This window comes from Macaca mulatta, chromosome 11 (assembly GCF_049350105.2).
Source record: "Macaca mulatta isolate MMU2019108-1 chromosome 11, T2T-MMU8v2.0, whole genome shotgun sequence".
NCBI lineage: Eukaryota > Metazoa > Chordata > Mammalia > Primates > Cercopithecidae > Macaca > Macaca mulatta.
The window spans coordinates 84,840,380-84,912,468 of record NC_133416.1 but is presented as its reverse complement, the minus strand read 5'-3'; positions in this window follow the sequence as shown (position 1 = coordinate 84,912,468).

Here is a 72,089-nt window from a genome sequence, read left to right as displayed (position 1 = left end):
GATCACTTGGACACAGGAAGGGGAACATCACACACTGGGGCCTATTATGGGGAGGGGGGAGGGGGGAGGGATGGCATTGGGAGTTATACCTGATGTAAATGACGAGTTGATGGGTGCTGACGAGTTGATGGGTGCAGCACACCAACATGGCACAAGTATACATATGTAACAAACCTGCACGTTGTACACATGTACCCTAGAACTTAAAGTATAATAATAAAAAAAAAAAAACTGCCATTCTGTTAGTTCCTAAAAACTTTGAAAATTGATTATGGCTTCTTGTGAGTGCTATGTTCTGCCTTTCTTAAATTTTTTTTTTGTGCCAGATTTGGAATAAAATCAATACGAAAGTATTTATCTTTTTAATGATAACAGCATGCCTTGCCATATGCTATTGTACCACTTGTCACTGTATGTCACAATTATTAAAATCCACTTCAGACTTTAAATGGAGCCCCGAGATCCACCCAATTTGCTTTACAAGACCCAGAAAGCCAAACAAGACAGTCATGTCCTATATCCCTCCCACCTCTGTACTTACCCAAGGTTATCTTTCATATTTCTTTCTTTTTACCTTTTTTTTTTATAGACAGGGTCTCACTGTATTGCCCAGGTTGGAGCGCAATGGCTATTCGCAGGTGTGATCAGAGCGTACTGCAGACTCAAACTCCTGATCTCAAACAATCCTCCTACCTCAGCCTTCCAAGCAGCTGGGACTACAGGTGCAAGCCAACAGAGGTTATCTTTTTTTTTTTTTCTTTGAGATGGAGTCTTGCTTTGTCATCCAGGCTGGAGTGCAGTGGCATGATCTCAGCTCACTGAAACCTCTGCTTCCCGGGTTCAAAGTATTCTCCTGCATCAGCCTCCTGAGTAGCTGGGACTACAGGCATGTGCTACTATGCCTGGCTAATTTTTTGTACTTTTAGTAGAGATAGGGTTTCACCGTGTTAGCCAGGATGGTCTTGATCTCCTGACCTCATGATCCGCCTGCCTTGGCCTCCCAAAGTGCTGGGATTACAGGTGTGAGCCACCGCGAGTGGCCAACAGAGGTTATCTTTATGCCTTCCCATAATTTTCATTTATACTGTATTAAAATAAATTGGCATCTTTGACTTTATTGAACTGAAGAATCACCTGAAATATATCTCTCTAGCAGCAGCTGCCCATGACTTCCCAGGGGACTCAAGTCTACTTCCAAAGCTGTAACTTGAAAGAAAAGACCTCTAGCATTCTGTTCCATTGGTAATTCAAATATTTGAAAAAACACCTGGTCAGTCTCTTTTGGACCCACTCTGATATGTAGAGAGAGCACTCTCTTAAAATATGGCCCAAAGACAGCAGCACAACCTGCTGGATGTGGTCTAAATATCACAGAATGCAAAAAGTGCATGACTTCTTTTGGTCTTTACTATATTGTTATTATGCCTAAGGTTTTTATTTTTATTTTTAGCAGGCACTTCATATTTCTGGCTCATATTAAACTTATAGACTTAAAAAAAAAAAGCCCAGCTGAACCTTTTCAAAAAATATTTGTTATCAAGCTATGTCTTCACTATCTTAAATTGTGTAAATAGATTTTTAAAAATATTTACATTTAAATTCAGTCCCGTAATTTTGATGCAACCCATCAACTCAGCAGATTAACTTTGTGTACGGCCTTTCCCATCCATCATACGAATACTCACTCTCATCTTTTTCTCACCTGTAACATCTTTTATAACTTCATCTAAGTTTTAATATTTTTAAATTGTTCTAAATGTTAAGCCCCATTACAGGGCTGGACCCTTCTAGGTTTGATCCCTGAATGTCTCTCACCATAATAGAATTGTTAGAAATGTGACATTGCCCTTCCATATATAATGATATTTCTGTTTCTGTTCATTGGACTCTGTTCTCCTTAGAAATGTAGTTCATATGAAGTAGTCCTTTATCATGTCTGTCATTGTTGAACAATAACACATCTTTCCAGTAGTTCTGGGTAAAACTAAGTTGGGAGAATCTTTCTTACTTCACTTGGAGGCATGAATAGCTCATTTCCAACAACGTGGATGGTTTCTAGTATGAGTTTGTACATCACACTTACCATTCTTCCTCCCGCTTTACTGAGGTATAATTGACAAATAAAATTGTATACATTTAACATGTATAATGTAAGGATTTAATTCACATATATAGTGAAATGATTATACAGTTAGATAAGACATCACCTCATCTAATTATCAATTTTATTTTTATTTTGTGGTGAGAACATTTAAGCTCTAGTCTCTCAGCTAGTTTCAAACACACAATACAATATCATTGACAAGAGTCACCATGCTGTACAGTAGATCTCTAGAACTTATTTATAACTGAAAGTGTGTACCCTTTGACCAACATCTCCCAATCACTCCCAAGTCCTAGGCCCTGGCAACCACCATCCTACTCTTTAAGTTGGACTCTTGTAGACTCCACATTTAAGTGAGATTATTCAGTGTTTGTCTTTTTCTACCTGATTTATTTCACTTAGCATCATGCCCTCAGTTTCATTTATGCTGTCACAAATGTCAGGATTTTCTGCTTCATGGCTGATAATATTCCACTGTATATATGTCCACCACATTTTCTTTATTCATTCATCCATCAACAGACACTGAGGGTGTTTTCACGTATTGCCAACATTTATTTTAATTTAAAAGGGCAATTTAAATCTTATCCACAATCTTGAAAGCTTGATGTATACATTTATTTTTGTCATGTAAAGTAATATAAATCTTGGATTTGACAGCAAGTAAATCAAACCACAAATGGAACATGCATAATGAATGTGGCAACCAATTTGCTCAAGCAGCTTTATAGAGGAACCGCCATGACACTGAATGACTGATACAATTTTCCATCTCAAATCACAGACTGTATTTTATTATAAAATTGCCAGTAGCAGGAGATCAGCACTGGACCCTTCCAGAATACTTTTCTATGATATCAAAATGAAGCATATTTATACCACTGTTATATTCACATGCTACTTTCTGATTACTTTTGAAATACAATTTTTAAAACTTAAAATCAATGTTTTAATATGGAAAACAGTAAAATTTATCTACTACACTATTTTTTAGATAAATTTCACAAAACATAAACAACAGACCCAAGAATCTACTGTCATGTAAATGTATGTTATAATTCAATAAAATGTTTACTTAAAATTAAGAAAAAGAGTCCATATCAAATGCAGCAAGATACTATTTTCAAAGCCTCAAACATTTTAGGAGACCAAAATCATACCTGTCCAAGTGCAATTGAATTTGACAAGTATCCCTCTAATTTTTCATTTTTTTCCACTTTAATAACTATTCAGACTATATGACATTCAGCAGAACTAAGAAGTAGAAATAGTAATACAGGAAAAATAAGTCATTGTTTCATCTCTCCAAAGAAAGAGAGTAGCTGAAATGATGTATGTAAGAAAAGAGTTCCCAGTTGGCTACTTCCTTGAATCACCTCAACTTCAAAGGCAGAGAAATATTCCTTCCTAATGTACTACCCTTCTATATTCAAAGTCATTGTGTCACTTTTTATCAGTAAATCCACTGTTCAAATATATAGAATTTTATAATTACTTCCATTCTCTCAATCCTCCTTTCTCCATCTCTTCCTCCAAATAGAATGACATTTCTCAGAAGACAGAGATTATTTAATTTCTACATAATTCTCATAGGGCTCAACACAGTGTTGGTGACATAATATATATACACATACATATATACACACATATAGATGTACTTGTAGATAGATTGAAAACAGTTCCTTAACATCCCCGTAGGCCAGGAAACCCATTTTTACAATGCCCTCATCACTGCTTATACCAAACAGGTGCAGCTTGTCTGTGTTGACTTCTGATGGGGATTTCCCACTAGTGTTTCTAGGAAACCACCTGTGGTTTTCATGTTAATACATTTGTGTATTGTCTAAGGCTGTTTTCACAGAGTACAGTTGAATAATTGTGACAGAGAACATATGGTTTGCTAAGCCAAACATATTTACTATCTATCCCTGTGAGAAAATGTTTGCCAACTCCTGATGTAGGTAAAGTACACAGCTCAGAGTAGCCAACAGCCAATGGTAGAAACCATTAGAGACTAGAGACTTTTTTTTTTCTTTTGACTGGTCTTTTAATACAGTTATTATTATCAGCTTGCTGACTGCGCATCAGGTTACCATCATTTACTACTGGATTATAGGATAGACATGTTCCTATTTTTTTACCTTAAGTCTTTAACCAATTTTGTGGGTCTGCCTGGATTTCTAGTCTAAGTTTTTATAGCTGAGCCTTCTTGACCCCTGTGCCATTTACCCAGAGAAATCCCTGGTCTCCTATGCACTTGAGAGTTCACTGTTATTCCATTTATTTTGGAAGTGTATTGTTCTTTGTCCTTCTCTGTCAAGGATTACCAGAAGGGTTACAAAGTCATGCTGATTGATTCACAATACACATGTAACCTCACTGAGACCTCACCATTGCTCACAAGCCTTTGATTCAGCCCTAATTGACTCCTTATGGCATTCTTCACCACAATTGACCGCAAGCTCTCTTACTGTCATAAACTGTCCTCAGTTTTCCTTCCCTCCCAAGATGACTTCAACTCATCAAGAAGTATTTATGAAGCAGATGGTCCTGCTTCTTAATTTCCAGAGATTATCGTCCCAGGCATGACATCTTACCATCTCCTTTCTCTCCACCTGAATATCTGGTTATCTTCATATCCATGCATCCTTACAAGCAACCACATTTTCTAAGGCAATATGTTTTATCTGTGTTCATGGGCTTACCCCCAGTCTTCCCCTAGGCAATCTGTCCTATCAATTGGTCTTTGCTCCTTCATCATTGTCTCTTTCAGTCACCAAACTGACTCAAATATTCCCAGTTTTTACAAGAACCAATGAATGCCACCTGGCTAAGTGGTCCAAACTGCTATGTATAAGATGACAAGAGAAAACCTCAGTTGCATGCAGAATGAATGATACAATACTTACCATTAACAAAGTATTGGTTTTAATGACTAATTTGATACTCAGCTATTAAACCCAGCAAAAATTACTGCAACCCTTAGGTTTAAACCAAAAGACAACTCTTACATTCTAGATTGTTAATTTTTAAGATAACATGAGGCAACATTAGTGTTCCTAATTCACTAATGACTAATTTGATACTCAGATATTAAAACCAGCAAAAAGTACTGCAACCCTTAGGTTTAAACCAAAAGACAACACTTACATTCTAGATTGTTAATTTTTAAGATAACATGAGGCTACATTAGTGTTCCTTATCACACTATGTAGCAGCACCTCACTGTCCAAAATGAGACACACAGATAAGGTGATGGCTTACCCTTTGAAATGCAAATATTACATAGAAAGGTAGAGTTATCTAGTATCAAATGACATTGTTATGATGTATTTTAGGACCACTGTACTCTTTTTAAAAAGCTCATCGTCAAAAAAAGTTCACTACGACTTCTGATTTTAAAATAAAACACATACATACACTTAACATTATTGTTATTAGTTTTCTGACACATCTTACCACAGCTTTTTATTAACATATCATTTAAATCAATGAAAATTTAAAAACTCAAACCACAATAAAAACTATGGCAAAGACCCTATCTAAAACATTATAGGAGGTTTGATACTCTATAAGCTCCTTAAAATTTGGTTGCAAAATCATTCAGTGTTCTATATATGCATCCACTGATTAAACGGAAGTCATTTCCTTGAAAGAAGTTTGTAAAATGTGAATTTTCTAGTTTACCCCTCTACTTCCTGTTCAGAAAATCAAAGCCTTGAAAAACTAGAACTAGACAACTGTTTTCCATCATGTAGATACCTGTAATGTCTTATTAATAAGCTTATGTTATTAATAAGCATATGTTATTAATAAGCTTCTTATTAAATTTTCATATCTTATAAATAAGAAATTAATAAGCTTATTAATAAGCTTTCATATCATAAATACGGAATCATATAGATGTGTTCTTTGGTGTCTTGTTTCTTTCATTCAGTATATTTCTCAGATCTATTTTGCTATGGATATCAGCAGTTTTTTCCTTTTTATTTATGAATAGTATTTCATTTTATGACTACATCACAAATTGTTCATCCACTCACTTATGAATGAACATTCATTTATGCTCTTTCTAGTTTCTGAAGATTCTGAATGATGTATCTATGAATATTTGAGTACAACTCTTTGTGTGGACATATGGTTTTATATCTCCTTGGGTGAATACCAAGGAGTAAATTGCTGTGTCATATGTAGGTATATGTTTAACTTATGCAGTTGACTCTTGAACAACATGGAGTTTAGGGATACCAACCCCCGGTCGAAAATCCTCATGTAACTGTTGACTTCTCAAAAAATTAACTAAGAATAGCCTACTGTTGACTAGAAACTTACCAATGATATAAACTGTCATTTAACACATATTTCATATGTTATATGCATTACATATGACTACAGAAAAGAAAATATTATAAATCACAAGGAAGGGAAAAGACATTTACAGTACTATACTTACTGATACTGTAAGTTTATATCATCTGTTTACAAGATGAATCATCCATCTGAAATGGCAAGCCACCCGAACTGCAAAAATCTCAATCTATGGTAAGTAGTAAGTAATTCAACTTTTTCTTGTATAACTTTTCTCTGCTTCTTGGGAGCATTCCAACATCACTAGTGGCACTTTGGGTCCCATGGTATTATTCAGGTTTACAGTATTGCACTAAACATGATGATAAATACATGAGAACCATGAGAGATCACTTTTTACCTTTTTTTATTTGTAATTTACTGGAGAGATGAATGACTCAGGGTCACATGATGTTTTAAGCAAATATTTGTAACATTTGAGCTAATCCCAATAGCAACAGCAGGTAACTATAAAATTATTACAGAAGTACAGTATGTACTACAGTTAATTTTATGCAGCTTTAATTTAATACTCCTTTATACTTGTTTATTTTTCTCTGGATTCCTAATAGTGCCACGTACAATTTGTGTTTGTATGTACAAGTTTTGATACATTTTAACTGTTTATAATAGATTTGTTTGTATTTTATGGTAGTAAATGATAAAATAGACTAGTATCTACATATATTTTATATATTTAAGACATCCCTAACTCTTTCTTTATTTTTTGATATTTCTAATCTATGTGGTTCATCTGCAATTTTTTCAAATTGTCACAAATCTCCAAAAAATTTCCAATGTATTTATCAAAACAATCTGTGTATAAGTGGACCTGCACAGTTCAAAGCTGTGTTGTTCAAGGATCAACTCTAAAGATGTTGCACCATTTTACATTGCCACCAGCAAAGACAATATGCTGAGATAAATTCAGTGAGGAAGGATTGCAATGAAACTGAAATTGTACCAGATGAAAAAGGAGCATAACTTATCCTGTGGATAAAACCCTAACATATACATCAAACTTGAAAAACTCTCCCAAAGTCAACAGAAAAAAATGCAAAGACCTAAGAATTATGCAATAAGACAACTCATACAGAGGATGAAGAATGGATCACTAATCAAATATTTTTTGGTATACTAGTGAAGAAACCATAAAAATAAGCAATATGATATTATGAATATTAATTGAGTAAATAGTAATAATTAAAGAAAATGCTAATAATCAAAGAAAACTTCGTGAAGCTGTATATGAAGGTCAAAAGAGATTGTGGTCATGTTAAAGGAATATAAATTAAATAAATACAATTCTAATTAAATAAGATTCTCATTAAATGAGATGATATACCCATAGACATCTTAGATTTTCTTTTGTATAAGCATCAATTAATGTCAAAAAACATTAAGACAGGAAAAGGAATTAGTGATCAGTGATAAAACAACATGAATTTGTCACCACACTCATTTGTAAAACTACATTCCTAAGAAAATATTGAGCAGTGTCTACAATTTTAAGGGAAAAATAATTGGACAAACAATAATTGTTTATATTGTGCCACATTTTTATTCAAATATGAAGGCAAGGAAAAGACATCTTCAATAACGCAAATTTTCTATTTATCAAACAAACTATTGGAAAACACACTCCATGTGGTTGAGTAATGAATCCTGGCAGTGAGACTAAAAACTAGTTAAATGAACTGGTTTAACTGTTGTCAATATAGTCAAATACAAAAACAGAACACTGAAAACAACACACACACAAAAAAAATGAATGTATGTGTGACCAGGATATGTGTGTGTGTTTATGTAAAATGTATGTAAAATTAATAACTTAGTAACAATCTAACTACCAATCCTCAGACTATCATATTTATAATAATAAAATGTAGTGGATAAACTGATGGGAATAAGTTTTTTTAAAAATGTGTGAGGGGATTAACACTTTATAAGGATTCTCTTTTTTCTCTGTTTATCCTTCTGCCCACTTCCTCCTCTATCTTTGCGAATTGGATTTTCTTTGTTTTTTTTTTTCTGTTCTTTTTTTTTTTTTGGTATTTCTAAAATCAACAAATAGTGGCTCCAATTCTTTATACCTAGTTAGAAAGAATATATCAAGGAATACTTTCCCCACAAACTATCCATCAGAGAGTTGCTCAAGAGTCTTCTACTCTTTTCTCCCAAGCAGGAATCCTTAGTCCCTGGTGTGGAGCCACCCAACCTCTGATAAAGTACTCACAGCGTTTGGGAACTCACATCTTTGCGGGCAACTTACACCATACTCGGTGTAAGAGGTTTCACTTCTAGGAGCTGTCTTTGCCTCTCATTTTTTTCTACTTCTAATTCATCACTCAGGTAGAACCAATGTTCAACTTCTGCCTTCTCATAGCCACCTGGTAAGCCTCCTGTTTTCTAAGGTAATTACAGCAGCCTATCCTCAATAGAAATGGTTAAAGACTTCTTATCCTCCCATTTATCCTCTTAGAAAGTGGCTCCAAGTTTCAACACTCCAGATGTAGTCTTAACCTGAAAATGGGATTTATCATTACACTACCATGGGTGAAATACATCCTTTACTAGGAAACATACCTTTATTAGTGTTTGATGAGCCCTAATTCCATTGTTATTCTTTTTGTGACCAATAATGTTTACAATACTATCTCAAAAATAACTTGTACTGGAGTAACTGGCTCACCACCACCACACAAACATCACACATTTTTTCCTATGGATATTTTTTTTTTTTCAAAATCAGGTTTCCTTCAATCAATAGCCAAGGAAAAGCTTTTTGATGTCTAAAATTGCCCTTATCTCTGTTGCATATCATCTTATCACTTTCTAGATGGCTGTTTCTATAGTATTTTAATACTCCACACCAGTTTACCCCACAATAGAAATGTCAAATTAAAGAAGAAAATTTCCACACATTCCATGTATAGGAACTGAAAAGTAGTTGGTATGCATAAGAAATAGTAATGGCATATAATAAATGGTAAGGGTATAATGGTCATGTTCAGTTCTCAGTTCCAAAACCGGAAGTAAAGTGGCATTCTTTTACCCTTTATTTTACAGCTAATATTAAAAAGGAAAGAATTGCCAACATTGTTATTTGATAACTTAATTGAAGAATATCAAAGCTTGTACATTTTCTTTTAAAGCACTGAAGAAATTATTCTAATTCACATAAATAACTGTTAAATCATATTTCGTACTTTGTATTAAAATTCAATTTAAATAATGTAAATTTATAGTGAAAAAGTTACTGCGTGAGTCATTATAAAACCCTGGGACATTTGTCTTTTAGATTTGAATGTTTAAAGCTCCAGAATCATAGCCACTCTCTACTTATGAGACAATTATCCATGTGGATCTGAATTTTCCATCATCTGACATTATTCCAATTTAGTATTACTATAATTTTCTGGGATCTGAAGAGTTGAGTAGAATAGTTGAGGTTACAATAAAATCTGTTTACTTCTCACAAACTTATTTTCATAAAATTTTAAAATTTGCTGCTAAAGGAATCATTATGCTTTGGGTCAATGTGATTTAAATCAGTAACACACAATTTTCACTAGTAGTTGTGAATATTCAATTTAATTAGTTTTTCTAATAAAAAGTGTTTTCTTGTTATCTGATATGACCTTAATGTTCAGTCAGAGTCAATGAATGCTAACTTTGCTCTTATTAAAAGTGGCATCAGATTAAATGCTAGAGATACACAGAAGTAACAAAAAGCTATAAATCTTATTCTGTTCATGAAGAAACATACTAACTAAGTATAGATATGGGATATACACAGAAAAGGATACATCGCCTAGAAATGTATAATGTCTTTATTTTAAGAAAATATATACTATCTTTTTTAAAGCATTGATACATTCGTCAAACTAATATTGCAGTTTATCAGGATACAGAATGATAAAACAATAGCTGACATTTATATACTATATAAGATGTAGTAGGCAGTATTTTAAATTATATCTTTTAATCCTCACAACAACTCTTTGAGATACATACTTTTATCCAGGTTTAACTACTGTGGAAATTGGGATAACGAAGGCTAATTCCTGCCTCAAATCACACAACTAGTTAGTGCCAGAGCCAGTATTGAACAGAAGTCTAGTTCCAGAACCTGTAGTCTTAACGACTCTCTTATTCTGCCTCTAATTACATTTTTTCCCAAGTAATTTATTGAAGTATTATTTCCATATAGAAAATACATAAATTGTGAGTATACAAAATGTATATGCCTGTGTAATCATCACTCAAATCAACGTGTGTGTGTGTGTGTGTGTGTGTGTGTATGAGTGTATGGGCTTGCATACTTCCTTCTGTTAATTATACACTGGTCAATTTATTTAGAAAAGTGATTAGAAGAAGGTGAGTTATAATTAAGAAGTCATGATAATAACTAATATTTATTGAACACTCACTAACTGGCTGCTATTGTTGTATGAGCTTTACATCTAGTGTCTCCTATAACCCTATGAAGAAGATGCTGAAATTGTCTCCATTTTACAGATGAAGAACTGAAGCACAGAGAGGTTGAGGAGAAATCCATAGGATTCGGCGTTTTCACTCCACTAACTGATTGATTAAATCTGTGAAGTAAAAAGAGATGACTAGATGGATGGATATTAGGAGCAATCTTAAAAACCCAATAAAGAATTCTGCCATTATCCTTTTAAATTTAACTTGCCATACAGAATCCAGTTAGACCTGAATTGGATGTATATGGTAAGTGATTCGCTATTAAACAAACAGAAAGAAGCTAAAGTTAAAGTAGACATCTAGAAACCTGAGGAGGAAAATGACTTGAAGACAGGAAATATTCTTGAAGGATGCACAAATTCAGAAGGATGGGGTAGGATGTCAAGGGAGGAAAAGAGAAAAGAGCAAGCACAGGAAATGCTGCATGATTGAAAAATGGTAAAATTGTCACCAAAAAGGAAACTAGAGAAGCACAAAAAAGTATATTTGAACCACTCCAGGATATGATCATATTCCATCACTAGACCAATGTGAAAAACTGAAAACACACGTCTCTAGAAAAACAGTGGCTGTTGAATTCTTACATGGTGGAAGGTAGACCAATTGTTGAAAAACCCAATGAATGGCTATGGGACCTTAACAGAAATTATATATACAAAATTTGTCCTTTAATCTGTGACAGATTTTTTTTTTAAATAGTTGTAGTTGCCATCTAAATATTACAATATCGGGTTTGGCCTTGCTCTTTTGACTTTTGTTGCTCTGGATGAAATGTTCACCCTTACGCCCTCCTCACTTTCCTTTAGTGATTCTTAATCCTCGATGTACAGCAGAATCTCCTGGGGAGCTTTTAAAATTGTGTCAATACCTATATCCCCTGGAAGAAAAAGGTAAAGCAGCACCTAGGAGCCTGTTCCTAGTATACTTGCCTCCTACCCTACCCTTGCAACGCTGGGGCCTGGAAGAGTATTAGAACATAGAGTTGGCAATTTTCCCTACTGGACCCTGATACATGCCACCTTCCTTTTTAAGAAACACTGTTCTATGCATTTTTTTTGGTGAGTACAGCATTTCCAAAAGCCTGAAAGACTAATGACCCTTCAGTCTTCATCTGTGTCCTAGATCCTTCTCTTGATCCAAATCCACACAACCATATGACTCCTACATAGTTATACCTGAACACCAATAGAAACATCAACTTTAATAGATATTTTTTAAAAAGTGTTTCCTCTGCCTCCCTCATCTGAGTGAATAGTGTTACTAGCCACAGAATTATGCAAAATTTTTCTTTTCCCCTATATACTTATTTCTTTACCCTCTTCAAGTTAGGAGGCCAAAGGAAAGTTTATGGGGAAAATAGTAACCTAGATGTAGGCTCAAATCATTTCTCATCTCAATTATGGCACTACTGTTGAATTGGTCTCATTGACTCTAGTCTTGTTCTGAAATCCATTCTCCAAGTGCTACCCAAGAGACCTACCTGACCATTTCACTCACTTATCTAAATTAATGCAATGGGTTCATCCACCTTGTTGGGCATAACCAACATTCCTGTGGTGACATGTAGTGCCCCATAAGGGCAGTGAGAATACACAGTCTATCTTGAACTTAGTGTCACTGGAGGCATCCTCCAGTGAACCACAGCTTCCAGTATTCATGGCCTTGTGTAGTTCTTTCCCCATGAATCTGCACTTCACTTTAACCATAACCAGTTCCAAGTCTAAATTTTTACATTCCCGTGAGCCCTAAATTACCATGTAAGAAATATATCTATCCCGCTTTGGAGTGGCCACATGGAAAGAAGTGGCTTTGGAATTACATGGCAGGGCAAAAAGAGAAGCCCTGTTGTCTCAAGGGCCAGTTGATCCCAGATCCCTAGTTAATCTTTCAACTGGTACAATCACATAAGTTACCACCAGCAAGACCGACATAAGAACCATTCAGTTGAGCCCAGCCAAAGTTGCAGAATCATGAGCAAATAAAACGATTGTGTTTTGAAAATGCTGTATTGAGGTATTTGTTAAGAAATAATAGAAAACTGAAACAGTTTGCTTCTAGCTCTGGAAGGGTTTTTGTGTCTATTCCCCATATAGGTGTGTGTATACACTGACCTTCACTAGAATAAAATTGGTTTAATAGAACTTGACTGAGTATTTGATAAGACAGAACAAATAAGGTTGTTTTTAAAGAAATAACTTCTCATGCATATAGCCTAAAATATGTTTACTTGGCTATATCTCACAAAGTGTGTAATGGTGGTCAACAATTACAGATATTTTTACAAGTTTTTACAAAGTGTAGTAAAGATACACTGAAAGACAATATAAGTTAGCTGAAGTGTGAATGAGTTTGGTAAATGCCATTTAAAATCTGTTTTCAGATAGCAGAGGGGAAATGCAGACATCAGAAAGATGCAGGTAGACTAAGCCCATGAATGGTAGCATTAAAAATATTATATTGTAATTTTAGTAGTTCTTTCTAAATATGTTTTATTTTTAAGCTCATGGTATGTTGTGCATTTATGTATTGTATATGGCATTCCATTCATTCTATCAAGGGAAGTGTTTGGAGATATAACAGTAGATAGATTCACGCAATGGGTATTTCTATGCTCCATGAAAAATCCAATTTTAAAGTAAAATCCCATGTAAGGAAGTGAAATTTTACAATATGTCTTTCCAAAATCATTTTTTCTGATCATAGTGATAAAATAACATCTAATAATGGAGAAAACTGAAGGAATACTGACAAATTTAAAGGAGGAAAAACAACTACCCCAAAGCCTAGGAAGATCTTTTAATCAAACTAAAAAAGAATGGGCTCCTGTCAGGGAGTATCTTTTGTTTATAGGAGGGCTTAAAACTTTTTTCTTCTTATTTTTAAGTTGTTCAAATCCAGCTAACAATTTCTGAGCTCCTACTGTGAGCAGTGACCTACACTTCTCTTTATGTTAACTAATTCATTAATGATATTCTTTACACATAGTCATTTGTATTGCAGTTCAAATTATAATTAAGAATCATTAAACCAAATGTTTATGCTCAGAGGCAAATATTTTCTAGTACTCTCATTACTAAAATGACATATAAATAAATGATCAGTGCACTCATTTTCAACATGTATCTTAGAAGACTTTAAAATATCATGTCAAAATTTTCATACTTTCCTATATTTTTAAATATCCTTTTCATTCTACTGTACATAAATATTTGCAATTATGTGAACAATATCATGTCCTTGATATCTGTACAAACATAATACCTTGTAGGTGCCTATCCACAGTATATTCACTGACATTTATATATCAATTTGCATATTATTAGGTTTTTTAGAGAGAAAATTGATTCAACTTCATCTTGTCCTTGGTAAAATGAATTATATCTGACTCTTCTTGTAAAACATCAAGGCTATTAAAACAAACAGATTTTCAAAACCAAATGAAGGAAATAACCTTGCTCCTGCCCTTCAGTAGTAATTCTGTTGTTTTTGCTTTCTAATATTTACTTTCACTTAAAAGAAACTGGTCAAGGTTCACACATTAGGCAGTCCTGCCTAGCAGAAAATATTTTTAATAGTAATTTGCTGGAAGCAATGGCTTGGAGTTGTGCAGTGTCCCTGGAACTGGCAGTTTAAAATCTCAGATAGGCTGACTCATCCCTTCCACATTTGGAAGTTTAAAAAAATAAATAAATAAATAAGGTCCATCTTGCAATTTATTGCATGCAGATCTTTGAGGCCAGGTTGTAGATCATCTGCTCAGGCTGTAAAATTACAACACAATACGCACATTTAAAACCTTAAACTCAGTTGTTTTGATTTGTCTGACTTCTATAAGGGTCATCAGCCAATGCTTCAAAATTTAGTTTCATTCTAGACCAGGTATTAATGATGCATAGTTTGAGCTATCTGCAGAATTTTCTTCAAAGATTTTCATGTGGCTGACATACACACAGAAACTGGAAATTAGAAAGACAAACAGGCAAGGCCTGTGATTTCAACTTCACAGTTGTCATAAAGATTTAAAAGTGTGCACATGAAAAAGACCATGAATAAAACAAGAATTGAGAGAAAAAAAAGAAATGACTGGTTCATCGAAAATAGAATATAACAGAAGTAGAGTTCATAAAGTTGATGGATTGCTGGATTTTTGGCACCAACCTGTACTTTTATCCTCATAGCATAAGTGAACAATGATATTCTCACTTCAAATGGCTCAGTCTGTACTCTAGATGCTATCCTACTGAAATGTTCCTCCCCTATTTCTTTTTTATTCAGGGTCTTCTCTTTTTGTCTCTCTTTTCTAATTATTTCCCTTAAGTCTCTCTGATCCTGAAACAAACAAACAAAAATCTTGACTTACCTTTCCTGATTTTGTCTCCTAACATCTTAAATATCTAGTTTCTCCACAAATTGAGTTTACTCCCTTACCTCTCATTTATTTAGAAAACTGAAAACAAGCTTTTAAATCAACCTCTTCAAAAAAAAAAAAAAATCTAAACCAAGTCAATTAGGGCTTGCTAATTATCAAACAGTTGAGTGGTCTATTAGTGAAATTTGATCACTTTCTCCTTGAAACTACTCACAGTATCCTTTGCTTTCATGAAGCCATGCTTTGTTGGTTTCCCTCAGAAATCTGGCCCCTCTTCAATCTTCTCTGTGGTCTTTGTTTCTAGCCACCATTTAAGTGTAACTTTTTCCCTGAAATCATAACCACATTCTGCTTCAACATTTAGCTTACATTTGTCAAGTGATCACAGACGATGTTCTGGAACATTGCTTTATCTCTCTGAGATGGTTGCAACCATGTCCAATTTATACAGGTGATTTATATGGTGAAACCCAAAGCCAGATCAATAAAGGTCATACACATTCTCTCTCTCTCTTTCTCTGACTTTAAACCAAGTACCTAGTGAATATTTTTATTTCTCCAGATCACACAAATAAAATCTACCTCAAAGTATATTCGTATTTTTCTTATCTCCCAAATGCTCTTCTTCCTGTTTTTCTCATATTGATAAATGGTTTTTCATCTAATTACCCAAGCCACAAATACTCTTCATGCCCTATTCCAATCTTTCACTAAATCTTATTAAATGTACCTCCTTATTGCCTCTCAGATTTGTTCCCTCCTCTCTGTGCCCACTGGCACACTTTGCCTCAACCAATGCCAGTCTCATAAATGTTCTCATTGCTATATCCCCTCCTCTGATATTTCCAATTAATTTTCTATAATATTGCAAGAAGGTGCTTTCTGAAAAAAAATCAATCATATTATTTTCCAAGTTAAAATCCTTCAATGGCTTCTTTTAGCTATCAGGCTAAAACCCAGAGGTCTTCACTATGACAAGGCTTTTCATGAACCAGTTTCTCTTGTCTTCACACTCTTCCTCCACCAGTTCCCCACATGTACTCTTTAAATGTGCATCATACATCTATGCTCCAGCCCTACTTAGCTACTCTCAATTCCTCTGGTTTTTCAACAAATGCCATGTGCATTAGCTATTCCTTCATCTACAGTGCAGTTACTGCAGACATAGGATAATGAATAATCTACACAGGCTTAGTAGTCAGGCTACTTAGGTGCAAATATCAGCTTCACTGCTCACTTGCTCAGTGACCTTTGCCAACTAAACTATATGTGCCTCATTTTTATCATTTGCAAAATGGGAATGAAAACAATTTGTGCCCCACAGGGTTGTAGTGAGGCTCAGATGAGATAATCCATATTTAGCAATTAAATTAGGGTCAGCAACAACCTCTCAGTAAATGTTAGCAATGATTACCAAACCTACATGTAATAAATGTATACAGGAAGTATTTAATTTTATCTGTTTTGGGGAGTGTTTCACAAAAAAATTAAGCAGTTCATATGCACTGCTGAGGTCCTGTAGCTTGAATCACCCACCCACGGAAGCACTTTATAAAGCAGTGAGAAGAGCCTCTCTTCAAATCTCCCTCTCTATAGGAATTTTCCCTGTGTGTATCAAATTCTTCTAAGTTCAGTAATGTCTACTGCCCTTCTTAAGTCCCTCCTCGTCTGTTCTTATTCATCACAAGTCAGCAACCCAACACCATGATCTTTCTCTGAAAACTCTCACCAACAGATAAACAGCCCCACTTCATAACTTCTGCACATGGGCTACTGAGGAGGCCATTAAATTTGAGGAGGAAAAGGCACTAGGAATCCTTTATGAAGAAAAAGAACATAAATTAGGAGCAACCTCAGCCTTTTCCAGTGATTCCAATCAATCCATGCTTTATCTTGTAAGGTGTTTTTTTTCCTTGTTTTCAAACTGTTCCTTTCTACTGACTCGTTCTCTGTAGCCTATAAACCTATTCAAGCTCCAAGCTCCTCCTATACAAAAACTGTCCTTCCCCTCAATGCTAAATGTAGTAACAGTTCCTCAATTCTCTTTCCTCTGCCCCTGGTAACTCAAGTCTTGCTGCAATTGTACTACATTTGCAATCTCCATTTCTTTAGCACCTACCCACTATTTTTTAATTAAAATATAATTTTATATTGAAAATTTTACACATAAACATTTTAAAGGTTGAATAATTTTGTAAAGATTTTTAATAAGAACTGCACTACTCCGTGTCACCAGCAGGTTTCATTCCTGAAAGGCAACCATTTTAACTCTTTAATCTGTGTCTTCTTGAATTTTTCTCAAGTTGATAAATGATATCCATGCTGTTTCCCATTAAAAGTTCAACAATCTCTTGAATTCCTACATGGAAGATGAAGATTCCCCTCTCTCTCTCTTAGTCTTAGTTTTACACCCTGGCTAGAATTTGCCAATCACAATTTTGGTAGTAATTAACATTCAGTGTTTATGTTATACTAACTAGGTAAATATGTTTCCTGCTGGGTTACATATTGTATCATAAAATCATTTACTTTCTTGTGCAACTTTTTTTTTGTATAACTGAGTACCTCTTCAAGAAAACTGTACAATTTTCTATGTTCTTGTCATTAATTCTTCTATAACTCTCTACAATAGAACATATAGGATAATCCATTATTGTAACTTTTTTCTCTGAAAGACCTTCCCCTGGAACCCTCCCTCCTCCTCCAAAACTTAGGACTGGCTGCTGTGTGGGACTGGTATTCAGGTGTTATCCTTTTCTTCAACTTCATTGTTCTGGGATTACCTTTGTTTCCTTTCTGCATTGAATCCTCCAATTTCTGAATCTCATGCTATCTTCATTCTTGATTTATTCTTAGTTTGATGAACCACAAATGATATGAGTGGAAGAATTTTGAGGCCGTGTGTTTTCTGAAATACTTTTATTTTTCTTTGTTTTGTAATCCTTATGTCATTCAGAAATTAGCTGAATACAAATTCTAGGTTGGCAATCATTTTCCTTTTGAGTATTTGAGTCATTGTTATGTTTTTATTCTAGTTTCTGGTACTTCTATTAAGAATATTCACCTTCAAATGTGCCCTTTACTTGTGAGCTATTAAGATTTTCTCTTTATCCCAAGTATTTTAAAATGTCATGATTTTGTGCCTTTTTGTCTTCTTTTTTCTGGGTGGGTGGGGGGGAAGCACTATACCATCCCATTCAATGGGCACTTTTCATCTGGAAACAGTAATTCAGAGAGGCTTGTTTTATCTTTTGGCATTATTTCACTCCTCATTATTTCACTTACATTTTCTCAATTCTGTCTCATCGGAACTCCTGAGCATAGGATTTTATTTTATTCTGCTGTGATATCCTTAGTACCTAGAACAATGCAAGACACATAACAATGCTCAATAAACATTTATTGTATAAATTAGAATTCTAGACTACTTGGTTTACTTTTCTCAATTTTCTTGCCTATTATGATTCTCCTTTGTTTTCTTATTAGCTGTTTCTATGTTTTTCTCACTTTTAATTTCTAATCCTTACATTTTTTTTAAATTTCCAGAATCACGTGTTTTCATATCTAAAAATCTTTTTGTTCACTAAATGTTCTTTCTAAATTTCATCCTATTCATCTTTCCTGTGTCTTTTATTTTTCCTCTGAGCATATCAGTTATTGCTTTTTAAAGTTTTTCTTTTGCTAACTGTATTGTGAATGTTTCAGTTTTTCTGAGTGATTATTCCTGATTTTCCCATTTTCCTCTGTCTTGCATTAAAGGAATTTCTCAAATTCCCTGGAATACTTAGCAATTTGTATGTTAAAGTGAGGCTTAAAGAGTAGAGAGTGAGGTTTGTGTGACTAGGTAGAGTTTACTTGATCACAGGTCTTAGAATAATTGGGTAGGACCTGAATGTTTTCAACAAGCTTCAAATGTCACTATTTAGAAATTAATTCTATACCCCTCATTCCCATATACACATGTCTTCCTTTAAATAGGAATCTATTATGCTCCTGTCTGGAGAACTAAAAGCTTGGATATAGCATCCTGGGTAAAGAAGGAGTTGATGGCTTTTCTATTTGGTACCTAGATTTTCCATCAATTACCTTGTTTTCAGGCCCTCTACTGTGTCTGATATCCTGAAGTCTAGAATATTTCTGATTTAATTTTACCAGTAGGTAAGCCTCCTGCTTTATATTAGGATTTAGGAGGAGTTGTCACTTGGCTGTGGAGGAAATCTGAAAGACGAATTGCTGCTGCAGATTTTCAACCTTCTTTCCTCTTCCTTGTTTCAGTGATTCTTGTTGCCTCCAATTCCAGGGCCCAGAGGTAAAACGTTTATTTCTTGCAGGACCTTCCTTCTTCAGTTAGTTACAAGCTTCCTATGCTCTGATCACCATGTTTCTCTTACATTTCACTTCCCAAATGTCATAGACCTTACTTTTCCCCTCCTTTCCCCATCACTTTTTCTTGTAGGTTTTAATTCTTTGCTAATAGTTTAGAAGGGTTTGAGAGGAAGTAAACACACATATATGAACTCAGTCTTCTATGTCTAAGTAGAAGATTTCCCTTCACTCTTCAAGTACGAAATCAGGCTTCTGTGCCTTCCTTGCCATTAAAACTACTTTAGGAAGGATCAATAATGGCGTTCCACATTCTAAGACCAACACACTGATGATTGCCAAACCAATATATACCAAGCATACGTCTCTCTTCACATCGATATACACTTGATCCTTGAACAACACAAGGACTGGGGTGCCGATCCCCTACACAGTCAAAAATCCACATATAAGTTTTGACTCCCCCAAGAACTTATCAACTAATAACTGAGCATTGACTGGAAGCCTTACTGATAACATAGCCAATTAACATATATTCTGCATGTTAGATGTATTATAAACTGTATTCTTACAACAAAAATAAAATGTCAAGAAAGTCACAAGAAATAGAAAAATATATTTACTATTGATTAAGTGGAAGCAGATTATCATAAAGGTCTTCATCCCCATTGCCTTCACGCTGAGTAGGCTGAGGAGGAGGATGAGTAGGGGTTGGTCTTGGGGTCTCAGGGGTAGCAGAGGCAGAAGTGAAGCCGGTAGAAGGGGAGGCAGGAGAAGAGGCAGGTATACTTGGTATAACTTTTGTTGAAAAAAGATCCATATATAAGTGGACCTGTGTAGTTCAAACCCATGCTATTCCAGGGTCAACTGTATATAAGTGTGTTCTGGACATCACTTATATGTAAAATTGGATGATATCTACCATTGGATAAGTAAAATTGGATTCATCATTTCCTCTACCACCTTCAAACTATTACTGCCTAAATGATACTCTATCTACCATACTTCTCCAGCTGTAAACCTGTGCATTTCCTCCCTCACTCTGACCCTTTCCATCCAGTAACAAAATTCAATCAGTATTACCATACTGACGTGTTTTATATCATTTTCTTCACTTCCTCAGTGGAGAACATGAAGAAGTGGACTAAATATTGAAGAAGTAAACTAAAGCATCCTCAGTGCTGATGCTTTAGCCCACTTCTTCACTATTCACTGGAGTTATAGAAATAGTCCAATTATTCTTTCTGTCTCCAGTCTTGCACTTTTCACACTCTTGCAAGTGTTACCTTTCTTAAACACAAGTCTACCCATGCCAATTGCTGTTTTAACTGCAATAAATCAGCCATATATTAGTCAAAACACTTTTGACCACAAATCATCGTAACCAACTCAGACAGGCTTAGGCATTTTGTGATTCACATGACCAAACTGCTGAAAAGGAAGTCTTGCCCCAACAGGACTGGAGTGAGTTGGGGATTTAAGTACCACCAGGAGGCTCACTGGATCTCATCTCTGCTTCTCTCAGTAGGTTAGGTTTACAAATTCACCATGGCTATGTCTACTAGGTTGGAACCATAGCCATTTGCACATTTCACTAGCTTTGCTATCAGAGGAGCAGAAATATTTTGTTCTTTTTTTCCAACTTTAAAACCTCTAAAAAAAATACTGATAAGGCCAGCTTGGGTGTTTTGCCCACTCCTATAGCAGTGGGGATGGATAATATTGGCAGACTTCATTAGGATGAAAAGGGAAACAGTCACCACTAAATGAGAGTAATTAGAAGAGTACTTGGCAATAGCAGTTGTCCATTATGTAATACAGCCTGCCTGGGCTTGAATTCTAGCACAATTTCCTAACAATATAACTGGCAAAAGCTACTTATCTTCTTAGTGCCTCAGTTGTCTCATCTATAAAATGAGGTAATTATAGTAATTACCTCACAGACTCATTGATTTAATAAGTGTAAAATTTTTAGAACAGAATTTTTAGAACCTGGGCCTTGTCATATCACACTTCTAAACTCTGCTGAACAATGTGCGTCTCCATGTTTCTTGGCCATTGCCCATGTTATTCTGTCTCCCTGGAATATCCTTCCTTAAATCTGTCTGCCTGTTTGTCATTTAAGCTTCATTTCAACATTAAAATATTTATACCCTCGACTTGGTAATGTTCTAAATGATACAAAAAGGGGTCAATGATTCATGCAATTTTAAAAAATTGTTCCTCTTAAGAGCTGAAATAAGAAGCAACCTTTTCCCTTTTTCCTTTTTAGTTTTCTCCATGCCTATGGTTGCTGTCTACAAAGCTTCCACAGATAAAGCTCCAGTCCACAGGAAACATCAGGCCTTGACTATACTAATAAACTTCTCATTGGAACCTCCATGTTTATGACCCAGAAACCTCTGAAATATAATGCGTCCAAAATTGTACTCAGTCCTCCTACTATAACAGCTTTCTTTCAGTCTATACTAGTCCTAGTAAATGGAATCATGGCATCACCAACCTTTCAGTGGCTCCCACCATCCTGACCATCTCCTCTATCTACAAATCTGTGAATATTTCTCAATATGGTCCCCACCTCCTCATCTCTCCTTCTGCTGTATATATTTTAGAAGGGTTTGAGAGGAAGTGCTATAGCCAGAGGGATCATTTTGAATACAATCATATTGTGTTTCTCCTTTGATTAAAATTCTTCTATAGCTTTCCTTGTTTCTAACATGAAATCCACTATTATTACCTTGGCATACGAAGTCTTATATGAGATGGCTTTTTCTCACCTCTCTGTCTTCATCCTGAGCCATTTTTCTTACCAAACACCTGCCAGTTTGTCTCACTTCATACTCATCCACTGAGCCAAGCAGCTTCCTGACGTTGGGTCTTTACTCGTGTTCTGCTTGTTGTTATTGTTGTTTTACTCTTGTTCTTTTTGTTGTTATTGTTGCTTTTTGTTGTTTTGCCTCAAACACTCTTTCCCTGGCTTCTAAAGTGGATAAATCTCTTCACCCTCTAGCCCCAGCAAACATGTCACTTTATTAGGGAAACCATGCCTGACTCTCCATTTAAGAAATCTTCTTTCCATTTTTATGGTAACCTGTTCTCCACTGTCATGCCCACATCAGAATTTTAATAAATTTATACTCTGACTAATCCCTTACTTTCTTTCTTCCTCTCTTTCCCATTAGTTCCCCCAAAGGCAGAGACTTTGTCTTATCAATGACTAAAATTCCATTTATTTGCAGGGCACCTGTCACACAACTCATATACAATACATATTTTTAAATAAGTTAAGTGGCCAATGTTAGGTGAATGGGTAGGAAAACGATGGTAAATTCTTTCCATATAGTGTTCTGTGACTGTGAAAAAATATTCACTGAAAAGCACTAACATGAGAAAATTCAAACCACAAGTGTAGGTGGACAATGCTAAACAAATTACATACATAGTATTTCAACTCTGGAAAAACGCATAGAAGGTAGATGTGGAAGGGAGAAGAATGATCCTCTCTCCAAAGATGTCCACATTCTAATCCTTCAAACCTGTGAATATATTAGATGGAAAGGGAAAATTAAGATTGCTAATCAGTTGACCTCAAAGTAAGCAGTCTGTCTTGGAGTATCTGGTTAGGCCGTATGTAATTAAAAGTGTTCTTTCGGTGTGGAGGATGAGCCGCAAGGGTCAGATTCAGAGTGATGCAGCATGAAAAAGATTCAGTCAGCCATTGGAGGCTTTGAAGATGGAAGGGAAACACAGCCAAGAGACAGGACAGCCTTTAGGGCTAGAAACAGCAATGAAATGGATTCTCCCACAGATCTTCCAGAAGGAATGCAGCCCTGTAGACACCTAAATTTAACCCAGTGAGGCCCATTTTGGACTTCTGAATTCCAGAACAGTAAGATAAATATTTTTGTGGTCTTAAGCCATCAAGTTTGTGGTATTTTGTTACAGCAACAACAGGAAACTAATACAATAGTTTACATGAGCATAGATGAGTTCACTTACTTTTTCTTTCCAAATTTTGCATGGTTTTGAGAGGTGACAACACGCTAGCAGCCCTCGCTCTTGAGGCCTCCGCGGCCTCGTGTGTCCACTCTGGCGGTCCTTTAGGAGCCCTTCAGCCCACCATGGCACTGTGGGAGCCCCTTTCTGGGCAGTCTGAGGCTGAGGCTGAGGCCGAAGCCGGTCCCTCTGCTTGAGGGGAGGTGTGGAGGGACAGGCGCGGGCGGGAACCAGGCTGCACACAGCGCTGGTGGGCCAGCGCAAGTTCAGGGTGGGTGTGGGCTGGGCTGGGCTGGCCCTGCACTGGAGCAGCGGGCCAGCCAGCACCACAGGCCCCAAGCAGTGAGGGGCTTAGCACCCGGGCCAGCAGGTGCAGAGGGTGCGCCAGGTTCCCTAGCAGTGACGGCCCACCGGCGCTGTGGTCGAATTCTCGCTGGGCCTTAGCTCCCTCCCCATGAGGCTTTGTTCTTTCCCTCTTTGCAATAAATCTTGCTGCTGCTCACTCTTTGGGTCCACGCTGCCTTTATGAGCTGTAACACTCACCGCGAAGGTCTGCAGCTTCACTCTTGAAGTCAGCCAGACCAGGAACCCACCAGAAAGAATAAACTGCGGATACACCATCTTTAAGAACTGTAACACTCACCGCCAGGGTCCCCGGCTTCATTCTTGAAGTCAGCAAGACCAAGAACCCACCAATTCCGGACACAGTTTTGCAGGCAAGCTCTCTACAACTACCACTTTCTCTGACTTCCACCCTACTTTACCAGTATAGTTTGCAGCATTGGGCGTAAGACTGCCACGTTTTTACTGAACACATGAAATTAAAAGAAAAAAAAAATGGGGAAACCATCTAACTTGCAAAGGCATGTTAAAGGAAAATGTAGATGGCAAATGTCCAGAAAAATATCCAGAGAAATTTTATACTTTTTCCTGCTGAAATGATAAATGAACACATTTTCGTCAGTTATATTAATATTACAAAAGAACCTTTAAAAATGTCTATAGAGTTTGATGGCTTTTAGCACGGAGATACAGAAATAGCTCCCAGGATAATATTATTACCCTTTTACTATTTTATTCTCTTCTTATCCTTTTATAGTAGTCATAAAATTAAGCAGTGAAATTTGGAATCTGGGAAGCATGTTGTATTTCCCAAATGGAAAAGAAAAGGGAATTCCTTGATGGAAAAAAAACGTTTAATACCAGTATCTCCTAGATGCTTAAACTATCTTGAAATAAACTGTGTGAAGAAAATACACACAGACACCTGGTAATATTTTATACTTAGGAAAGCTTAACGACAATAAACCTTTTAAGGTTAGTGAATTTACTGACATTATAAAATGTACTCGCTCTAGAATTATGCATTCCACAACATTCTCAGTTCTACCATATTTTAAAGGGAGTGTAAATTCACTTTTGAAAGATTTGACATCTGAATTAGCATAGAACATAAACTTTCTTTATCAAGTTGACTTTAAGGGAAATTGTAAAACTTAAAATTTATACAGTATCTTCAATTACATGAATATTATGTTCTCAAATATTTCATATAATGTTATTTCTAAAGACTTCTATATTTCCTGCTTTTTTTCCCCATGGTCAGCTCCTTACACTTTCATAGATAGGATATCGATACCATATGAAAATCAATCACTGAATGGAGGAAATTATCTAGAGAGGACATCACCAAGAGCAAATGGTAAAATACTAGTACAAAGCATTCAAACAGGCTGGTTTTATTTCCCTTTAGCACCTTCTGGTGGCAAACACAGTGTATTGCTGAATCCTCTAGCACTGAAAAGAAGGATATAGCAAATATTATTTAGCACTTGAGATATTATTTAATAAACTGATTACCACCAAAGTGGCCTAAATACATTTTTAAATTTTTTTTGTTCCTACAGTTATATATTCATAATATGAGCATATCAGGCAAGATAATTTGTAAGTTTCCTTCTAGAATTGAACCCCTTTGAGTTAATTTATTTGCAGCTACTGAATGAAAGTTTTTTTAAAATTTCTATTCTCAGAAAAAAAATACAGGAAAACTAGAATCAACTGAGAGATCTGTAAATACATAAGTGCCCATATATGTGGTCACAGCCAAAATTTTATGTGAAAAAAGCAATTTTAAGAGAAATTTGTAATATTTTCCCTAATTAGATAGAGAATGTGGTATTATTTAGTATTGGTAATATGTAACATGTCTTGAGACTTTACATGTGTATCTAGAATAATGTTAAAATGTGTTATATACTTTATCCCAGTTAGTTACACAATAAAGTATTGAGATAAGGGTTATTATCACCATTTAATGGATGTAGAAAAGTAATAATTTATTTGGCATTTAAAATTAATGAACAGAAATATACAAAAACTCAAATGTACTTCCATATTTTCAAGAATAAATGAATGAACATGCGTATTCATCACTTTAAATCTCATATATATGAAGCAATTCAACATGAAAAAGGCTTTTCATTATACTGCAAGGACTTACTGTTTAAGTTGCAGAAGATTGAAATAGAAAAATTCTAACTCATGGGACCTATTATAATAGAGATATATGTAAAAAATGTCAAGATTGCTAAGATGATACGCCTCTAAATCTGTGTGGAGACTCAGAAAGGGCATCAACTGACTATGGATCAGGGTCTTCCAATTGATCCTCCTTTATTTTCATGACCAGTAAGCAAACAAGGTTGCCTCTGCACCCGGATTTCTGGCAGGGAGAAGGTGTGTGAACCAGAAGATTCAAGCCCTTCACAGCATCCATCATAAGTTGAAATTTATTTGTATAACTGGGCAGAGATCATGTCTATTTTGTTTATCATTGGCTTCTTAATAGCCAGCAGAGTGCTGGGCACATAGCATGACTAAGTATCTGCTCAGTGACTCCGTGCAGTCTAAGTAGCATGCCAGCCTCTTTAAGGAGGCTCATCATAATCCCTCCATAAATCAATTAAAAAAAAAAAAACAACTTTTCAATAATGTTTAGTGTAAGAATTAATTATTATGGTTTTGCAAAACTGAAATGTTGTTAAGGCATATAGAGATCTACTCCTTGGTTTACTTTATTGACAGTCACTTCTGTAAAATGTAGGGCTTAGTAAAGGAAAGAGGACTGAGAGGAAATGTTTGGTATATCACACCATCCCAGTACCACTGTCACTTCTACATGGGGAGAGCACGTGCTTTCTCTCTCTCTCTCTCTGGCTCTGTCTTTCTGAATAGAGACACTATAAATATATTTTACAGAAAATTAATAACATAGTAGAAAAACATTTAGTAAAAACCCAAAAGGCAAAAAAAAAAAAAAAAATCTTGTAAAAATTACTGTAGCTGATCACACAAAAGCTACAATCATGCCCCTCAAAAAATCATATTCAGAATGATAATCTGTATACATTTACCTGAGCCTAACTTTACTGAGGTTTGTGCCAAGTATGTATGCATGAAGAAAAAGAACAATCATTTCTAAAGTTGGAGAGCTGAACTTCATGAGTGAGATTTTGGCTAGAAAATTTCTATCCTCATAAACACTGCATGATATCCAAGTAACAAGACAAAATTTCTATCAATGCCATAATATAAACATTTGGATTAATTCAAGAATAGTTCAGTTCATGCTTTTATTCCAATCATTTCCCTATATAAACAAAGCATGGAAACAGCCTGGACACTCTTCAAAAGACTCCAAAGAACTTAACAACGCATATAATAACATGATTTAACAAAATTTCTCCCAGACTATAGCAGAATATTTTTTATTTTTTTCTATGACTGCAATTCATATGCAATCTGAATACTGCCCATTTTTAAAAATTACCACAACTAGGCCCATAATAACCAAAATTTATTGCTAAACAGCTAGACCAGCATAATGCTTTGTAGAAGCAAAGGCTGAAGTATCAAAAAGCTGAGAACTACTACCACACACAATATCAACAAAATTTTATAGTACCTGTTGCTTTAACGTATAAATACACGGCATGTAGTTTTCCTGAAAGAGTACAAGTAGACCAATTATAGAAAGTCCTGAATTAGTCTTTTCCTGAACAAAGGATGATTATAATTCCTATCAAATAAAGTATATTAGACACAGCCCACTACACAGTGTAGAAAATACTACCAAACACGATTGAACTCATTTTTATATCTTTCCTTCTATATAGAATTCCCATTCTTACAACCCAACAAGAGGATAAACAAAAATGTACATCATGTAAAAGGGTTGTTTGTGCGCTTCGTTACTTTTTTCAGTTTAAACATTTGTGCAGCAGAAAATTGAGCTGGGGTTTTCAGTTCCGTTGAAACCCACGGAGCACACAGTTTATGACAATTGGCTCACTGTGAAATGACAATTCTTCTAGGTGTGCTGTCTTTGAATTTCCTGCTGACAAAAACCATTAGTAGTATTGTGCGTTCCAGATCTGGTTAGGGTTGGCTGTCCTGAATCAGAAAAGTCTATAAAGAGACTTCGTGATTCAATTCATAGACTTTGGGATTTCAAATAATGACAAATGTATATTACCCCCCACAAATTACATAAGGGTCATGAACTGCTCTGAATTCCTTGGGAAAATGTGCCATGTAAATTGCTACATTCCCATAGAGCACTTTCCAAAAATGGCTGGTTAGCTTATATGACTCTCAGCATTATGGACCTTGAATTACTGGCTTAGTTATCTCAACATAAAAGATAAATTATGAAAATCACTAGTTTATAAGATAAATAACTAAGGCTATTCTGTTCACCTTTGATTATATTTCATGTTTTTATACCCATGTTCCTTCCAAATATCTAGAATTAATTTAAGTGTAAAACATTTATATAAGTAATTGAATTTTCAGGTTCTTAGCATATCTTAAATGGCTATAAATACATTCAGATATATAAGGGAATTGAGAATTAATTTAAGTGTAAAACATTTATATAAGTAATTGAATTTTCAGGTTCTTAGCATATCTTAAATGGCTATAAATACATTCAGATATATAAGGGAATTAAGCAAAATACAAAGAAGAGATAAAACAAAAAGGTTAATTACCCAGATTTTTCAATACACTTTTTTTTGTTGTTTTTTTGTTTTGCTGTGCTCGTTATACTTAGGAAAAAGTAGCAACCAGTCAAAATGAACCAGCTGTATGAATTAGGTTGGTAAAAAACAACATACACATCTTTTGGATCTATCCTGTAGTTATTATATATAATAAATAAATATTATATATATTAATTTGTTGTTTTACAAATTTACAAAGGTCCTAATGAGTATTTGACAATATTCACACTTTCTAAATGAAAGAATAGAGTTTCAGAGCTATTAAATGAATAGTCCTAGCTTCACAGCTTACAGTGGGACCACTGGGTCCAGATGTGGACTATAGTCCTCTCACAATAGCACATGCTCCTCCCATTACCAGAAACAAAAATATAAGCAAACAAATCAAAAACACAAACCATTCTAGAGCAGACTCAGACCACACTTGCTGAGCTTATATCTATGGCCCTGAAGAATTAAAACTGATGTGCAAAATATCTCTGTTAATTAACATTTTAAGAAATCATAGACAGATGTGATGTTAGCAAGATGATAAAAGAGAAAGTCCCAGACCCTCCTTCCCTCCATGGAGACAATGACTGCACAATAGTACATGGACAAACTCCCTTTGCGAGAAATCTAGAAACCAGTTAAGAGGCTCCTACACCTCAGTGAGCATGAAACCACGGCATTGAAAATGGCAGAAAAATGTGTTGCAATCCCTGGCCGTAGCTGCTTACTGGCTCCACATGGAACAAGTGGGGAAAACTCTCAGCTTCTTCCTAGAGAGGGAAAGAATTACAGCTTGCAGCTAACATTCTGGTGTTTGAGGATGCTGCCCAAGATTCTAGTTATTCTATTTTGGAGTGCTGATGGGACTGGCATACTCTAGAAGCCAGGGAACTGCTGAAAAGAATGGAGAGCTGAGCAGCATATGGCAGCTGCAGAGAACCTGTAGTACTTCAAACAGACACAAGAGGAAGAAACAGAGTACAGTTTCCTGCAAAAAGAAGTCAGTAAATCCTTCTAATTGGAAATTTATGTGCACATTTCCTGAGAAGACACCTACAGAAAAGGCTTGAGTGGCCCCCAGAATCTCTAGCCAGCTGATTGGTAAAGGCCTTCCTCTGTGAAGAGCCTGGGAAAAGTGACAGTTTTTTCAAATGTGTAGATCGTAATAGAAAGTTACAAGGCTCATTTAAAAAACAGGAAAACATAACTCAACCAAAGAAAAAAATTATAAACCATTAGCCATGTTAAAGAGAGAGAAAGAGAGAGAGAGAGAGAAACTCAAGTAAAATAAGAAACTGATGCCAGAAATACAAAAGATAACAAGAGGCTCCCATGAAAAATTATGTGCCAATAAGTTGGATAACGTAGGAGAAATGGATGAACTCATAGAAACACACAACCTATGAATACTGAACCAGAAAGAAATAGAAAATCCGAACATCTGTAACTAGTTAAGACATTGAATCAGTAATAAAAATAATAATAATTTTAAAATCTCAGCAAAGAAAAGCCAAGAAAAAGATGGCTTCACTGAAGAATTCTACCAAACATTAAAAAAAAAAAAAATGCAAATTCTTCCCAAATTCTTTCAAAAACTTTAAAAGGAGGAAATACTTCCAGACTCATTTTAGGAAGCTAGTATTACCCTGATACCAAGACTAGACAAAGACATTACAAGACAAGAATACTACAGGTCATTATCACTGAATAGTATCAATCCCAAAATCCTCAACAAAATGCTAGCAAACTGAATTTAACAACATATTAAAAGGATCATACACCATGGCCAAGGGAAATTTACCTCCGGGATACAAGGGGGGTTCAACATATGCAACTCAGTCAATGTTATTTAACAGAACAAAAAATAAAAGTCACATGATTATGTCAACAGGGGCAGAAAAATCATCTGACAAAATTCAACACCCTTTCATAAAAACACTCAGTGTACTAGGTGTATAAGATAATTACCTCAAAATAATAAAGAGCGCATATAAAAACCCATGGCTAAAATCATACTCAACCGTTTTAAAAAACTCTGAAAGATTTGCCTTAGAAAAGGGGCAAAGATTCCCACTCTCACAATTTCTATTCAACATAGTACAGGAAGTTTTCACAAAGGCAATTAGGCAAGAAGGAGAGAAAAGGCATCCAAGTCATAAAGGAAAAGTAAAACTATCTGTTTTTGCAGATGATATAATCATAAATGTAGAAAACCCTAAAGATTTCAAAAAAGTTAGAAAAAAACAAATTTAGTAAAGTTGCAAACTACAAAGTCAGCATGCAAAAATTAGTTGCATTTCCATACACTAACAATGAACAATCCAAAATGGAAAATAAGAAAGCAACACCATTTACAATAGTACCAAAAAGAATAAAATACTTAGGAATAAACTTAACTAAGGAGGCAAAGACTTGTACATGAAAAGTACAAAAGATTGCTGAAAGAAATCAGTGAAGGAATAAATAAGTGGAAAGATATCCTGACCAGGTGCAGTGGCTAATGCTTGTAATCCCAGTACTCTGGGAGGCTGAGGTGGGCAGATCACCTGAGGTTGGGAGTTTGAGACCACCTGACCAACACGGAGAAATCCTGTCTCTACAAAAAATACAAAATGTTCAGGCATAGTGGTGCATGCCTGTAATCCCAGCTACTTGGGAAGCTGAGGCAGGAGAATCGCTTGAACCTGGGAGGCAGATGTTGTGGTGAGCCGAGATGGTGCCATTGCACTTCAGCCTGGGCAACAAAGGCAAAACTCTGTCTCAAAAAAAAAAAAAGAAAGAAAAAAAAAAAAAAGACATCCTATATACATGAATTGGATATTCAAATAAATCTCTATCAAAATCCAAATGGCATTTTTGTAGAGATAGAAATAATCTTTATGGAACATAAAGGACCCCAAATAGCCAAAACAATATAGAGCAATAAGAACAAAGCTAAAGGCCTCACACTGCCTAACCTCCAAACATATTACAAAGTTACAGTAATCAAAATGATGTGGCACTGGCATAAGGAAAGGCATATAAACCAATGGAGTAGAATAGAGAAGCCAGAAATAAATCCATGAATAAATTGGTCAAATGATGTTTGACAAGGGTGTCAAGGCTACATAATGGTGAAACAACAGTCTCTTAAACAAATGGTGATGGGAAAAGTGGAAAATCCACATGCAAAAAAAATAAAATTTGAGGCTTATTGTACACCATACAAAAAATTAACTCAAAATGGATTAAAGACATGAACATAGAACTGAAACTATAAAATCTCTAGAAGAAAATGGAGGAAATCTTCCTAAATTTGGTCTTCGTAGTGATTTCATGGATTATGACACAAAAAGCACAAGATACAAAAGCAAAAGAAACAACTATCATGATATCAAATCAATAAGCTTTTGTATAGCAAAGAAAACAATCAAGAGAATAAAAAGGCAAACTATGGAATGGGAGGGAATGTTTGCAATTCACATATCTGATACAGGGTTAATATCCAACATATATAAGGAACTCCTACAACTCAGTGACAAAATACCTGTTAATTCAATTTAAAAATGGGCAAAAGGTTTCAATAGACAAAAGGGTCAACAGGTATATAAAAGTTATTCAACATCACTAGTAATCAAGGACATGCAAATCAAAACCAACTGAGACACTGCCTCATACTCGTTTGGGTAGGTGTTATTGAAAAGTTAAAAGATAACACGTGTTGGTAAGGATGTAGAAAATTGAGATTCTTGTGTGCTCTTGGTGGGAATGTAAAATAATGCAGCCAATATGGAAAACAGTATGAACAGCGTGAACCCGAAAGGCGGAGCTTGCAGTGAGCTGAGATTGCGCCACTGCACTCTAGCCTGGGCAACAGAGCGAAACTCTGTCTAAAAAAAAAAAAAAAGAAAGAAAGAAAGAAAGCTCCTTTAAAAATAAAAATAAAACTACCATATGATCCAGCAATCCCACTGCTGGATATTTATTCAAAATAATTACGAATATTTTGCAGCATTGCAACATTAGTCATACTAGCTAAGATATGTAAACAACATAAATGTCCATTGATAAATGAGTAAAGAAAATGTAGTACATGCACACAATGGAATATTATCGAACTTTAATAAAGAAGGAAATCCTATAATACACTACAACATGAATGAAACTTGAGGACATCATGCTAAGTGAAATAAGCCAGATGCTGAAGGACAAATACTGCATGATTCCACTTATATAAGGTATTTAAAGTAGTCAAACTCATAGAAGGAGAAAGTAGCATACAGATTTCTAGCAGCTGAGGAGAGGGGAAAATGGGGAGTTGCTGTTCAATGGGTATATAGTGTCATTTTCAATGTTACACTAAAGATTGGGTCCATTTTATTCAAATTTCATTGTTAAATCATGCTTTCTATTAAATATTTCTTCTTAGCTCTATGGATTTAATATCACAATTTCAGTATTACCAAGACAAATATATGGACACAAAGTATTATAACTAATGTTTTTATAGTTCTTGCTTTTACAACTTCAATGGGAGAACCAAATCAATACCAAATGTAACCTACCATTTATCTACACTTACAGGGTACCTAATACCCTAACTTTACACTAAATTAAATATTTGTCAGTTAAATAAATCAGGAAAAGTAAATACCATATTTTTAAGTAAAGGTACTTTGTGAATCTAAAAATTATGTTATGTATTTTTAAATGTTTAACTCTTTATGCCAAGTGCGACTTTTAATAATACTTATGTGCTTTTTTCTATAATCTATTTGAAATGGCAAAGATTTCCAAATTGTTAGAGATACTACGTAAAAGGAATAGATTAAATGTCTTTGAAAGACGTAAGATTAGAAACAAAACCTTTTAATCCCAAAATTAAAAATGAATTTCATAGATGTTTAGTAGACATTTAATTATAAGCAAAACTGTAGGTAAATCATATGAAGTCTAATACATTTTAACAATTTTTCAATATTTAATGGGCACATGCCTTTTATAAGAGGTCCTATTACAGAAATCTCTAAAGGAATTAATTACTAGCGGAGTAAGACAAGAATGAAACCAAACCTCAAGCAAGGCTGTACCTTCAATTCTAAAAAGATTTGATGGGCTGTAGGACACAAAGTTGGATAAAGTCAGATCAGGAACCAGATCTATTAATCTATGATTCTGTACAGGACTCAGCAGAGTTCTGCACATAATTAGCAAGTTAGCAACAACAACAACAAAATAGCCTGAACTGAGGAATTTTGTAGGGTTAATTTTAGTATAGGATAGAGTTGCTTTGAACTCTCTTCCTTAACCATTCATGAAATATTTTGGATATTTCTTCACAGTTTCACTTCCCAAATTTCTAAGTTACTGAGATCTGACATCTCTGTGCCTTATATCCCCAACCTCTCAGGAAGATTTTGAGAAACAGAGCCTATAACATTAATTTATTTACAATTTCTCCAAAATGCCAGTCACAAGTCATGCCCTCTAGATGTAATATTCTTCTATATTCCCAGAAGCAGCTAAGAAAATATATAGACTTCAAAAAAAAGTATATTTTCTACCATGCAGAAAATGTATCTTCAATGTAATATTATACAAAGTAATGATGACAATAATATTAGCAACTGATGTTTATTGGGCACATAATTTTGCTAGGAAATACTATCTTCCTAATTTTAGAAATGAGAAAAATTATTCTAAATGATTAATTACCTAGTCCACAATAACCAAGAAACTGGTAAGTATAGAGGTAGGATTCAGATCCACAGTATCTATGATCTTAGTTACTACAAGATATTATACACGATTGTTTTGTTTTCAGTTCTTGCTGGTACATTTTTATAACTGATCTTAGACTGGAGACAGATAAAATGCAAGAGTGCAACAGGGGAAATAAAGACATCAAAGGTCATACAGAAAAGGTTTAAGGAAGATCGTAAAAGGAAGCTTGAAAACATAAACAGAATAAGCAGTAGTACTTCTGCTCAACATTTAACAAGCTTCATATATTCTACAGATTTCACTAAACACCATTTCTACTTCTGAATTCATTCACTTTCACTTAAATGTATAATTAATAATGGATACATTATCAAAATCATTTCATTATAAGAAAAGTATTCACTATGTAAGTCACAAACAGTATGTAAAACTGAATATACAGTATAAAACCAAATCTGAAAACTCTATTAATAAGGCAATATGTAGGTACAGTTGTATAGCATAGTCAGATAATTTCTGCTTACACCATACTTTAGCCACTGAAGAAAATGGTATTTTATAAATGGAGAGAAACACAAATACTTAAAAAATCAGAAGCCAGTACACATACACATCAACCTCTGTCTATAATAAGATAAATTACTTGTTGATATTTTTCACACCTAAATAAATGTGCAAACGCACAGACCAGGCATGCATAGGTGTGACCATTAAGTGAAGTGTGATCAATTGAAAAAGCCATTTCTTGGGCCTGGCAATTTCTCAGTTGGTAGACATTGAGTTATGCTAGCTGCAGAGGTCTGGGCCTCAGCTGGCTTTTGTGGTGACCCTAGTATCAGAGGGGGTCAACATCAGACAGTGACTGTGAGTGCTGCAGCCATCACATACACCCACAAAAACTGAGTCACTTGCTCACCTTGCTGAGAAAACCAGCTATTAGCCTTGGAGTATGATCTGTAAAACGTAAGCATATGTAATCTTAAGTGATTTCCACTAACTTGCTTGCCTGTATGTCAATATGAGTCATTTGTTTGTATGAATTTCTTTTGTTTCTACACAAAATCTAGTTTACAGAATTCTGAGGCAATGATTGCTATCTCTGAGAGAAGTGAATTGGTTGACATTTTATATTCATTAAAATAAACCCCATTTGTAAAGAAAAATCAATAGTTGGGGACTTACTACAGTTATCAGTTACTAAGACTCCAACAGGCAAAACAGAGACTATAGCACCATTGGATCACTATAAACATGTTCTGGTTAGGATATCAGGCTAACATTTATCTTACTGAAGTCTCATTTCTAATGATAATGATTCCTTTTCTTTTTTCCCTTTTTTTTTTTTTTTGAGATGGAGTCTCCCTCTGTCGCCCAGACTGGAATGCAGTGGCATGATTTCGGATCACTACAAGCTCCACCTACCAGGTTCACACCATTCTCCTGCCTCAACCTCCCGAATAGCTGGGACTACAGGCGCCCGCCACCACGCCTGGCTAATTTTTTTTTTTTTTTTTTTTTTTGTATTTTTAAAATATGTTGGTCCCTAATTCATTAAAGACTGCTTCTTTTTGTTTCACAAGCTTTGATTTAAGGATAGGGTCTCCAATAGATTTCACCATAGAGGGATCCCATGTGCATTAAACTGGTGCTTTCTGGAAACAGTGTACATTCTTACAAGAAGAATAAATTTATGAAGGAAAAATAATATATGATAAATATGGAATTATATCCTCCCTCTATGTAAATGGCAGAATCTTTCATTGGTCCAGTGATTTTGTTTTCCTCTCTCTCTCTCTGCTTCCCCTTAGTTTCTGTTGATGATGTTCAAAAAAATATATCCCTTTCGCTCTGAAAGGGAGATTGTGGCTTAAGGGGTGGACCAAAGTTAGATATGATAATATGCAATAATGAAAAATAATACAAAACACTTAAAACTCCTGTTTGCTTTTAACATGCTCAAGTTGCAGGTGGCTTAAATGACCTGGGGGTTAAAGGACAGACACACACAGACTTAATTCAAAAGAGCCAAGTTTTTAAATGAAGTTGTGGGTTTTAAGAAAAAGAAGAGAGAACACAGAGTGAGTTCATTAGAAGTGGAGGGCTATAGAAACAGCCCACCAGAGAAATGATAAAACCAAATACAGGAGACACAAATAGGATGCAGGAAGATCAAGACAAATGGGAAAGAACCTCAACTGTATATGGCATGACGGGGGCTTGGTAGCCAAACACAAATCAGAAAATTTCCTAAAAGCAGACTTAATGGCTGCTTAGTGCCTAGTGGGATAGCAGTAAAAGCTTCCAGTCAAAATCTTCCAGTCTGTGGGTGCCCACCTACCTCAGAGATCCCCTGTTCCACAGACACCCTGCCTAATCTCGTTCAGGGCAGCTGAGTAGGACTGACAGGACATCAGGGTACCTGCCCTTTAGTTGCTCCTGACACCACATTCCATACCATGGCCAAAAAAGGACCAGATCCTGTTTGTAATTTCTTCCAGTTTGTAAGTGATAATTTTGAGATCAGTTTAAAGTTCTTGACCCTTCTCCCATTTTCAGCAGTAAAGAGATTTAAAAAAAAATTAGCACAACATTCTCTCAGCTTTGACCAATTCCGCTGAAGTCAGGGAAAGGACATCATAACAGGAATAACAAAGACTGGGAATTTCCTATGGGACTAGAGATGCACAGACAGCAAAAGGCAGAGCAGAGGCCATAAGCAGAAAAAGCCTCCACTTCAATCCACAAGTGTGGGGTTAGGCCACATTAACAAGACTGAAGACCACATGGGTCTCTGAGGCTCACCATGGTAATTCTGATGCAAAGTAAGAAAAAGACTACAGCTCACTGGGAAAATCTAAGTGGGTCTGATATTTCACAAAATTCAAAGCACTCAAATAATTTTGTTGCGTACTGAGTCGATTCAATTGGCAATTATTTCCAAAATACATAATTTCCAGTTAATTCATTTTTTTGAGAAGTGCAAAGTGACATAATACTTAAAGAGTGTTTTAATTCAGCTTGTTTTATAAGGTCATTGATTTGGGATGAGATCAAGACATATCATGGTACAAAAGTTCTGACCAACAAAAATTAAATAACTTTAAAATTTGTAGAATAATTTTTTAAAATTATGTTTAAATGTAGCTGTCAAAGAAAGCTCAAATAAATTTTGCCATATAGATTAGTTCATTTAATCTATTGCCAAGAACGAGAACAAAAACAGGACTTAATTTTTTTTCTAGAAATAAAAATAATATAAAGTGCCATTTTTCTATTATGTCAGAATTATATAAAAATTCAAGACAGCAGAAACAAAGTACTCAAGTCCGTGTCTGTGTGCATGTCTGAGATACTCTTCCATGACTTCGTTCTCAAAAAGTCACATCGTAACATTTCTATTGATATGCTAATTAAGTAATGATTATGCCATATATTATATTTCTAAGCACTTTTAAGTAATTTCTACTGGCATCTTTGGGGAGAAGGTACAAAAATCAAATTAACATTAATTTTCCCCATGAAAAAACTGGTATAAAAAATACAAGTGAGTTTCAACATCACAAGAACGTTGGCAGATTCAAATTTGAACTCAGTTTTTAATTTTTATTTTAATCCATGGAGTCAGCAATCTGTGCATCTAAAATGATAGTTATCTAGAAGAGCTCCACACAGGTAACAGCTGCCCAGAATCAAGTCCAGGAAAGCTCAACAGTTTTAGATTCACAAGCTAAGCCTACGTTAGGATTCGTAATTTTGCTTCACAAATGAGAAAATCCATGCAAAAGCCTTTTGTTTCTGAAATACTTTTCCGTGATCTGGAAAGAGCAGAAACTTTTAATGATTTGAAGTTTGTTATGTTTGGAATACATTTGGATATTTAAAAGAAAAAAGTGCACGCCCTATTAAGAAGAGTCATTGGCTTTTTTTTATTAGAATCTATTAAATACTGGCTTTCAAAATGTGGATTTCTAAGACACAGATTACTATACTTTTAAAACTAATGCAAGCTGACATTTTTCTGTGCTGATGCTCATATTAGACCCACATTAGAAGAGTTTATGATTCCATAATAGCTCATGTGGGTCCATGTTGTATAACTGGGTCTGCAGGGTTTGGCTCAGTCTTCAATGCTGGCGGACTGCACAGAGATAGCTTAAAAGATAGTTTGAAAATGCATATGGAAGGGAAAACAAACCTTTTAATTAAGTGTCTACTCTATGCCAGGCACAATGTTAATTGCTGGAAATACAAATCAATATTGCAAAGGTTGCAATTTAACGAGGGAGATGGACGACAGCAAATAGGGAGTGCTTGTGTCCAAAAGCTGTTTGCCAGACTATGATGATGGGCATGTTATGTAATTTAGTTTTTAAGTTGTCAAATGGGAATATACTTAACTCATCATTTTGTAAGCAAAGATTTTATACTTAGGGACTTTTTACAATTTAAAACATTGTTTGATATGATCCCTTCCTATATCTAGAAAGTATCTTCATGGCACCCATAAGAGTTTATTAAATTTATTTACATAATGTTTCCCTTTTACTCTACTACAAGTCTGTTAAAGAAGGTAGCAATTCAAGCTGGGTCCTGAAGAGGAAGTAGGAGTTTCGTAGGTAGACATATTTCACCCCAAGCAGGTGAAATATGCACGGACTTGTTTTAATCAGTATGTCAAGAGGGCATGCTTTTTTGTTTTTCTTTTTCTTTTATTTTTATTTTTTATTTTTTGAGACGAAGTCTTCCTCTATCGCCCAGACTGGAGTGCAAGTGGCGCCATCTCAGCTCATTGCAAGCTCAGCCTCCCGGGTTTACACCATTCTCCTGTCTCAGCCTCCCTCCCGAGTAGCTGGGACTACAGGTACCCGCCACCACGCCCGGCTAGTTTTTTGTATTTTTAATAGAGACGGGGTTTCACCGTGTTAGCCAGGATGGTCTTGATCTCCTGACCTCGTGATCTGTCCGCCTCGGTATCCCAAAGTGTTGTGATTACAGGCGTGAGCCACCGCGCCTGGCCTTTCCCAGATATTTTAATTATGGATCTCTCATATCTTTTGAATTTCACTGTGGGATGATTGATCAGGATCAGCCAAGATAATCATAACTTACCAACTGGCAGGCATTAGAGTATACACATGAAAAGTGGAGTTTCAAAGTAGGTCTCAACAGTGGATTGAAGGCATAGATCAATGTATTGAATCGACCCCCAATTTGAAGAAAGTCGTTTTATGTGGAAGAGAGACAAGTATCTCACAGTCTTTGAATAACTATTGAGAAATGTAGTATGTACTCCTAGAAGTTTAATTTACTTACTAAAGTTATAGCATTATTTTTTCAGCATTCATAAGAGAGATCTATTAATGTTAATTTAGTTTCCCCAAATGATTAACTAGGCTCTTTGGAGTAGTTTGCATGGTGATAAGCATACTTGAATTTCATTAACTTTTTATTAATTCATATCTCCTAGCTACCGAAAATCTTTTTTTAATTTGAAGTATGTGTCATAAAAGTTAGAGTTGGTTTAATAATAACTTTCCTCTTTTTATAAAAGCACCGTATTTCCTCAATGTTAGAGATCATGGACTATAAGATCACCATCTATTACAATAGCTTTGAAGGAAAAAAAACAACTACAATGGATGAACACATCAAATGTTTATTCTAATTTAAGAAAGAAACACATTTAAAAAAATGCAGTTTGCAATCAGAAATAAGATACTTATTACAAAATATCTGAAAACATAAGACAAAGAAAAAAATCACCTGTAATCCAGCTATAAAAAATTTTCATGAATAATAACAGAGAGTGATACCTCAATCTGTGGTCAGGACAAAACGCCCTTGATGGTATAAACTTATACTACATAATTACCAGCTCTTAGAATAGCACATGTGACTTTGGAGGGGCTGAATTCATCTTTGACCCCCGGGGGAATAAACAATCCAGGTGAAATCAACTAATATGCCACATCTGGCTAGAGCTGTTGATGGTCATATTTGTCTTGTCCTTTTCTAGAAAGTGTGCCTGATGTAGCCATGCACTGGAAGGCAATGACAAAAAATGGAGATACAGCATCCTAAGAGTATAATTTTGGGGACTGGGTCGAAAGTCATTTCATAATTTTAAGTTCTCCTATTTTTTTAGCCCATAAAATCCCCTTTTAATTTCAGGGTAGTCTGAGATAGTTTTGTTTGTTTGTTTTTTGAGACAGAGTCTCGTTCTGTCACCCAGGCTGGAGTGTAGTGGTGCAATCTCTGCCTCCTGGGTTCAAGCGATTCTTGTGCCTCAGCCTCCTGAATAGTTAGAATTACAAGCACCCACTAACACACCCAATTAATTTTTTTGTATTTTTAGTAGAGACAGGGTTTCACTATGTTGACCATGCTGGTCTCGAACTCCTGACCTAAGTTGATACACCTACCTTGGCCTCCAAAATGCTGGGATTACAGGCAGAAGCGACTGTGCCCAACCTGAGATAGCTTTTTTTTTTTCCTCTTAAAAAAGAGTCTTGATTAATACAATACACGAATGTTACAAAGACACATTATCTCAGAGCAAAAAGGAGACTACTCCATCCTGCTTCTCTCTGTCTCTTGCACCTTAAAAAATGACTTACTATTTCCTGTAATACAAAGTTCCTAAAATAGTATCATAAAATATTTCATTTAACAAATATAAACTAGGTTTGAAATTCCAATATCCTAGGGAAAATCCACAGTGAAGTAGGAAGTTAGCACACCTTTGAAACAATTGGACAAGACAGAGAGAGCAGAAATATGAATATATCTTCAACATGTGAGAAGTAAACCATTTATATACCTTCTCTGGTCTACTTATATTATATTTTGTAATATACCTTTTAACCACTCTAATTTACTAATGCTCAGTCTCTTAAAGTGGAGTCCATTTCACTCCACTTTAGCAACGATTGAATGCTGGCTTTTTAAATTATTATTTCCCTTAGCAATTAAGGACTATGGAAAATCTGAAGACTCACTAAAAGGAACATTTTCACCAGAAAAAAAGATTATGTGTTTTGCTTTATATGAGGTAATTTTGATAGAATAGCATAAAATTGTTAAAGGATTTAACTGCAACAATTGCTGGATTGTCATAAGATTTCTAGACCATATGTACATGATACTATTTTGGATATCAAGCAAGTAGGAATCAGGGCTGCTTGATGGAGTAGCATTTGGGATACGGCGTCTTCATTTGTTCTTCAAAATGTAATCTCTGTTAATAATATCTTAAAAGTTTCAGATTGGCACTACTGCTACAAATGTGATCTATGTAAATCACTTGCCAATTATTTATAAATGCCACACACACAGGCACGCCCTCACACATTCATATACACACAAAAGCATATTTGTAATCCTAAAGCATTTTAATAACTGTAAATATTATTAAAACTCATAGAGTAGAAAGCTTTTTATCTAATTTAGAAATGGCAGTAAACAAAACTCATTAAGTTAGAATAGAAAAGACCTTAGGCTCTGCAGCCTTTTAAATGTGTTTACTCAATATATGTTTAATTAATATTCTATGGCTCAGATTAATCACAGAAGCTCAAGATGGCAGTGACCTCAACAAGATCATCCATTCCCTTACTCTAGCATTACAAGTGAGAACAGTGTTACACTGAGAAGTCAAATGCAAGGGCGGAGCAAGATGGCCGAATAGGAACAGCTCCAGTCTCCAACTCCCAGCGCGAGCGACACAGAAGACGGGTGATTTCTGCATTTTCAACTGAGGTACTGGGTTCATCTCACTGGGGAGTGCCGGACGATCGGTGCTGGTCAGCTGCTGCAGCCCGAACAGCGAGAGCTGAAGCAGGGCTAGGCATTGCCTCACCTGGGAAGCGCAAGGGGGAAGGGAATCCCTTTTCCTAGCCAGGGGAACTGAGATACACAACACCTGGAAAATCGGGTAACTCCCACCCCAATACTGCGCTTTAAGCAAACAGGCACACCAGGAGATCATATCCCACACCTGGCCGGGAGGGTCCCACACCCACGGAGCCTTCCTCATTGCTAGCACAGCAGTCTGTGATCTACCGGCAAGGCAGCAGCGAGGCTGGGGGAGGGGCGCCCGCCATTGCTGAGGCTTAAGTAGGTAAACAAAGCTGCTGGGAAGCTCGAACTGGGTGGAGCTCACAGCAGCTCAAGGAAACCTGCCTGTCTCTGTAGACTCCACCTCTGGGGACAGGGCAATAACAAACACAGCCGAAACCTCTGCAGACGCAAACGACTCTGTCTGACAGCTTTGAAGAGAGCAGTGGATCTCCCAACACAGAGGTTGAGATCTGAGAAGGGACAGACTCCCTGCTCAAGTGGGTCCCTGACCCCTGACTAGCCTAACTGGGAGACATCCCCCACTAGGGGCAGTCTGACACCCCACACCTCACAGGGTGGAGTACACCCCTGAGAGGAAGCTTCCAAAGCAAGAATCAGACAGGTATACTCGCTGTTCAGAAATATTCTATCTTCTGCAACCTCTGCTGCGGGATACCCAGGCAAACAGGGTCTGGAGTGGACCTCAAGCAATCTCCAACAGACCTACAGCTGAGGGTCCTGACTGTTAGAAGGAAAACTATCAAACAGGAAGGACACCAACACCAAAACCCCATCAGTACATCACCATCATCAAAGACCAGAGGCAGATAAAACCACAAAGATGGGGAAAAAGCAGGGCAGAAAAGCTGGAAATTCAAAAAATAAGAGCGCATCTCCCCCGGCAAAGGAGCGCAGCTCATCGCCAGCAACAGATCAAAGCTGGACGGAGAATGACTTTGACGAGATGAGAGAAGAAGGCTTCAGTCCATCAAATTTCTCAGAGCTAAAGGAGGAATTACGTACCCAGCACAAAGAAACTAAAAATCTTGAAAAAAAAGTGGAAGAATTGATGGCTAGAGTAATTAATGCAGAGAAGGTCCTAAACGAAATGAAAGAGATGAAAACCATGACACGAGAAATACGTGACAAATGCACAAGCTTCAGTAACCGACTCGATCAACTGGAAGAAAGAGTATCTGCGATTGAGGATCAAATGAATGAAATGAAGCAAGAAGAGAAACCAAAAGAAAAAAGAAGAAAAAGAAATGAACAAAGCCTGCAAGAAGTATGGGATTATGTAAAAAGACCAAATCTACGTCTGATTGGGGTGCCTGAAAGTGAGGGGGAAAATGGAACCAAGTTGGAAAACACTCTTCAGGATATCATCCAGGAGAACTTCCCCAACCTAGTAGGGCAGGCCAACATTCAAATCCAGGAAATACAGAGAACGCCACAAAGATACTCCTCGAGAAGAGCAACTCCAAGACACATAATTGCCAGATTCACCAAAGTTGAAATGAAGGAAAAAATCTTAAGGGCAGCCAGAGAGAAAGGTCGGGTTACCCACAAAGGGAAGCCCATCAGACTAACAGCAGATCTCTCGGCAGAAACTCTCCAAGCCAGAAGAGAGTGGGGGCCAATATTCAACATTCTTAAAGAAAAGAATTTTAAACCCAGAATTTCATATCCAGCCAAACTAAGTTTCATAAGTGAAGGAGAAATAAAATCCTTTACAGATAAGCAAATGCTTAGAGATTTTGTCACCACTAGGCCTGCCTTACAAGAGACCCTGAAGGAAGCACTAAACATGGAAAGGAACAACCGGTACCAGCCATTGCAAAAACATGCCAAAATGTAAAGACCATCGAGGCTAGGAAGAAACTGCATCAACTAACGAGCAAAATAACCAGTTAATATCATAATGGCAGGATCAAGTTCACACATAACAATCTTAACCTTAAATGTAAATGGACTAAATGCTCCAATTAAAAGACACAGACTGGCAAACTGGATAAAGAGTCAAGACCCATCAGTCTGCTGTATTCAGGAGACCCATCTCACACACAGAGACATACATAGGCTCCAAATAAAGGGATGGAGGAAGATTTACCAAGCAAATGGAGAACAAAAAAAAGCGGGGGTTGCAATACTAGTCTCTGATAAAACAGACTTTAAACCATCAAAGATCAAAAGAGACAAAGAAGGCCATTACATAATGGTAAAGGGATCAATTCAACAGGAAGAGCTAACTATCCTAAATATATATGCACCCAATACAGGAGCACCCAGATTCATAAAGCAAGTCCTTAGAGACTTACAAAGAGACTTAGACTCCCATACAATAATAATGGGAGACTTCAACACTCCACTGTCAACATTAGACAGATCAACGAGACAGAAAGTTAACAAGGATATCCAGGAATTGAACTCATCTCTGCAGCAAGCAGACCTAATAGACATCTATAGAACTCTCCACCCCAAATCAACAGAATATACATTCTTCTCAGCACCTCATCGTACTTACTCCAAAATCGACCACGTAATTGGAAGTAAAGCACTCCTCAGCAAATGTACAAGAACAGAAATTATAACAAACTGTCTCTCAGACCACAGTGCAATCAAACTAGAACTCAGGACTAAGAAACTCAATCAAAACCGCTCAACTACATGGAAACTGAACAACCTGCTCCTGAATGACTACTGGGTACATAACGAAATGAAGGCAGAAATAAAGATGTTCTTTGAAACCAATGAGAACAAAGATACAACATACCAGAATCTCTGGGACACATTTAAAGCAGTGTGTAGAGGGAAATTTATAGCACTAAATGCCCACAAGAGAAAGCAGGAAAGATCTAAAATTGACACTCTAACATCGCAATTAAAAGAACTAGAGAAGCAAGAGCAAACACATTCGAAAGCTAGCAGAAGGCTAGAAATAACTAAGATCAGAGCAGAACTGAAGGAGATAGAGACACAAAAAACTCTCCAAAAAATCAATGAATCCAGGAGTTGGTTTTTTGAAAAGATCAACAAAATTGACAGACCACTAGCAAGACTAATAAAGAAGAAAAGAGAGAAGAATCAAATCGACGCAATTAAAAATGATAAAGGGGATATCACCACCGACCCCACAGAAATACAAACTACCATCAGAGAATACTATAAACACCTCTACGCAAATAAACTGGAAAATCTAGAAGAAATGGATAATTTCCTGGACACTTACACTCTTCCAAGACTAAACCAGGAAGAAGTTGAATCCCTGAATAGACCAATAGCAGGCTCTGAAATTGAGGCAATAATTAATAGCCTACCAACCAAAAAAAGTCCAGGACCAGATGGATTTACAGCTGAATTCTACCAGAGGTACAAGGAGGAGTTGGTACCATTCCTTCTGAAACTATTCCAATCAATAGAAAAAGAGGGAATCCTCCCTAACTCATTTTATGAGGCCAACGTCATCCTGATACCAAAGCCTGGCAGAGACACAACAAAAAAAGAGAATTTTAGACCAATATCCCTGATGAACATCAATGCAAAAATCCTCAATAAAATACTGGCAAACCGGATTCAGCAACACATCAAAAAGCTTATCCACCATGATCAAGTGGGCTTCATCCCTGGGATGCAAGGCTGGTTCAACATTCGCAAATCAATAAACATAATCCAGCATATAAACAGAACCAAAGACAAGAACCACATGATTATCTCAATTGATGCAGAAAAGGCTTTTGACAAAATTCAACAGCCCTTCATGCTAAAAATGCTCAATAAATTCGGTATTGATGGAACGTACCTCAAAATAATAAGAGCTATTTATGACAAACCCACAGCCAATATCATACTGAATGGGCAAAAACTGGAAAAATTCCCTTTGAAAACTGGCACAAGACAGGGATGCCCTCTCTCACCACTCCTATTCAACATAGTGTTGGAAGTTCTGGCTAGGGCAATCAGGCAAGAGAAAGAAATCAAGGGTATTCAGTTAGGAAAAGAAGAAGTCAAATTGTCCCTGTTTGCAGATGACATGATTGTATATTTAGAAAACCCCATTGTCTCAGCCCAAAATCTTCTTAAGCTGATAAGCAACTTCAGCAAAGTCTCAGGATACAAAATTAATGTGCAAAAATCACAAGCATTCTTATACACCAGTAACAGACAAACAGAGAGCCAAATCAGGAATGCACTTCCATTCACAATTGCTTCAAAGAGAATAAAATACCTAGGAATCCAACTTACAAGGGATGTAAAGGACCTCTTCAAGGAGAACTACAAACCACTGCTCAGTGAAATAAAAGAGGACACAAACAAATGGAAGAACATACCATGCTCATGGATAGGAAGAATCAATATCATGAAAATGGCCATACTGCCCAAGGTAATTTATAGATTCAATGCCATCCCCATCAAGCTACCAATGAGTTTCTTCACAGAATTGGAAAAAACTGCTTTAAAGTTCATATGGAACCAAAAAAGAGCCCGCATCTCCAAGACAATCCTAAGTCAAAAGAACAAAGCTGGAGGCATCACGCTACCTGACTTCAAACTATACTACAAGGCTACAGTAACCAAAACAGCATGGTACTGGTACCAAAACAGAGATATAGACCAATGGAACAGAACAGAGTCCTCAGAAATAATACCACACATCTACAGCCATCTGATCTTTGACAAACCTGAGAGAAACAAGAAATGGGGAAAGGATTCCCTATTTAATAAATGGTGCTGGGAAAATTGGCTAGCCATAAGTAGAAAGCTGAAACTGGATCCTTTCCTTACTCCTTATACGAAAATTAATTCAAGATGGATTAGAGACTTAAATGTTAGACCTAATACCATAAAAATCCTAGAGGAAAACCTAGGTAGTACCATTCAGGACATAGGCATGGGCAAAGACTTCATGTCTAAAACACCAAAAGCAACGGCAGCAAAAGCCAAAATTGACAAATGGGATCTCATTAAACTAAAGAGCTTCTGCACAGCAAAAGAAACTACCATCAGAGTGAACAGGCAACCTACAGAATGGGAGAAAATTTTTGCAATCTACTCATCTGACAAAGGGCTAATATCCAGAACCTACAACGAACTCAAACAAATTTACAAGAAAAAAACAAACAACCCCATCAAAAAGTGGGCAAAGGATATGAACAGACATTTCTCAAAAGAAGACATTCATACAGCCAACAGACACATGAAAAAATGCTCATCATCACTGGCCATCAGAGAAATGCAAATCAAAACCACAATGAGATACCATCTCACACCAGTTAGAATGGCGATCATTAAAAAGTCAGGAAACAACAGGTGCTGGAGAGGATGTGGAGAAATAGGAACACTTTTACACTGTTGGTGGGATTGTAAACTAGTTCAACCATTATGGAAAACAGTATGGCGATTCCTCAAGGATCTAGAACTAGATGTACCATATGACCCAGCCATCCCATTACTGGGTATATACCCAAAGGATTATAAATTATGCTGCTATAAAGACACATGCACACGTATGTTTATTGCAGCACTATTCACAATAGCAAAGACTTGGAATCAACCCAAATGTCCATCAGTGACAGATTGGATTAAGAAAATGTGGCACATATACACCATGGAATACTATGCAGCCATAAAAAAGGATGAGTTTGTGTCCTTTGTAGAGACATGGATGCAGCTGGAAACCATCATTCTTAGCAAACTATCACAAGAACAGAAAACCAAACACCGCATGTTCTCACTCATAGGTGGGAACTGAACAATGAGATCACTTGGACTCAGAAAGGGGAACATCACACACCGGGGCCTATCATGGGGAGGGGGGCGGGAGTAGGGATTGCACTGGGAGTTATACCTGATGTAAATGACGAGTTGATGGGTGCAGCACACCAACATGGCACAAGTATACATATGTAACAAACCTGCACGTTATGCACATGTACCCTACTACTTAAAGTATAATAATAATAAATAAATTTAAAAAAATAAAAAAATTAAAAAAAAAAAAAAGAAAAAAAAAAAGAAGTCAAATGCAGTATAGATGGTCATGAAATGATTATTGGCAAGCCAGGAGTCGTATTAAAAACACAGTCAGTGGTCCAACAGTCTTCTCACTTGTATAGCATTTTAAGTAACTTATGTTGCAAAAGATACGTCTGTTTTTATCTGTTCCACGGTCATTCTTCTACTGACAGGATCTTATTTTCACATTGAAAATGACTACCTTCTCATGGAATTTAATTTTGTGAAATTGTCAAAAAGAAATTTTATTCTCTCCTGACCAAGGTGTGCACATATGGCCAGGCCAATTGGACTGGTTCTCTTGGGAGGGAATGTGAATCCTCATATTTTGCTTGTGAAAATGGAAAATGTTATAACTATTTTGTAAAATTTTGGCAGTTTCTTAGAAGGTTACAATAACTTGCCATATTACTCAGTAACCGTATTCCTAGATATTTATCATGATAATGGAAACATCTATCAACAAAATAATCTGCATGCAAATGTTCAAACAGCTTTATTCAGAATAGCCAAAAACCAGGAACAACTTGAATGCCTCCCAGCTGAAGAATGGATAAATGAATTGTGATTAATCTATACAATGGAATACTACTCAAACAATATAATAAATGAACTGCGAATACATGTAATAACACAGATGAATCTCACAAGTATTATGCTATGTGAAAGGAGACAGACACGCAATCATGTACGATATAATCCTGTTTACATAAAATTGTGGAATAAGATAAACTTTAGGGATAGAAAACAGATCAGCTTTTGCCAGGAGTAGAAAGGGAGAAGGGGTCTGGCTTCGAAGATGCATGAGAAAACTGTGAGATAAAGAAATGTTCTATATCCAGATTGTTGTAGTGGAGCAGGACTGAACAGATCTATACAACTTATCAAACTACATGATAAAATGACTGACTTTTATGAATGTATCTTAAGCCTCAATAAACCTGGCATTAAAAATTATTTTAAAAAGAAAAATAAAGACATTATCCAAATAAAGAAAAATGGAAGCAGTTGGTCAGCAGCAGACCATCACACTACAAGAAATATTAAAAGTAGTTCTTCAGACTAAAGGGAATTGATACCAGATGAAAAATCAGATTTATAGAAAGGAATAGAGAGAAATGAAAATATTTCATTAGAGGCAAGTATAAAATACTATCCATTTTTCTTTCTATTAACTTACTTGAAAGGCCCTTGTCTATTTAAAGTATTGATAATATTGTATAATGGAATTTCTAATATCTATAAAACTAAAATATAACAGTAGCACAAAGAACGGGGTAAGTAGAAATATACTTTTATTTGTTTCTTACATTTCATGTGAAATGATATAATATTAACCATAAGTAGAGTGTGAGAGCTTAGGATGGATATTGTAATACCTAGAGCAAAAAACAAAAAGCAAACTTAAAGGAATAAAAAAAATTCAAATCTGTTTATTATGAAAGAAAGCAGGAAAAGGAAAGAGGCACAAAAATACACAAGACAAATACAAAACTAATAGCAAGATGGTAAACTTGTTTCCAGAGTAAGAATAAATACAATGTACATATTTTAATAAATACTCCAAATAAAAAGGCAGAAATTGTCAGGTACAATAAAGAACAACACTCAACTATATCCTCTGCAAGAGATAGACTTTAAATAGAAAAGGACAGAAAGGTAGAGAATAAAAAGTTAACAAGCTACACCATGGTGTCAGCAAGCATAAGAATGCAGGTGTGGCTATATTGACGTCAAAGTAAACTTCAAGACAGAAAGTACTATAAGAGATAAAGAAAAACATTTTGTACTAATGATAGAGTCAATTCATCAGGAAGACAGAAAAATTCCAAGGGTGTGTGCACTTAATGACAGAATTTCATATTGCACAAATCAAAATCTCATAAATAAAGGGAAAATGAATAACTTCATAGTTATCATTGGAGATATTAATATCTTTCTCTTGGTAATTTGTAACACAACTAGAATAATCAATAATCAATAAAGCTATAAGAAAGAATGAACAAAATTATTAACCAATTTCACAACAGATGCTTAGAATACTATACCCAATAACAATAGAGTACATATTTTGCTCCTGGTACACATGATGCATTTATTAAGGTAAACCATGGGCTGGGCCATAAAATAGGTCTTACTAAATTTCAAAATATTTAACTCTTACAAAACATGTTCTCTGACCACTAAAATAATGAAATTTTAGAAATAAACAAAATATATAGCAAAGCCACCCAGATTTGGAATGAACACACTACTAAAATGACCTATGAGTCAGAGACAAAATTACAATGGATACTGAAAAATATTTTGAATTCAAGTATAGTGAAAACACAACATATCAAAATTAGTGAGGTGCAGTACAAATAATGCTTAAGGAAAATTTATACATTCAAATACTTATATTAGAAAAAGTAACTAAGATAATTCTCACTTAAGTTTCTAACCTAAGAATCTAAAAGAATGAGCAATTTAAAGTGAAGAGCATGAAAAAATAAAAAAATGAAAACAACAGTCAAAAGTTGTTTCCTTGAAAACATTAATATAACTGATAAACCTCTAGCAAGACTGATCAAGAAAAAAAGAGAAAATACATATCACAAGTATCAGGAATGAAAGAAGCAACATTGCCAAATATCTTCATGGAAGCCTACAGAAAGTAGTATGGCTAACATTCTGCTAATAAATTTGACAACTTTGATTACATCGTCAAATTCCCTGAAAATGCAACTATAAGAATGATAATACAATACAAAGAGAAAATCTAAATAGCTTTGCATCATTAAACAAATTAAACTTGTACTCAAACATTCTACAAAGAAAACTCCATTTCCAAATGTTTTCTGTGGTGAATTCCATCAAGATATAGAAAGAAACAATATCAGTCCTACACAAACTTTCAGAAATAGAGAAGTAGGAAATACTTCCAACTCATTTAACAGGCCAATATAATCCTGATACCAAATCTCACAGGCAAAAAATAATTACAAGAAAATATTTTGGACAATAAACCTTCTCATTATTAATATAAAATTGTTTAATGAAATATTAGAAAGTTAAATATAAAAGTTTATAATATATAATATAAAAGAGTTCATAATATATAATGACTAAATTGGGTTTATTACAGGAATACAAGGTTGTATTTGAAAACCAATCAATGCAATTAACTGTATTAATAGAATAAAAAGAAAAGTCATATGATCATTTCCATAGACATACGAAGGCATGTGATAAAATTAAATACCCATTCATAACAAATAATAAAAACTCTCAATGAATGAGAACAGAAAGGAATTTCCTCAATCCGATAAAGGACATTCATTAAAACCCTATAGGTACAAGTCATACTCAATAGTAAAAGAGTACAAATCATCCTCAGTAGTAAAAGACTAAGTGATAGGTACAAGTCATACTCAATAGTAAAAGAGTACAAATCATCCTCAGTAGTAAAAGACTAAGTGTTTTTCCCTAATAACACAAATATGACAAGAACATCTGCCCTCACTATTTCTATTCAACATTGTAATAGATATCTTCACCAGTGCAGTGATGCAGGAAAAATAAAGTTTAAAATCATGAAGACTAGACAGAAAAAATTTAAACTGTTTGTATTCTCAAACAATGTGATTGTTTTCATGGAAAATTTTAGGGCGAAACACATACACAACTGTAGAACTAATTTTAATTTATTTTCTCCCTATCAAATTGCTTATTTGTCTCTTCCAAATGCTCACAAACTCTCCTTCATGCTCTCATTTCTGCTTAGCATTGATATTCTCTATATTGTGACTATAGCACATGGGGCAGATCCCTTCCAACTCCAAGGTCATTTCAAGGATGAGATTTTTGTATGTTAATCCTACACTATCTAAAAGCCAGAGTTTGCCCACCTCTCACTCTTTCTTCAAAGATGACTGTGAGTGTTAATCATTTCAATACAAATTAAATATAACCCAAGAGTTAAGGTCTTGATCTCATTAGGTTCGTATTGAAGCACAGAAATCAAGTCCCAGAATTTCAGAAAGAAAATAATGAGGTATCCAAATAATGTGGCAGTTTACCTCCACACATTAGACTGTAGGCCTGTGCCAAATCAAAACTGGCTGGGTCAGAATTTCATGAGCTCTCATGCCATCTGATTTTAAAACATAGCTGCAAATTCTTCAACATTTGTTCCATCTACAAGTGGATTCTATACCCCTCGTCCCTGAATTTGGATAGACACCTTCAATCTATGGAGTGCTGTAGAGGTGACTGATTTCAGAGGCTTGTTCACTAAAACAAAAGGCCATGAAGACATGGCCTTGCTCACTGGGGCATTCACTCTTGGTGCCTTGAGCCACCAGGGAAGTTCAACTACCCTGAAGCCACTTAGCTGTGATAAAGCCCAGGTCACATATAGAAGCCACATGTAAGTGCTCTGGTTGAGTTCCAGATGAGCCCAGCCTGAAAGTCATACCAGACCTGAACCAGACTTAGAGAAAAAGAAGCTCTAGATTATTCCATCCCCCAGTCATTCAAGTACACTCCTGTCTTTCAAGTCTTTTCAGCTTAGGACTCAGACATCATAGAGACAAGATATCCCTACCATGCTGAGTCCAAATTCCTGATTACAGAATCCAAGGATATAATAAGATAGTCATTGTTTTACTCTGTTACATTTCAGGTGATTTGTTTTGCAGCAATTGATATTAGAATATTTGACAACTACAAGATTTCATTGGGGAATCATATTAGAATACTACCGTAGGAATAGGCACTTGTGAGAACCAGAACATTGAGAATAATGCACAAACATCTGCTCCTCATTCAGGCAAAAAAGATCCAGGATAGAATATGAGTTCAAGGCCAGACAACCCTGTTAGTTATCTCCCTAATCTTGTCCTGCAAGATTCTTAGGCATGGAATAAATAATTCTATGTTCCATGCCAGTGAAATATATCAAATAAAAGTGGATACAACACTAAATCAAATACATATCCTCTAAGAACTAACAGGGTATCCTGAATCTAGAGTATATATTAATGCTACATATTTAGGTTTACGATTTAAGTTAGAATATTCTGACTATGTGGAGATGAAACACTCTAACATGAAGCACTTGGAAGAAATTGTGCACAAGTATTCTAGGACAAACAGTAAACAATAAAAAACCAAACCCCTGCTATTCCAGCCTCATCTGATAGGGCTGATGGATAGGTGAATCATTTTAAAATTATTTGCTAGCAAATGTAAATTCTAGCTGTTAGGGCTTGAATATCAATAGCCATGCCATTCATGTAGAGAGTTTTACCAGCCTTCAGGAGGATACCTCAACTGTATTCTCACCCCTTAAATATTAATTATCTTGAGGGTCATGTCTCTAATCCTTCTATGGTCTCACTTTCTACATATTCTAGGTGGCCACACCCATTCCATTCTCACAGCTTCAACTAACAGCATTCCCACTTTGAATCTACTTAATCTACAAATCATCTCAGGCATTTCTCATCAACTCTTGGCTTTGATCTCTAGTTGCTTGGTTGACACATTTGGTTAGAGATCCACTGGATCCCTATACCCAAATTCAACATAATCATAGCTTGTTTTCTATCTACACTCTTTCTCGGCCCACAATCTGTTCCACCTGTATGCTCTATTTGCATTGACACTATCAGTCATTCTTCTTCCAGTGACAGGTGATATAATTGGAATAAGAGTTGAGCCCTAGAAAAATAAATGGAGAAATGACTTGCAGGCAAGCCAGCTGACAGAAAGATATACTCAACTAGGCCTCCCAAAGCCAAAAAAGCTACCCAAGATGTTAACGCTGTGGTGGATCTCATAGAATGGAACAGGATGAGAGGGAGTAATAGGCAGCTCAATGACAGGCAGGTAAATCAAGAAACCAGCTGCCAGTTGTTTAAGCTAAAAACTTTAGTCATCCTCCACTTCTCTGTCACCTTTAGATACCACGTCCTGGATCATTCTCAATCTGAAGACAGCTTCTTTTCTCATCCCTTTATCCCCTCCCTGGATGAAAAAAAATTCTCTTCTCAATTCTTTACCTAACATTATAACTTGCCATGTTCTTGCATAATGCTATGCCTTTTAAAGATTCTGTTTTCTCTAACTACATTATCATCTCCACTGCTTTTTAACTTATAAATTCCTACTCACATTTCAAGTTCCAGTTCAATTGTCACTTCTTCTGGGAATCCCTGGATTCCAAGCTAATTGTTCACACATCTATTTTCTCAAGCTCTTGGCACATATTTTATTTCTTAACTAATGGCGTTGTTTATAATTGTATTCCTTCCATTCTAGGCTATAAGAACTTTGAGGTCAGGAATGAAATTTCATTATTCTTTTAATTCAGGGTGTTTGTTATACAATCTGCTATATATAACCACTTACTAAAATCTTAATGCATGAGTGATTAATAAAATGAGCCAGAGTAAAATTCAAAACCATGAGTCTATACAATTCTGAAATCATGAAAATGTAAAATGAAAAAGATATTTCTGGAAGTTTAATATGAGAAATAAAGATTGGGGCAAAAAAGCTCACACAAAGCATTAACATACTCATTTTATAGATTTAAAAATTGAGAAAGAGAGATTAAGCAACTTGCTTATGGTTATAGCTCATAAGGAATCAGGAATTACATCTAGGACTGTCTTACTCTAACCTCTGTGCTTTCAGCCACTGTGATTAGTCAGTGAGTTGAAGCCATTTTGACCTGCCCATCACTGTTGGCAGATGCCTCATGACAAGCCTGAGGATAGTGGTAGAGAGAAGGAAGAGGGGGTGGACTATTACATGGTGATAGTGCATCTACAGGCCCAGGTAGGGCTGGGAGAGAAATGGACTCAGGGAAGCCTGAAGAGAAAGGTGACTGGAAGGTAACAGGGCTGAAGGAGTGAATTAGACATCCCAGGCTCCTCCAGGCCAGCAGAATTTACACAGGATACCAAGATGTGCTGACTTCTCTGGGAGAAGGAAACTGGGTCAGAAACAGAAAAACACAGCTCTATAATAAGGTGAAGCATCCAGCTGCCAGAGGAAACATGCCAGCAAGAGAAGGTTTCAACTATATCACCAAAGATGAAGCTAGTGAACTAAATAAGTACTGCGATAGAAGCATAAGATTTTGAACTGGCAGTAGATGGAAACAATTAGTAAATGTACATGAGTCAAACTCTTTAACCAACTAGAAGTTATTGAAGAAGCGCAATCACTTCTAGTATGTTTATATTCAAGCATTAGATTATAAACAGGTGAACAATGAGTGTAGGAAGCCTATGCATGTAGGAAGCCTTGTCATTATTGACTTGTTCAGCAAATGCAACTCTGTTCTATGTATTTAACCTCCCAATTTTCCCAAGGGCTAGTCTGGTATATTAATTATATGTGGCAGCTTAACAAATTGCCATAAGCTTAGTAACTTAGAGTAACCCATGCTTATTATCTCATAATTCCCGTGGAACAAGAGACTAGGCCCAAATGAACCTCATCCTCTGCTTCAGTGTCTCTCCAAGGTGCTAGACAGGGCTTTGGTCTTATCTGAGGAATTAACTAGGGAGAAATCTGCTTCTGAATGCACATGGTTATTGGCAGAATTCAGTTCTTTGTAGGTTGTTAGACTGAGGGCCTTGTTCCTTCCTGGCTGTTGTCCAGAGGCCTCTTTTAGTTTCTCACCACATGAATCTCTCCAACATAGCAGCTAGTTTCATCAAAGCCAATGAGGAAGAGTCTCTACTAGCAAGATGGAAGTCGCAGTCTTATGTAACCTAATCATAGAAATAGCATCCTGTCCCCTTTGCCATATTCTATTGGTTATAAGCAAGTCACTAGGACAGCATACACTCAAGGAAAGGGGATTACATGTGGGCATAGGTACTAAGAGGAAAAATTATTGGGATCCTTTTAGAGACTGCTTGCCATATGTAGTTTGGTGCATCTCAGTGTGATTGAATTAGGTAAGATTTAGTAGATAATCTTTCTACTGTACTTTTTATTCTCTCTTCTTGGACTGACATAGTGTTATTCCTACCTTTAAAGATAAGGATGGACACAAAAGGATTTTTGCATACCTAGAACCAAGGACATGACAAATTATAGCTTCAAAGTAAGGAGAAAGTACTTTCATAATCTCCTCTGGGGTAGAAAATATAGGCCATGACGACATCTGATCACAAAATTCTCACCTTTCTTTATTTGAGGCACTGAGGGTAGGATTTTTTAAAAGTTCGCCCTTTAATATACTAAAAGGGAGAAGGTGTATAACTTCTGGTCAGAGAGAAAGTCTAATAAAACCTTTACACAGCTTTATACTTCCCTTCAACATCTTGCAATATATATGGGATGGGGAGTGGAGGAGAGGGACATTTAGAGTTTTGTGCATGATAAATTAGGAACCATACTCAGTAATTATTCATCATATTTTGTACCATACAGGTGAACAAAGAATAGTCATCCAGCCAAGTTTTCAACAAGTCCTGGCCTAAAGAGCTACAGTAACCAAAACAGCATGGTACTGGCATAAGCAGACACACAGACTCATGGAACAGAATGGAAAATCCAGAAACAAATTCACACACCTAAAGTGAAATCATTTTTGACAAAGGTGCCAAGAACATACACTGGGGAAAAGACAGTTTCTTCAATAAATGGTGCAGAAAAACTGGATATTCCTATGCAGAACAATGAAACTTGACCACTGTCTCTCGTCATATACAAAAGTCAAATCAAAATTGATTAAAGATTTAAATCTAAGACCCCAAACCATGCAACTACTACAGAAAACATTGGGGAAATCTCCATGACATTGGTCTGGGAAAAACATTGCTTGAGCCATACCCCACAAGCACAACCAAAGAAAAATGGACAAATGGGATCATATTAGTTGAAAAGCTTCTGCACAGCAAAGGATATAATCAAAAAGGTGAAGAGAAAACCCACAGAATGGGATTAACAAAGGATTTTTTGAGAATGTTTTAGCATGGTTTATGAAGTTCTTAGGGCAGCTTCTGGCACTTACGTACTCAGTGAATGCCAGCCATTGTTGTCAGTGGAAGGATTATCCTCCACCCAGTGGGGTAATACAACTTCCATTGGAAAGAACCTTGCTGTGTCCCTGAGTTCCTATATCTTAGTCTCTTTCCATGTGAAGGCAACATGTTATCTCATGGATTTGACACTCAAAACATCTCCAAAATATCTTGGCATAATTATGGACAAAGCCCAGAAAGGTAGATTGGCCTGGTTTCTTTGTTGTGTCCACAAGTGACCCCATCTCTCTTCTCTATTGTGACAGTCTTGACATCGATCACAATAGGTCTGAACAAAGCCTTCCTTACTATGTTAATAAATGTCAGAATACTTTTTTTAAACAATATTAAGTATCTAAAAGGGCCACAAAGACTGGAGATAACTCAAGGAGATACTAGTTGTGTTAAGTGTAGATTGGTAGTAGGCTATCATCTGTTACTCATTGTCTGGACACTGAACTTGGTTGTTAAGGTTTGTGTGCATTAAATGTTACAGCTTCAAAGGAAGAAGAGACTGCCTTTTTTTTTCTTTTTCTTTTTTTTTTTTTTTTAATTGAGACGGAGTCTTACTTTGTTGCCCAGGCTGGAGTGCAGTGGCGTGATCCCAGTTCACTGCAACCTCTGCCTCCCAGGTTCAAGCAATTCTCCTGCCTCAGCCTCCTGAGTAGCTGAGACTGTAGGCACACACTGCCAGACCTGGCTAATTTTTGTATTTTTGGTAGAGACAGGGTTTCACCATGTTAGCCAGGCTGGTGTTGAAATCCTGACCTCAATTGTTCCGCCCGCCTCAGCCTCCCAAACTGGTGGGATTACAGGCATTAGCCACTGCACCCGGTCCTTATCATTTAATAATTTTGGTCATATCATTTAATAATTTTGTCTCACCAATAAGAAGCCATAATTACAATAAATTATTGCAACTATGAGAAAAACAAAATCGACATGCAAACATATTCTGGAACAAAAGAACAAATAAATAGCTCCATCTCTGACCTGTTTCTCTGGGTTGTGACATCAGTACATTCTGAGACAGCTAAGTATTAGCTTTTAGTTTGTAGGAGAGATACATAGCTGAGGTTTCAATCTAAGTAGCACCTTTTTTTTTTTTTTTTTTTTTTTTGAGAAGGAGTCTCGCTCTGTCGCCCAGGCTGGAGTGCCAGTAGTGCAATCTTGACTCACTGCAAGCTCTGCCTCCTGGGTTCAGGCCATTCTCCTGCCTCAGCCTCCCGAGTAGCTGGGACTACAGGCGCCTGGCACCACACCCATCTAATTTTTTGTATTTTTAGTAGAGACTTCTACTAAAAATTTCACTGTGTTAGCCAGGATGGTTTTGATTTCCTGACCTCGTGATCCACCTGCCTCGGCCTCCCAAAGTGCTGGGATTACAGGCATGGCACCACCACGCCCAGCTGAAGAGATTGCTTTTATAATCATCCTAGGATATAAATTATTGGCCATGATGATATACAATCATCATGAACTCTAGGATTATAGAAGAGAAAAGAGAGATATATAGGAATAGAGATCACAGGTATCATGAAGAGTGATATTAAGGATGGAATAGGGGATTGCATTACTGTAGCAAAACCCTCAGGAATATGCAAGGTGTCCCAGTTATTCTATTAATAAGGGACATAAGATCATAAGTATTTATTGTATATACAATCAGATCATCGTGTCAGTTGGGATTAAAGATTGTAAACACAGGCAGATGTCTTTGTATATGAAGAACATTAAAAATGGCACACAGAAAAAATAAAATAAACTGATGGTGGTGGTCCGGAAAGTTATGCGGCATGATGACTTGAGAGAAGAGAGAAAGTCCAGAGCAGAGGAAAAAGGGGGTCTTTTGTAAGCATTAACTACCAGCACAAGCAGGTTGTGAACTTGGCACCCTCAAGGCTAATCGGGCATAACAAATGGTAACAGGTGTTGCCTCATGTCAGAAGAACTGGCGGAATAATTTGTTCAGCCCCAAGATTTCACCAAAACAATGTGAAAGTCTAACTGTAATAAAGTTCTCAGAGTCCCGTGCAAGTAACAAGAAGCTATAATGGGTAACAAGTTGTCAATAAAATAAACCTCAATCTAGGAGCAATTGCATGGTTGGCATGAATGGAACTTCACAAAGTAGTCATTCAACTGATGCTAGATAGGGATGTTGGAGCAAATGATTTCTAGATTACAGACGGGATTATAAAGTGCAGAATATTGTACATAGCAAGGACTATGAGGTTGTATCATGGCCTAGTGTTGGGTTACTGGGTTAAGATATTGACATGGTGGTATTTGGTCATGGACTACAGGTATCTAGAAGTTGCACACTATTATTTCTTTTATAAAATAACAGCACTCAAGAACAAAAAATAAGTGAATGAACGTTGAAACATAATTACTATAACTTTATTTAAATAGCTATACATGCTTCTTTACTTACGATACTCATGCAGAAGTCAGGATTCTGCATGGAGTGGCACTAACTACCCCTTTTCTCTCCTTTCTCTGTGCTCTGGACACTTTGGCTTTCTTTCTGTCTTTTGGAGGGCTTTTATACACGCTGCTTCCCTAATAGGAATGTTCCCATCTTTACCCACCACATTTGCTTGGTTAACTCCTATTCTTCAGATTTTAACTCAGACACAACTTGTTTAGGGAAGCTTTCACTGATCTCTCACATTGGGTCAGGTCTCCCTGATGTTATGTTTCTAGTATTATATTATTGTATCCCACAGCTTTATCATAGTTAAAATTTCTGTGCATCTTTGGTGTGTATCTTTTTCTCTCAATGGACAATTAAGCTTTATAAGCACAGAGACACATTATCTTTTTTTAAAATGTATTTTTGCACACTATTATTTCTTTTGTAAAATAATGGCACTCAATAACAAAAAATAAATGACTGAACAACGAAACATAATTACTATACCTTTATATAAATAGCTAAACATGCTTCTTTAGGCATTGGCAGCAGCTCAGCACCTTTATTAAGTAATGGTGCTAGATGGTAAAGACAAGGAGCTTTTATATTCATCATGATTAGTACATAGTGCAAGGTTTAGTGTATCATACCCCATGCTCAGTAAAGCACTTTGACAAATTAAATTAGTCATTAGTACAGCCTATTGGTGACATCATTGCCATCTTACAGATTGACAAACTGAGGGCTAGAAAGGAAACGATTTCCTTAATGGAATAAAGCTATTAAATGGTAGAACAGTGCCTTTGACCCAAGGTGTTTGGGTCCTGGTCTATTTCCTCTTCAAAATGGTATTATAAAATAAATTCTTATATAGTAAAACCATAAATGCAAAATATTTTATTATGGATTTCTCATGGAACATTACAATATAATCATGGTATTCCTATAAAAATAATATAGTCACTGTATAAACAGATATATTTCATGCTTAGTACTCCCAGTACTTCTTATTTTTGTCTCCCATTTATATATATCAATGTTTATTGAGCAACGATTATAAGCGATTTCCCAGCTTGGCTGTACACTAGAATCACTAGAGAAACCTTTATACAAATACAGGGTATCATCTGGCATCCATGGATAAACATATAATGTCATTGCTAATGGTGATACCATAGGGTTAAAAGTATAGTCTCTACCTTTAAATATTCTCTCCTTTTAATAAGGAGGAATATATATATCTATATAATTCCTATATAACATAGGAAAGTGATGTGGGTAACAACCTAGGTGCTTTGATTTCTGACAGATCTGAGTTCAAATCTCAAATCCTCTATTTACCAGCTGTACAACGTTGGACAAGTTAATTTCTGAGCCTCAATATGTGAATAGTATACCATCACATATAAATTATGATATGAGGAAATCAACTTTAAAGTGTATCTAATACAAAGCAATAACTCAAAAATGAAAACAGTAAGATACACCTTAATAAAGGTACACCATTTGTGAAAATTCAAGAAAGAAAAAACATAGTTGTTATAAAGGCTCATTGTCATTAATGTCTGGTCGTTCATATCAAGTGTTTTTTAATCTGTCTATACTATGAAATTCATGTCATTCTTTCATTATGGAGATGAAGCATAATATTGAATAACTATAATAAGGATTACTTGCAAGAAATGGCAAGGAAAAAAGTCATCTTTTATGATAGAGAAGATTGGCCAGAACACTGAGATTTAACACTTAGTAAATAATAATTTCTGGTTAAAGAAATAAAATTTATGTTTGAGCAGAAAAAGTACAAGAATGGATATATATATACACACACACATATATATACACATACACAGATATATGACTATGTATATTCCTCTACCACAACTTTTCTAGATCATTAATTCATTATAAGAATTTGATAACAAAAAATTCTCAGAACTGTATGTAAAAAAATCCAAACCATAGACTTACACGATTTTTCAACTATATTTATGAGATAGAATTACTTAGTTTTTTGTGAAACAACATCCCATCTTATAATTTTCGTAGTTACTTCCTCTCGTGAAACAGCAATATTCAACCTTCCATACAGTGATGTCACATCCTGTCATCAGAACCGCTATTTGACACCTAAACTGTTAAAGACAGAGTTTCAAATAAATCAAGCAGAAATGAAAGATGCCATAAAAATACATAGAAGAAAAATTAGGAGCACAATTTATTGCTAATCTTGAGGTATTCTGAAGACTTTAGTTTTAACTTTAGCAATAAAAACTAATGAATCAGAAACTCAGAAAATTGTTAACACTGAATAAATGCTCCTTTTTATATTACGAAGAGAGGGAAAAGAGGCAGTTTTTGAGTGAATATTATTCTAGACACTATATATATATAGTGTCTAGAATGTATATATAATATATAATATATATTTTATATATAAATATATATAATCATTTACAATCATCCATGGTTGTAGCTTAAAATAATTCCCACTTTAATGGAGGAGAAAACTGAGGCCCTAGAAAATTATTAATAACTTGCCTATGATATTATATGACAGAGTTGAGCTTGGAATGCACAGATTTCTAGCTGCAAAAACCTAATTCTTTTCATTATATTGCCCCATTTACAGCAGAGATGAGATAAAAATGCCTTTGACAGTAAGAAGAAATAAAAATATTAAGTTTTAGAAATTTAAAATATATTTTAATGATGCTTACAAAGCCTCAAAACATTTAAAATGATTAATACCATTTTAATTACTTTGTTAATAATTACATTATCCTTTCTAAACAATGAGTTTTCTAGAAAATGTTAGTAGCCTTTTAATGTTCCAAACTCACACAATCACTGCTAAATTTATCTATATCCTTTGGAGTCTCTCATTTGTCAAAGTGACCCAAGACTTCCCTGGTGTATCAAGCTGAGACAGTTCGTTTCTTCAGTGTTTTGTAGGAACCATATGCATCAGAACAACTTGTAAAACTGAAAATATTCAGCCCTAATGAATCAGGATGTTTGAGAACATGAACTGAAAACCTGCATTTTATCAGGCACAGTAAATTACTCTGATACAGATGACCTGATGAACCTGTTAAAGCTGAATGTTATTACACACTAAAGCACAAGAACCACTTACCTATGAGAGGGAAAAAATAGCTTAATGTTGGTAATTATTCCATTTCATTCCAGAATGAGAAATAGAAAAGACTACTTGTGATTATATTTATTTATCATATGATCATTATTTTTAGAGATGGGTATGGTAACAAATATTTAACATGCTATCATTAATTGCTGACTTTGCAATAATTAGTGCTACTATGATTTCTAGAAATATTAAAATATTCAATTTTATGAAATTCTAGTAGTATGAAATATATGCATTATGTAAAATGTTTATTTCTCATTTTAATTATTGCCTTAAATAAAAATGCCTAAAAGTGAAACTTCAATTTAGTAATGGTGATTTGATGATGTCACCTTTATGATAAACCTTTACCTCAGTTTAGGTTCCTTCTAATTTTTTCTTTTCACTACATCTGAACACTAGAATAGTATTTCTACAATCAGCTTTCAGAGAAAAACATCTAAGTATAGTGCACTGCAACAGTTGCTAAGGTAACCACCATCTGCTACTCCTTTAAAAGTTTTGAGTTCACAGACATCTTAACACACCTTCCTGAAACATCCAACATAAAAGCCACTGCCTAGAGAAATGTGGGTTCTCTTGTATTGGTTTTACATCTCAGACTGGATGGTAGTATATGGCATCAAAAGAGGCTGATATTTTTAGTTACAATTTTCATTGCACTTCAACCATCGGTAGAAGACTAGATATGTTCTAAAATGGAATCTTGGATGAGCTCATCTTGATTCATTCAGTGATTTTAGTGCTACTTTGACTTGAACACTGGCATATCATGTTGAGCTTTCTGAGACTTTTCTTTCCCCTGGCAGCAGATGTTCAAGACATGAGAATAACATATTTTGCTTTGGAAAAGAAGCAATTTCAGCAGGAAATGTTATCGTTTTTAGACTTGTTAATGCTTGGAAATATCTGCTGAGTGTGTTGAGATATTTCATATTTGGTCCTATTGGTAAGGTGTTTAATAGCGCTCTCAACCCCATCACTTCCTTAACCCTTCTGCTTATGCCGTCCTAAATCCTGGACTGCCTCCATTACCCACTTCCTATTATCCTGGTTTCAGCTGATTTGTTTCAGAGAAAGTTATGAAACTATGTAAATTTGGCCACCTGAAAATACAGGTTTTCCAACTTCAGTTGGCTTATCACTTCTTAGTAATCCTTTTATTTACCCCTTATTAATCATGCGGCACACTGTTCAGAGAACTCAGACATAACCTTCTTTTCCCTACACTGTATATCCCCAATCCATTGAATTTCTCATTTTTTTTACAGCCTCTCCTTCATTATCTCTCAGTCTTTAAGATACTCTACAATCTAACTCTCATTAACACTCTTCTACTAAAACTTTATTCTCCAAAGTCATAAATAACCTGCCCATCACCAATGCAACTGCAATACATTATTTCTAATAACTGTACTTTGACCACTGGTATTTGAACTATTCCACCCTCTTAGTCGTATTTCTGTCACCTCATACTCTGTCTCCTTCACTTACTGATTCCTCAATCAAAATCAGTTGAACAAATATTCATTGTGCACCTACTATTATTTTGTCCCTAGACTAGCCCTTGGAAATGAAACAAGATAACAAGGTCCTTATCCTCATCCTCATGGTACTTACAGCCTAGTGAGGAAAGTAGACAATAAAAAAGTAATCAAAATATTAAGAAAGAAGTGGCATAGGGTAGAATGTGTACATATAGTAAGCATGTCTAACCTAATCTAGGGGGTCACGGATAGTCTTTTTGAAGTGTCTGTGTCCCCCTTATCAAACACCATTTGAGCCATCTCTTTATCTCATTAAGAAGTATGTTCCAGATAAATTTTTAGCAATGATACAACTTTTAAATACATTCTTTTTTTTTTAACCTTTGGATACTAATATTAATGGGGGGTAATGAACTGAAATGAAAGATTCAAAAAGCAAACAGAATAATTTAACATATCCATGTGTTAAAATTGAGCTTGTACTTACACTATTTAAAAGGAAATCTGTGGGTCTTAATTGGCTATGATATTTATATTCTATTGGATACAGGAAAGAGTGTGATATAATGTTTTTACATACAACTAATATATACAAAATGCTGACAATTTTATCTTTATGATACACTTTGAAAACAAGACATGGATTAAGTTGTTTATAAAAGTATTTTGAAGGACTATTCTATCAAAAATGTTGAAATCCCTATATGATATACTGATTTAAAATTTGCTATTAAGCCATAAGACAATGTGTAACATTCTATCCTGATCCTCAAATGGCTTAAATTCAAGAGAGGCATTACCATTTCTTTGGTACAGAGAGGCTTATGGAACTGATCTAAGTTTATACTACTTGTGAACTTAGTCTAATAGTCCAGTTTTTTCTCATGAGTTTCTCTTTTTATTAGGCTAGAATGCTTCCATATGCTGTTCTTTTTGCTCAAATTTGATCTGTTATTGAGCAACTCAATAGTCCGTTTAAAACTCTGGCAGATATAAGCTTGATTAATTAAGTTTCTTGCATTATCTCCAGGCATTTCTTGGGTTCATTGCCAAACTCTGGATTGTCCACAGATTCAGGCATTTTAGATCTTGGATTCTCAGAAATGAGTTTGGGATGCACCCAGAGGAAGAAAAATCAAGTGTATACTTATGGACTCACTGATGAATACGGGCTCTAGCACGGCTTTCTTATGCCCCCTACCACCCCACCACAAGCATTCGTACACATGAACACATAGTGTGTCCAAATAATGCAATAATACCCCTAATAAAAAGAAGGTATCAGATCTAAGGCAATAAAATGTGCCAGGCTACTTTCTGTTTTATAAACGGTTATCTGTCATACAAAAGGAGAGAATGCTCCACATCAGCCACTCACAGTTTTCCAGCCTGATAGTATAAAAGAAGTAGTAAACTTCTCCCCTAGACCAGGGATAAGACATTAGAAAATGTTAGTAAGAAAAATCAAACCTTGTAAACAGGGAGGAATACGCATATGGTAATACTTGTAGGAAATTACAGATTTAGTTAATATGACTTGCCCAGAAGCTAATGGGATAGTGAAGATGTAAAGACTGTTATGGAAAAAAGACCCCACCAAGAGGCAGCATTGAGTCATGGACATGCACACATATTTAGGTTTGTTTTGTTTTTTTAAAAAAATTCTTCTACAACTCTGTTTGCATATTACAACACAAATCTTAATTAGAAAAAAAAACTATTAATTGAAAGCTTCCTCAGAGCTTTTATTTGGAAAGGCAGTAAAATAGAGAAACAGGCAGTGGTGTGTATTAAGACCTCGTACTATAAAGTCAGATGAACCTAGGTAAACTCGTGGCTTCACTCACCATATGCTTATGATCTGAATAAGTTACTTCAGCCATCTGCGCTCAGTGTCCTCATCTATAAATGGGCATAATAACGAAATGAAATAATACATGAAAAGTACTAAGCACCTATGGATGCTGTGTGTCATGGATGCATCATCGACTGAGGCTTAAAATATCCTGACAAATCAAAGTCTGATAAGTCAAATATTACATATATATGAAAAGTATAAAAAATTTTTTTAAACAGAGCCAAACTACAAAACCAACTTTAGAACAAAGCCTCTGATTGAAACAGAAAAAAAAATCCAGTGGGGCATAGTGGCTCACATCTGTAATCCTAGCACTTTGGGAGGCTGATGCAAGCAGATCACCTGAGGTCAGGAGTTCAAGACCAGCCTGGCCAACATGGTGAAACCCCGTCTCTACTAAAAATACGAAAACTAGCCAGGTGTGGTGGCACATGCCCGTAATCCCAGCTACTTGAGAGGCTGAGGCAGGAGAATCGCTTAAATCCAGGAGGCAGTTGCTGCAGTGAGCTCAGATTGCAAAATAAATAAATAAATAAATAAATAAATAAATAAATCCCTTAATGATCACTATATCTAGGCTCTGGATATATCAGGACAGTTAAAATCAGGCATGATGGGGGAGGAGGAATTCCACATCTAGAGAGTCAAATCCATCCATTTCATTCCAATAAAACGTCAGCTTTCAAAAACTAGACACTTCTGTTGACAATGTTAAAGAGATACTACTATACTGGCTAAGAATAGCTCTGCGCCTACAGCATATATATTCAATGCTTTGTCAAGATTTCTAAACACTCTAAATGGCAACAGCATAGTGAGGCAAAATGTATTCATTGTGTTTAAATTTTTCTATTTATAAATTATCGTATGTAAACACAACTTTGAAAGCTGTTAATGGACCCCATTAGGCTTAGACACTACACAGGGTAGTTTAATAAACACTAAAACTAATTATTTTTAATGAGGTTTGAAATGGGTTGGCAATGACCTGACAAACAGCCATTCTTACAGTTCTCTGAGGCTTGCTGGGTGGAGATGCGAATCGTCCGCGCTATTCATTTCAAAAAGCTCTTGAAAATGGGAAAATGGGAAAATTGGTAATTAGGTATGAAGGATAAAAGTGGATACGAAGCAAAAAGATATAAATGGAATATAAAAACAATAGAGAGTGTGTGTGTGTGTGTGTGTGTGTGTGTGTGTGTGTGTGTGTGTGTGTATCTTAAAGATATGGGCTGGAGAATCTGTCGTTGAAGACAGTGAATGAACAAAGAGAGAAATGAAGTTAAGAGTTCTTCACCATGATATGATGCCATTGGAAATGTCGACCGGCAGATGGCGCACATGTCAGGAAACTTGTTTCACTGCACAAAAGAATTGCTCTAAGGCGCTTAGCAAATTTCGTGGCATGTTACACACTGCCTATAGGAAGCATGGTTAAAAGATTTATGCATATTTATCTGTTTGATTTTTTCAATAACCCATTCATAAAAATACTTTTCTATGAGAACACAGTAACAATAGTAGGTTTCATATAAGTACTCAAAGCAACTCATTAAAAATTTCAGCTTCAGAATCTTAAAAAGGAAGAATGAAATTAGAGGAGCAATATTATCTGACATTCCCCATAAACACCAAATAATCACGACAGTGTGACGTTGGTATTAGGATACATGAATAGATCAATGGAACAGGTTACAGAGTCTGTAATGATTCTGACAAAGGTGTCAGCAACAGGGAATTCAATGGTGAAAGGAAAATTTTTTCAAAATATTTTGCTGGGTTAAATGTATATCTGTATGGAAAAAAACAGAACCATGATTTATACCTCAGGCCATTTGCAAACATTCAACTGTGGGTAAATTACAGACCTTGGTCAAAATATAAAGTTCAGTAAAGAAAACATAAAAAGAGTATCTTGACAATTAGTTATATAAGATTTTTAGAACAACAAAAAAAGGAACCATCAGAAAAAAATTATAATAAATCTGACTTTTTCAAATGCAGTAATTCTGCTCATTAAAACACACCATTAAGAAAATTAAAAGTCAACTGGGCATGGTGGCTTATGCCTGTAATCCTAGATAATTTGGGGGGCTGAGGCATGAGAATTTCTTGAGGCCAGGAGTTCAAGAACAGCCTAGGCAACATAGAAAGACCCTGTCTCTACAAAAAAAAAAAAAAGAGAGATAGGAGGTTCACTTGAGCCCAGGATTTGGACACTGCTTACCACTGTACTCTAGCCTGGACAAGAGAGTAAAACACTGTCAAAAAACAAGAAAAAGAAAGACAGAGAGAGAGAGAGAAATGAAGAAAGAGTCAAGCCCCACAAAATAAGAAAATATTTATAATACATAAATCATACTTGTATCCATATTATCTAAATAACAACAATAAATAATAATAATAATAGTTAAAAATGGGCAAGAGACTTGAGCAAACCCTTCAGAAGAGTATATGTGAAAGCCAATGAGCACATAAAAACATGCTCAACATAGTCATCAGGAAAATGCAAATTAAATCCACAACAAGATTATCACTTCACACTCATTAGAACAGCTGAAATTAAACAGTGATAATGCCGAATGTAGGTCTGAATGCAGATCACTGGGATCACTCAGATATTGCTGCTGAGAGTGTAAAATTGTTCAACATCTGTAGAAAATCATTAAGCAGTTTCTTTTAAAATTATACTTACCTTATGACCCAGCAATTCTACTCCTACATATTTACCGAAAAGAAATCATAAAACATATGTCCCCCAAAATATTATACACAAATGTTTAGAGTAACCCTATTCATAATAATCTAAAACTGAAAAAAACTCAAATGTCCATCAGTAGGAGGGGGATATACAACTGTAACATATTCATACAATGGAACAATACTCAAGAAATAAAAAGAAATTAATTTCTGATGCACAGTAAATAAAAGAATCTCAAAAACATTATGCTTAGCAGACAAAGCCAGACATAAAAACACACCGACTGTCTAACTGATTGTTGCAATGTTTAAGAACAAATAATAATTTAAAATATTGTTTAAAATAATATTGTTAAAATGCCCATATTACCCAAAGCAATCTACAGATTCAGTACAATCTCTATCAAAATTCCAATGACATTTTTCACAGAAATATAAAAACCAATCCTAAAATTCATGTGGAATCACAAAAGATCCCAAATAGCAGAAGCAATCCTGAGCAAAAAGAACAAAGCTGGAGGCATCATACTACCTGACTACCAGTTTTCAAAATCTACTGCAGAGTTCAAGTAATCAAAACAGCATGGTACTGGCATAAAAACAGATACAAAGACCAATGGAAAAAAATACAGTATCCAGAGATAAAACTAAGCATTTATGATCAATTACTTTTTGACAAAGATGCCAAGAATACCCAATGGGCAAAGACAGTATCTTTAATAAATGGTGCTTGGAAAACTAGATAGCTACATGCAAAAGAATGAAATTAGACCCTCATCTTATACCATATAAAAACAACTCAAAATGGATTAAAGAACTCAAATATAAGATCTGAAACTATAAAATTATTGGAAGAAAACATAGGAGAAAAGCTCCATGACATTGGTTTTGACAATACTTTTTTGGATATCACCCCAAAAGCACAGGCAACGAAAGCAGAATTACACAAATGGGATTACATCAAACTAAAAGCCTCAGTACAGCAAATGAAACAATCAGCAAAGTAAAGAGACAAGCTACAGAATGGAAGAATATATTGGCAGATCATACATTTGATAAAGGATTAATATCCAAAATATATTATTAATAGCAACTTAAGCACCGCAACAGCAAGAAAACAAATAATCCAATTTAAAAAAATGTGTGAAGGACCTGAGTAAACAGTTTTCCAAATAAGACATACAAACGGCCAACAGACATTTCAAAAAATACTCAGTATCACTAATGATTAGGAAACTGCAAATCCAAACCACAGTGAAGTATCACCTCACTACTATTGAGGAATAAAAGGGAAAACTATTTTAATAGAGTCTCATCTCCACTGGATAAAAAATGCTATTCAGTACTCTTTCTGGGTGTCCATATTTGACTCTTTCTTCAGCCTCTACTCCACTTTCGACTCCTTCTGGCATTGGTTGTTGTCTCCTATATGAAACCAAGACTCTCTTAACTTTCTATTCTCATGTGTATAGAGATATTTTTCTTATATTGTCACCTACTTTGCACATACCATGGAAGAAAAGTTTCCTGAAAATCAATGAAAGGCACAAAGAAGATAACATTCTTCTTCCTTGCTTGAATTCTGGGCCAACAGAGAAACAGGATAAAAGACTTTGGCAATGAAGTACAAAATACCATCTTTCTTATTGTTAATGCTAACATTGGTAACTGTGGCTTAAGTGTGAAAGCTGAATATGTTTCCTAATATAGAAAATGAAAGCTAGGCAGTCTTACTAACCTAACAGAAAAATAGAGAATTCCTGATTGGAAGGAAAAAGAAAAGGTAGGCCATGAATCCAGTTCAGTATATAATGCCTCCCTCTTCCCCTAGGGGAAGTGTGGGTGAGGTGGAAAGATGCAAATAGCGTTACCCTAATAGATATTCTTTCTTCAAGGAAGGAAAAAAATCAGCATTGGGTTGGGAAAGAAGTACACCTCAATTCCCAGTCCCTTACTCTCCTGCCCATGCTTACATCACTCCCCACTGACATAAAAGTATCTGTTCTGAAATTTTATCACAAGCGAATTCAGACACTGGAACTCTGGATCCTATTCTTCTGTCTGTCCTTCTATCAGTCAATACCCCCTTCCCCTGTACCTTCTAACTTTCTTCCTCCCTCAGTATAACACTATAAAATCTCTATTGTTCAGAAGTTTCCCTTTCACTTGTGCATTCTCTTATTTCTATAAATCTTCTCTCTTCGTTCTCACTCAGTTTAGCTTATGAAAGGCAAGGACATGATGCATACCTCCACAATGCCCATTACTTCTGGTTCGATGGTAAGCTGGCCTTCTTCCTACCCACTGATCCACTGACAATACCTATCTAAAGTCAGCAATTGCCTCTGAGTCATCCAAGATTCTGAGCATACAGCACTCCTAATCCAACTTGATTTTTCTGGGTCACTTGACACTGTTGATCGCTCTTCCTTCTCAAATGCATCTTGTCTTTTCTGACACTGTCTTTTCCCACTACTTCTTGCCTTCCAGGCTGCTGTTTCTCAATTTTCTCAGAGTTCATTCTCTTCTTCCACTAGTTGGTGCTCCCCAGTCCCATCTCCAGCCTTCCCTTTTCATACTCTGCATCCTTGCTGAGTTGGCTCTTCCAGCACCCTGGAGTAAACTATCACTTAATAAGTAACTAATTGATTTTTTAACTGTCCTCTGGGCCTCTCTTTTGAGATCCAGACTTACGTATGTACCCCCGCTACAAGTGAAGCAAACTCAACATGATGAGAAGGGAACAACTCATCTTCTCTTTCATCCCTTTCTATGTGTTCCATTGCCGTGAATGGCATCAAACTCTAACTATTCATTTGTAAGTCATCCTAAGGATTCAATCTCTCATCCATCTCCCTCCATCCAGTCAACACCACATCCTTTTAAACCTTCTCATAAAATCTTCCTATCCTTTGTATTGTTTCCCCCATAACCTGTTAGTGCCCTAGTAGAGGCCTTCAGTGACTCTTGGACTATTATGATATTCAAATGTATATTGTATTATCCCAGTTATATTGCAACTTAACAGAGCTTAATATAAAGTCCTGAATTGGGGTTTTAAAAAAATCGAGAGTTAGTAACCTGCAAATTCAAAATGAGTTAACATTGAATAGTAACTAATGTTGATTATGCCTAAAGTAGACATAGTCGTACTTAAGATGCTTTTGTTCACAAGTGAAATAACACGAATTCAAACTACAT